The sequence below is a fragment of the Trematomus bernacchii genome, unplaced genomic scaffold (genome assembly GCF_902827165.1).
Source record: "Trematomus bernacchii unplaced genomic scaffold, fTreBer1.1, whole genome shotgun sequence".
Classification (NCBI taxonomy): domain Eukaryota; kingdom Metazoa; phylum Chordata; class Actinopteri; order Perciformes; family Nototheniidae; genus Trematomus; species Trematomus bernacchii.
In genome coordinates this window covers 2,177,983-2,238,930 of record NW_022988098.1, presented here as the reverse complement: position 1 = coordinate 2,238,930, position 60,948 = coordinate 2,177,983, and the positions used below count along the sequence as shown (strand labels likewise).

Here is a 60,948-nt window from a genome sequence, read left to right as displayed (position 1 = left end):
GCGATGATAACAAGCAGCCACATCATATTGTCATTATGGTTGTTTAATATGGTGATAAACTCATAAGTGTATTCATGGATGAAATGATGACTCATTACAATGCAGGCTGCATGCACATGTACAACAACAATAAAGATGAAAAGCTGCGAGTAAAACACAAATGAATTCTCTCATGAGCCGTTAATTTGTGAGTAACATTGTGCTAACAGTCTCGGCTGTTGTGATTATGGTTGACTACTTTGTATAAATCAAAGTGAGGGGCAAATAGAAAATGTATTTTTATCATGTGGTGTAGTCGATCTTAAAGGTCCTATGACATGGCCATTTCTACTGATCATAATGAGGTCTACTAGAATAGATTTACATTGTTCAATGTTCCAAACTCACATTGGTTTCTCATACAGCATCTCTGTATAGTATGTGTATTCACTCTCTGTCCTAAACGGCTTGTTGGAGCTCCTGACCCCCCCTCCCTATGAGCCCACTGTGCTCTGATTGGTCAGCTCGCCCACTCTGTTCTGATGAGTCCACCACCGTTACAGCGGAACATCAGTGATTATGTGTTACAATGGCGTTAGCAACCAGGAAATGACACCAGTAATGACAAACAGATGAGAATGCTGCATGGGGTCTGGGTGCCGTGTTGGCGGGACGTTGCGGGGCTTGCTACTCCGCCCTTTGAGGATCAAGGAGCGGACAGTGTGAGCTGGGTTACTGGTGTCGTTTCCTGGTTGCTGCGTGGGGTCTGCGAGACAGCGAGACACAGCAGAACTCAGCCTGAGCACACACACACACACTCACAGCCAGGCTGTTCGCCACACAGTTCGCCACACACTCACAGCCTGAGAAAAGATAAGGCTGAGTGAGTGTTTCTCCGCAATCCCAACTCGTCTATTACCAACGTTCAGGGAGCTCTATGCAAGTCAACGGGACTCCCTGATAGTTGAAAATCGACGCTAAAGGTCCCCCCACTGCGTTTGATAGTGACGCCAAGGGATCCTGGTGTGTGAGGAGCTCCACGGATTGGTCCATTTGGTCGTAGTTACGTCACTTAGACCAGGAAGAAAAAAATGGAAAAATAAAAATCTCCAACGAGGCGTTCTGGGGCAGCATAGACAGGTATTTTCTGTGTTAGAGTTTTACTCGCTACAGGGTGTACTTTGAGGGTTTGTGACTTTGCAGACTGTTTACATGCATAAAAAGCTACATAACACACAAGGGGACGGGTAATAACCGGAAAAGCATGACATGGGCCCTTTAAATATAATTACGAATGCATATAAAAATTAGTTATTGTTTAAGTGGATGGACATCTAAATCTCAGTGATGTAGAGAACTATCATTGCAAGGCTTAAACACATTTTAATACATATTGTCATACATACAGAGGAGCCTGATTTCCTTTAGGTGTCAATCTTACAATGTCAATCTCACAGGCAATTTACCTCTGAGCTGCCAGGTGCAATGTTGTTATTAAATGAGTGGGGATCCATACAGTCTATGGTGGGGATACGATTTCAAGATACTTTATCTCCTATAAATGCTTGAAATATAAAAAATGTAAGTCCACTGGTATAGAAGAGATAGGCTGTAGGTTTCTGATGGTATCTGTCCTATCACTGGTTCAGAGCCCCGAGCTTTCAGCCTCTCTCCTCAGTCATGTTCTGAGTGTAGAGGAAGGATATACCCCACTTCCTAACGCTCCACCCTGCCCGTGCTCTGCAGAGGAAAGAGGAGAACATAAAATGCAGGGCTGAGGAAATCCCTGGGGGTTAAACCTTATGGTGGGAACAGCATGGGCAGCGTCTCTATCATAAATCATGGCTGTTTATTTGGTAACTTGTCATGTCTTATGGTGATAGTTCTTCAAGTGGGGTGGTGTGAGTTACATATCCATGGTCATAGTCATTGTCTTACCTACAGTAGAGGACAGTCGGCATGACCCCCAAACAGACAGGAGTACTGGCACTGAAATAGTGTACTGCTGTGGATAGAGGCAGCGGCAATATATATTGAAAGATCTATATCAGTTTAAGTCAATGCTTTATGTCTAATATTTTCTTTGTGTTACTCTGCTGTTAGACAGTTGCTGTCAGACTCTCTAAAGCTCTCTTCAATGTTTTGAACATAATACAAACATTTTACACTCGGGATGCTGGTCAAGATAGTGGTAGACAAGCAACTCTCATGATCTGCAAGGTCATGTACATTTTTACATGACCTTGTCTGAAGACTTTAAAGAAAGCATAGATAACAGCTTCAGTTCCTCGTCGAAAAATAGACTGTATAGCTGTCTCCTTCCAAGGTCAAGCAGTGAAAATATTCTAAATATAGAGTACTTCTTGAACTGATATTGATTTATTTCGGTGGCCTTTTAAAAAAAAAACGTGTTATGCTGTTGTTACCGTCAACTGCGACACATTGCTTTGCCTCCATGACGGTTTTGTCTGTTTCTCCAAACCTTTGAAAACTCACAATCCTTTTGAACTGAGTTTAAATAATTGGCTTGGTCGATTTACTTGATTTGATTAAGATCGAGCAAAACTGCCTCAAACTAAAATAAAAAGACATTTCTGAAGCAACGTTTTTTTATGACAATGAGTAATGAGTCATTGCCCTACTTTGTCACACCAAAATTAGATGGATCAATGTGAGGTTTGAAGTTTTGATGGAAAAGGAAAATCACATTCCCATCGCCTCAGACTCTGTCAGAGCAAGAGTGAAAAATTGACCCTCGGGTTATTGTCGCTCTTAGTTTTGCCTCGAGTGGCGCTTGGGCTGACCATCGGGGTATTCACCCTGACAAAGTGCTACTGACTAATGGCGCGTTTCCACTACACGGCCTCGCACGGCCTCGCTTGGTATGGCTAGGCCTCGTTAGGACTGGCTCACTTTATGGCGCATTTCCATTACAGTTTAGGAACTGGGGTAGTATCTATAGTAACGCAGTGTAGGCGGAGCCGTGACGTCATCTTCAATGAGAACCCCAGAAAAACAACACAGCCGTTAGCTGTTAGCACTCAGAGCTCACAGCTCCTCATATCTGTTCAGAAACTAGACAAAAGTTAAACAAGTACAAACCACAGACTGCCTGTGTCATGGTGAATACAGTCGCTGCTTTATTTATGTCTGTATAGGCCGTTGTTGTGAGTGTGGACGGTCGGAGCATATACTGCGTTAGCTTAGCCAATCTCCATTTAGACAACACACATTTTAAAAGGTTTTTCGCCTGCCGTCTGTCTGCAGACTTGTCAAAGCATTAATTCATGGTTTTTACTAACCGGTATCAGTATGTTGTTCCTTCGGCATCATTTTGAAACGTGTATTACAATTAAATCACGGTCAAATATGTCCATCTTGTTGTAGTTGTAGCCCCCTTGCCAGCGATGCTCTCTCTAGTTTAGCATACTCAGCCCGACTCAGCCTCGTTGTCTCTGGCCCTAGACCCACGATTTTATGAGGCCAGAAAAACTGTGAATTAGGACCCGCCGGCCGGTACTAGGCCAAGTGGAAACGCAACCAAAGACGGGCCGCTGACGTCACAGCCCTCTTAAACCGTGCTCCGCGCTGTAGTGGAAACGCGCCATAATGTAGCCTACTTCTGTATTGTATTTCCGATGTGCACACTGCTTTAGGTAACCATGGATAAAACACACCACACATTTTAGAGAAAGGCAGCTTTCTTTTTGATATATTGTCTCTGTCAGGTTGGACATCCTTCTTGATGAAAAATCTGAGCCTTTAAGTATCTGTTGTTTGCCACTTAATCCCTAGGTGTGTTTCTCTCCTGTGAGGAAATTCTTGGGTGACTGCTGACAGACTGGATGTTGTCTTTACACCACACAATGTCCCTTTTTAGCAAGGAAGGGACAATAGTGATGGAGGAACAGTAGGAATGGCAGAGCAGGAAGCATGCTGAGGAGGACAGGAAATAGGAAGCGAAAGCCGGAATAAACGCTGTTGAAATAGCCGAAGGGAAATTTCCGTTCCACTGTCTTATGATTCTCCTGCAAGTAATTCCTCTGCTGTCCTTAAAAGACACAGAGAGCGAGCCTCTCCCAAAGATGAAAGATCTGATAAGAGAAATGTGTCATGGTTGATATTAACACTACGCTGATACAATCACTACAAGGGGAGACATGGGTTTGTGCAAATGTTTGTCTTGTGAGGATGAGCACTATGTAAAGAAGTCTGAGCGCTAAAAACACATCAGTAGGCTACTATCATCTCTCCACTTTATGAGACTATACCGACAATCTGGATCTGGATCATTTTGTAATGAAATTTAACAGAATAAATTAGGGTCAGAGGATGAAATGACTGTCCCTTGTAGCTGGTGCTAGCGAGTTAGCTTACGTAGCTTAGCACAAAGACTGGAAACCAGGAATAAGCTAACCTGACTCTGTCTAAAGGTACAAATATCTGCCAACCACAAACTAAAGAGATATTGAATCTTGTTTGACAGAGATTCCCAATGCTCCCAGTATTTGTGCAAGAAAGGCTATACCGACTGGCTGTAGCTTCATATTTCCGGTAGACATTAGAGAATAAACCTTTTCAAATGACTTCTAGCAAGAAAGCAAATAAGCACAATTCCAAAAATGCAACACAATTACCTTAATTTTGACAAAGATGGTGGAAATTAAACCAGACCACCAGCTTTTGCTCAAGGATTGAACAATTCAAGGATAATTTCTTGTTATCCTGCAACAAAGGGCTGCACAACAGAAATGCAGTACTAGCTTAGACGATTATGCTACACACAAAGGTCTATGGCATAATTTGAATTTGCAAAGTTGACCTACAGTAAGATGAGAGGATGTGACTGGGTATTGCTTTTTTTCTTACACTTTTTCCCCTGCATGCATCCATGTCTATCTTTCTGTCTCACCGCAGAAACTGAGGTATTTCCTTTCATGCTTTTTCCACAGTTTCCCACAATCCTGTCAAAATGTAGCTAAAAATATAAATGTTTTACTGATACTTGTCCAAAGTACAAAAGTACCAGATATCCAACCCAGTCTCACGGCATTTCGTGTTATTAGTCACGAAATTAATTTAATCTATTGATTCGTGTTCACCAACACGATTTTCACCTTTTTTTCGTGTCACACAGAACGATTTTAAATGCAATGTATTTCTATTGGTAGTATGTTTCGTGCCTGCAACACGTCTTTTTGTCCGGTCGGGTCTTGGAAGACCAGAAGCTGTGTGGTTCATAAAAACATGTTCTTACTCAATATCTTACCCTAAGCCTAACCCTATCCCTTTTATTTTAAATTGTATAATGTCTGAGTTTTTTTGCCGTCAGTGAGGAAAAGAAATGGGGCTCAGAGCCTCAGAATACTGAAATCTGTATTTTTTTAAATGTCTTTTTCCTTCTAATTTGTTATTATTTACATTGCTTTTAAAATCGTTCTGTGTGACACGAAAAAAATGGCGAAATCGTGTTGGTGAACACGAATCAATAGATTAATTTCGTGACTATAACACGAAATGCCGTGAGACTGTGTTGCAATATCAGGACTTGACATACACCAGTCAGTACAAATGTTGTGTGCATTTTTCATTCTCATTGTCTTTAGGCACAAGTGTATGTGTATAACTGTAGGTTAGGGTCAGATTTCACCTTCAGTGCAGTAGCTGCATTTAATACACTGTTTACACTTACATCATCATAATTCTTAGCTTGAAAGTCATCACGTTATCAACACTTTTCTATTCAAATCTTCAACTTTTCCTTAGAAACAATTTGTGCAGCAAGGTCATGGCGAGTCCTCCGCCCCTGCCGGCAGGAAGTGCCGAGCACAAATCGTCTGTGTGGCTCAGCCCATCAAAAAACAGGAAGAACAAAGTGCAAACCAGCAATGATGCCACACCCCTCGCGCTAGGAAGATGGATTTTGTTGTTGAACACCTTGGTGACGTTGCAACAACCCAAAGGGTGCAGCCTCTTCACTTTTTGGGCATGTTATGATGGTGACACTGGCAGTGGAACCTAAAGGGTTAGTCATAGTTGCAGCCATACACGATTAAAACAAATAATGTGTATGCATTGCAAAGATGAAAACAAACAGTATCAGTGGTTGTTTTTGTCTTAAAATGGCCTCTTGTTCAGTAGAAGTTTGGAGACCAATGGTTTTCAACCATGACACACTGCATGGTTGCATTTTCAAAATGAAAATACAATCTATTCATCGAGCTTCTTTGCATATTAAAGTGATTACATCCCATGCAATTTCAGTTTAAGGTAAACACATCCATCACATATCATATATTTTAATAAATACCTTACGTGCAACTCCTTTCTTATTTTAATACAAAATCGAGAGCTGAGAGGTGTCTGTTTTTTCTTCCTGGGAATCTATTCAGACACACTTGGGAAGCATTTATATGCACACAAGATAACAGATAACACACAAGTGCATGCACACACGAAGTGGGATCATATAGCAAGACAACACTGTTTTGTGGAGTGTATATATGAAGTCTAATTGCGTTGTGAGCAGTGGCGATAAATCACTGGAGTCTTAATCAAAGCACTACAACAGAGAGAGTCATCAATCACTTACTCCAGCACAACAGAACATTGGCCTGTAGCGTCTCCTTGTCTTCTGGCTGGCAGCCCTGCTCTGGGCCTAACGTGGGACACATCGCTGTGACACATTATCATTAGCACAATCAACACCACTTTGGACGTCCTGACAGAAAGCCATCAAATGGAAAATGGATGTGGAGATATATGGTGCCATAAAGCTGACAAAACGGGATTCCCATGTCGATGCATGCAAAGGTTTTCTGAAAAACTGGAGAGTGAGACGAGGAAAACATCATCTGAGGTTCTTCTTCCTAGCAAGGTGTCACAAGACTGATGGCCTGCTGCGATTGAGCATTTCAAGTAATGGTGTAATTTACCTCTGGACTCTTCAATCTCTGCACGCTGACTGTAGTTGGCTGTGATGGATGGCAGAGAGCCGGGTCACCTCAAAGACGCCGTGTTGACATTCAGAGTGTCCCTGCTTAAGGTGAGGGAATGACAGATGGCATTTCAATTGAAATCTATAAAAATGTGTCACCACGGGAAGATGTTTTGACTTTTGGTCCCCTGTTGCTCGACTTTAAATCCAGTCTGCATTCAATGACACATGGTGCTTTAAAGATTGTCAAAATAGGGCTGGAGGCAAAAGCAATAAAGGAAGCAACCTGAAGATCTGGCCACAATCATGCCTACTAGAGTGCCCATGGGCAATACTCCCACTGCAACAGTCCTAGTTTATAACATAAACGTTTCTTGCGGGCTTCCATCTTTTTAATGGGGGGGTGAGATTTCATCACTTTTCCCTTCTGTCTAACATGAGAGCATAGCTGAGGTTAAATGAAAGAGGACAAGACAGACAGAACAAATAGAAAGAGAGAGAGAGGAGGGCTGAGATGGCAGCCAGTCAGCTATGAAGGGCATGGCCACAGCAGTTATTTTTAGTTATCAGTTTTCGGAGGCTGTCATTCGGAACATCTCATTAAAAATCAGGAAAAAAAGGCGATGCTCTATCAAACCATTCAAATATTCAAAACTCTGAGAAATAAAAAAACTCCATGTCCTGCTGTGTATGCTCTCTACACAGTATATCTCTATGCACCAGGCTATCACTGCATACCATAATACAGTCTATGGTGCATACATTAGGCACATCTTTGGTGACCTCTGCAAAAGGTATTCACTACATTCACTATAATAGAGCAGTTGCAGGCAGATGGATTAATTGTGCCTACAGGCACGTCTTTTAAAATGCAAAGAAGCCCATCCAAGGTTTATTAATCATTCTTCAATTAGAGATTAAGCACTTAGATTTATTAGCGCAATGTGGACACAGTGAGATGCCCTCACTAGTAAAGTCGTTAAACTGAATAACAGACCTCAATTTCATGTCTTATTTATGCTAAGTGCTTTGCGCCGCAATTCACAATGAAAGCATCTCAAAGCAATACATCTATGACAGTACATTTTTATTCTTTTTAAACAGTTTCTATGTTCAGATATGTGTTTCAAGTCCATGGCGTAATTATTACAAAAGAAGAAGTGCTGTAAAAAACAGTGAAGGATCTATTCATTAGTTATACTTCGCATCCAGGAAATGAGTTAGTTAATAAAACAGGTTTGTTTAATTCAAATTAGCCATTTCTCTCCCCCTGTCCCTCCTTGGCTGTTAGCTGGTTTTATAGATAATTGCTGAAAGTTATAGGGCTGAACTGAACCTTACAGAGCAGAGCAATTATCAAGTAATTACTAGTCAAGTCAATTATTTAACTGGCTTTGCCATATTTAAACCCACCGCACCCATAAACTACATTGCTACAAACTCCTCTTGTATGAAAAAGTTCCAAAATGTGGACATCTGTGCTTAATACAGTCTGTAACAATTCACATTTCTGACAGATATTACGTTTTCTATCAGATACAGTACAGTAGGTGTGCACTGATGTAATGCACACAAAATGAAGGGTAAATGCTGCCACCTGTTGGATCTGTGCTGTGTGTGCAGATTTTATAGTTGACAATGCTGCCTTCAAAACTATCGGGAAAATGAAACTAAACTATTTCAAAGCTATCTTATATGCACCTTTATCGTATTTGAGGCCTGGCTGCACGACATAATAACTATGGTGGTCTCAAATGAAAACAACCGCTAAATCTTAATTTGTCTTTGTGAACCTTTTATCATTTTTACCAAGGAAATATGGGTTTACTACGACTTAATTCGGCCCTTGAAGGCATTCAAATAGACAAACATGGCGGACACAGATGAGCCGTAAGTAGCTGCCGAAGAAACGAGCAAGAAACAGTCATTAACTGCCCGAAAGATGCTTTCAAATCTCATTAACCTACGAAAGCACAGCATGAATGAACCTTCTTTTATTCTCTCTTTTTAGGGAGAAGAAAAGAAGCAGAGTAGTGGAGCTGACTGAGAAGTTAGTGATGAAATGGTAGAAGGTTTGAGGTTACCAGACAGGAGGAAGGTTAACATTAGCCGAAGAAGCTAATCTCATCGTGGTTGTAAACAGAATATGCTGACTCTAAATTAGGGAAAACATTACTGATTGGTTGTTTGTGATTAGCTAACACGTCTATACAGTAAAGTTAATGATGGTATATTGCACCTCTATGCAAAGTAAGAGGTGTTTACTGTACCTTCTCACTGTTGACATGCTAGCTATTCACCTAGCCTAGCTGCCTAGCAATAGAGTGAGACAAGGGAGAGAAACGCCCACATGTCAGTAATACTCAGTTTTTCTAGGACATATATTCATGGTTTGGTTAAAAAACAAACAATACACATGTGAGAGCAGACACAGACGTATGGAAAACACCAAAACATTAGCCATTGCTAATATAGCACTCAATATATAGTCTATTGAATGTCTGCAGTTATTGCATGGTCTGCTGTGAACGGTACATAGCACCTTTACTATGTGAAATTCAGTCACAACAATTTAGTAATTGGTTGATTTCTTGTTGTCGCATGAGCATGAAATCATTTATTGGGATAAATAAAGTGTCTATCTATCCATCTATCCATCTATCTATCCATCTATCCATCTATCCATCTATCCATCTATCCATCTATCCATCTATCCATCTATCCATCTATCCATCTATCCATCTATCTCAGTAGACTTATCATTCAAAGTTTAGTATGTCATCTATCATTAAATACTGCTGAAGATGCATCCTAAATGTGCATATTGTTTCTACAGGATGGTGGTGGATGGAGGCAGCGGACGCTCCTGTGAGTGGGAAGGGCGGTGGAACCACGTCAAAAAGTTTCTGGAAAGATCCGGGCCCTTCACACATCCTGACTTTGAACCCAGCACAGAGGTAAGAGTTACATGCAAGTTTTGTTGTATTTGATCTGTGCTATCAAGCATTGCTCTAATCTATAATTTATTTATCGCCTCTCGCAACAGTCAATGCAGTTTTTGTTAGAAACATGCAAAATCCTGGTCATTGGTGCAGGTGGACTGGGATGTGAGCTGCTGAAAGATCTGGTATGATCACCTTTTTATATTTACTTTTTTTAAGAAGGTCTAATTTGTACTTTAATGAATGACTAACACTTTGTTCTTTGTTATTACTCATGTTATGGCTCAGGCTTTATCCGGATTTCGCAACATTCATGTTGTCGACATGGACACCATTGATGTGTCCAACTTGAATCGACAGTTCCTCTTCAGGTCAGTTACGTAAAACAAATCTATGTAAACTTCGAACCCGTTTTTTTTTTATGTTATCTGTGAAGCAATCAGATATGTTATTTTAACGTGTGTGCGTTGTGTTGTGTTGACCAGGCCAAAAGATATAGGTCGGCCCAAGGCGGACGTTGCAGCTGATTTCATCAACAGCCGCATACCTGGATGCTGTGTAGTCCCGTATCCTTTTAATTTAACTATTGCAAAATGTAAGATGCTTGATATTAATGCAATTGTTTAAAAACCCAAATCACAATCCATGTGGTCAAATTTGTGGAAAATGGTGCGTGCAGCTCATCCCCATGTCGGAAAACTCAATTTAAGAATGTAGAATAGAAACATCCTTGTTCAGGGTTCCTCCGGTCATTCAAAACCTGGAAAAGTCATGGAAATTCAAAATGCTAATTCCAGGCCCTGGAAAAGTTATGGAAAACAATATTTTTCCCAAAGTTTTGGAAAAGTCATGGAAATGTAACTAAAGTTGCATCAAATATAATTTATTTTTTATCTAATCGCCGAAATAGTAATACTATAATGATAATACATGCTGTATCGTATAGTAATGAAACGTAAAATGGCATTTAACTGTCGAGGTATTTTGCTGGTGAGAGATTTTAGTTGCTTTAGCCTGTAGAAGCTAGTAAGCCTATTTGATTTGTTTTAGATAGGCACGACATGTTTCATATGCAGACCTTATTTTCCTGTTCCATGTTAAAATAAACAATTTTCAGTGGTACGCTGAGAAAGAGTACATTTTTTGGTCATGGAAAATTAGGTAAAGGTCATGGAGAAGTCATTGAAAATCATTGGTGAAAAAGTGTATGAACCATTGTTACATCGGGAAATGAATGTCCAAACATGGATTCTCCTTAATGCTTGTGCAGACATTTTAAGAAAATCCAAGACTTAGATGAAACCTTCTACAGACGTAAGTATCTATAGACTATTCAGACCCAACTTTCCTAATGTCTGGGTGGAAGGGGTGTAACAATTTAGGCAGTTTATTATTTTGTTTGATGTAGGGCTCACCGCGTCAAACTCACATTCACTTTCTGCTAAAAACAAACCACCAATAACCAAGGGAAACACATTAAAGACATTTCAGCTGTTTACAAGATTAGCAACTTACTTGTTTTTCTGAACTTCCCCTCAGTACGTCTCACATAGTCACTGATAAGATTTAAATGACACTGTGTTATATTTTTCTATCGCTATAGTGCATACAATGCTTTAAGTTTGTGCATCCTGACATTTTGTCAATATCAGATATGTGTTCAAATGTATTTATTCATATTCCTGTTATCATCTAGAATTCCATATAATTGTCTGTGGCCTGGACTCTATACTTGCCAGGAGGTGGATGAATGGTATGCTGGTGAGTTCTCCCTCTTCACTGCAATCTTTGTCACAGTCCTTTTTATTCTCTACTCTTATCTTCAATGCTTACATTTACAATTGTAAAGATGTACAATGTTCTGAAATAAATCTCTCCGTGTCTCTTTCTGCAGCTGTCTTTGCTGGCGTATGATGATGGCGTCTTAGACCCAAGCTCCATCATTCCTCTCATTGATGGTGGGACTGAAGGCTTTAAAGGAAACGCCAGAGTCATTCTCCCGGGCATGACCGCCTGCATCGACTGTACCCTTGAACTTTACCCTCCTCAGGTGAGGTAGCATTTAAAAAAACAACCACGACTTAGTCTTACAGAAGCAGTTCATCTCCAGTTTGTTGCTAAAATTGACTTGTCTTTGTAGATCAACTTCCCCATGTGCACAATCGCCTCCATGCCTCGTTTGCCAGAACATTGTGTTGAGTATGTCCGCATGCTGCAGTGGCCCAAAGAGACACCCTTTGGAGGTAAGAATCACACCACAGTTGTTAATTCTGTTGAATTCTGTTTTTAATTTGAACAACGATCATTAAGTAGCCCCATGACCTTTACAAACAAGGTTAACTTAAGTTCTTCTTTATATGTGTGTGTGGATTAGATGGTGTGGTCCTGGATGGGGATGACCCAGAGCACATCCAGTGGGTGTACCAGAGATCCCTGGAGAGGGCAGCAGAGTTCAAAATCACAGGAGTCACATACAGACTAACACAGGGTAAGCACTCAGGGCTCCTCTGTCTGTCACCACCAGAACATGTTGCTTTGTCTTGCAGCTGGGAGACAAAGTACCAAAGTAAATATAATATAACACAGCTAAATTATTTTGGGAGTTTGATACATTAGTTTGTGTCTGTAAAACACCATTTCCTCTCTTTTAAAGACAAGACAATACATTGCATGTTTTATTTTTTGCAGTAAGTACAACATATTTTCAATGTCCTTATTAAATGTTGCAGGTGTTGTGAAGAGGATAATTCCAGCTGTAGCGTCTACAAATGCTGTCATAGCTGGTAAGTAGCAAGACATAATAAAAGTGAAGGCATGTCAGTAGAGAGCTGTTAGGAAAGTAAGCCCTGTCATATAAAAGATTAATTATTTTCAAACTGTACTGAATAAACTGTGTACCCGGACATAACTGTTTTATTTCCCTGACTTGTTTTTACCAGCTGCTTGCGCAACTGAGGTTTTCAAATTAGCAACAAGGTGAGTTTGCAGGTTCTGCTTGCACACACATGCACACAGTAAAGATCTGTACAAACAACCCACGACTTTTCCTCATGATATTATATTTTGCGTCTGCAGTGCCTATATACCTCTCAATAACTACATGGTCTTCAATGATGTTGACGGACTATACACCTACACTTTTGAAGCAGAACGAAAGGTTTGTCCTTGAATTTCACCTGCCAGCTCAAGTTTGCTACAATTATAAAGTCTCCTCTTTTTGTAACACACACGTTTATGTTCTTCTTCTGATTCAGGAAAACTGTTCAGCCTGCAGCCAAGTACCTCTGGACTTGCACTTTTCTCCAACTTCAAAACTCCAGGAGTTGTTGGACTTCCTGACTGAAAGTGCCTCCCTGTAAGTGAAGTTGCCTTATTGTGTTTTATTACTGCCCTGTACCATCCTAAATTAAGTTCTGCTTATGGTTATTTTTGCTTATTGTGTCATTCGACATTGTCTTTAACAACAATATATGTATTTCAGACAAATGAAATCCCCTGCTATAACCGCAACAGTGGAAGGAAAGAACAAAACATTATATTTACAGGTAATTAACCTTTTTACACTGTTTTGTGTTTGCAGTGTATTTGAGTCTTAGGCATCCTGGCTCAATTAGGTATTTATGCAAATGTTGGTTTAACCCTAATTTGTATTTTGTTTTACAGTCTGTCGCTTCAATCGAACAGAGGACGCGGCCAAATCTATCCAAAACCCTCAAGGGTGAGATGTTTTGTTTACTGAATATGTTTCCTAGGAATGGCTATGCCCACACTCTGAATAAGGGAAACTGAGACTGTGAATATGTTGACTCAATGCTTATATGAACATGTTTTTTTCAGATCTGGGGCTGAGTGACGGACAGGAGCTGGCAGTAGCTGATGTCACCACACCTCAGACCATGTTGTTCAGACTAAGCTTTACCTCATAGGATGAATTCAAGCACTTCCACAGCCAGTTGATGTCATTCTGGTTTCTTGGTCAACTGTGACTTGATGCAGAATATTTAAAAACGGCCTAAAAACTAGAACAGTTTACCGTGTAATCGTTCACGTTGTAAATGAGTTTAGCTAATTTCATTGTTTTAATGTACTTATTGACTTTATGTCTTGCACTGTAAAGCCAAAATCATACTTCATACCTTGTCATCTTTTGGTGATACATTGTCTGCAGACGTTGGGGATTTCTGCATTCATGTGCTATCTGCACTACAAACATGCAAACAAAGAGACAAGAATAAGTCACTTTGGCAAATATGAATCTGTACATGTTCTGGTTTCTAATATTTTGAATATTTATTTATTCCAAAACAGTTTTTTTTGTAGCAGTACCCACTGAAGTGGTAATCATCAGATACAGATAAGGATGTGTGAACTGGAATAAAAATCTGTTTCTTACAACGTTTCTGTTTCTTTATCTTCTTTATGAGAAGAATTTACTTAGCAAGTTTAGTGTGTGATTTCTAGGCCTTACTAGACATGTGTTTCCATGTGTCAATATGGACTGATCATTTGTTTTTAAGCTTAAACATCCTAAATAGTCAAAACTATATATCAAACAAGTATTGAACTAATAAAATCTATGTATTTCTAAGTACTATAAGGGGAAGGTTAAATATATGAAATAGTTAAACATTCATAGTTCAGAATATACTCTGTCTTTCCCCCCGAATATCACCGAGTGCAAGAAATGAACACTGACAACAAGTGACCTTCATGGAAGTATAAAGAGGTGACCTTAAGACAAAACTGAAATTATATGGGCACATCACAGGCATTATTCCACTTCAAATGTCCTCTGGCTATCAGCTTTATCAGCAAATTTCACATCAGAATCAGAATTCCTTTGTTAGTCCCTCAGCAGGGAAATGCACAGTGTTACAGCCAAAGTGTCATAGCAGGTACAAAAGACAGACCATAAAAGAGTAAGCTAACATGTTAAATACAGAGAAAAAGCACACATTAGTAATACAAGTGAACCTATTCAAGTTTTGAGATATTACACAAATGATGTTATTACACCTAAAAATGAATATGATAATTACACAGAAGAGAGGCCAAAAAAGAGTATATATTGCACATTGCAGGTTTATTGCACACGATTTCAACTATATTGTTTATTATTTAAATGACTTAAATTCAGTCCTGGCAGATTCTAACCATTGGCGAGACATCTGTTTTTCTGTTTGCATGTTATTATTATATTACATCCTTTGCTTCTTCCGCTCTGCAGAGTAGACTAGTCAGACCATGACGTCACGCTGCTACGTGGAAAGGAAGTGGCGAGCATGCTAATGCTAATGTGGCTACAAGTCGAGAGCGACCAAAACAAACGATGACGGCGGAGCAAAGGAGCCGAAAACAGCTTGGATTAGAAATGGAACTGCGTTTGCTTTGATCGTGGTGGTAGAGTTTAGGCAGGGTATTAGAGGTACCTGTATGTCTACTTTAGAAATCATGCGATTATGAATGCCAGCTGACGAGTTTGCGAGCTGTAACTGTATCTGGGATTGATATTTTCTCTGTACACAAACGCTATGCTTTGGCTAACTAGCTAAGTGGTAGCTAGATGTCAACAAAGCTTATCCCGGAAGAACACAATTTGACATAGCGAAATAGTGTTAGCGAAATAGTGTTTTCACTAGGTTGTCGTTGATTTCGAGAAATGCAGTGATAGTTAAAGGGACTGTGGTTTATGTGCTAACGCCAATCCCCCTTTAAGATCCGTGTTACAGTTCCTGGAGTTACTGATAGCTAGCTAGCCTAACAGTCAAAATGAGTTGGTTCAACTCCTCTCTGTCCAGCTTCGCTAAACAAGCTTTAACAACAGCTCAGAAGTCAATCGACCGAGTTCTGGACATCAAAGAGGAGGACCAGTGGGGTGACACAGTTGTCATGCCCTATGATGGTGAGTAGTGTAACATGGGGAGGTAAAAGCTAATGTTGTCACATGCACATTTGGAATTTCTGAAAGAAAAGCTAATTTTTATACAAAGCTACCTCTTGTGATATCTGCACAGCTTTCCACTTTTTCACAACAAAACTGCACCTATATTATTTTATTATTCTGAGTATTTTTGACATTACACTTAAACTGTACATAGTTGTTGGTATATCTATTATCTATACATATTATTGTTAATATTTCTCTATATGTTATTGTTATAATCGTCATTTTCTTTTCAATGTATGTTCTTTAAATGTGTTTACGTATGCACCATATAGACCAAGGCAAATTCCTCGCATGTGTAAACCAACCTGACAATAAACCTGTTTCTGATTCTGATTCTAAAACTGGTACAACTTCATTTCCGACAGATTTAACAATACCTGGAAAGCTGTCACTGAGTGGAGGATGGGGAATGACGCCGTGGGAGGCGCCCCCTGAAGAGAGGACCATCACTCCTCCTCCTTCCTCTGAGGCCATCACCACTCCTGTCACCCGCACAGTTGTGGATGAATCGGAAAACTTTTTCACTACCTTTTTGCCACCCGGAGACGTCCAAGGCGTCACCATCTCCCAGGTAGTGTCCGTACCACCTACTAAGTCGCAAAGGCGGCCTCAGGAGAAGGAAAAGAAAAGCAGGGAGGCTGTCGCACATGAAGAAGAACATTCTGCACTTGCGGACGAGACCCTGGAGTATCAGACGGATGATGAAGGCCAGATAGTTGATCTGGATTCCTCAGCAGAATCACCTTATTTAGACACTATCCTCCTGCAGCCAGTTTCTCCTGCTCCTTCTCCCAGCGATCTTCCTGACAGCGAAATGAGCGATGTACAAACAGATATCGGCTCTACAGTTTCTGTAGACTCCACACCAGAGCAGTCACAGCCTCCATCAGATCTCCAGGTGGAGCAGGATACCACAGATTCCTGTGAACCTGCTGCTGTCACTTCTGAACTTAAGAGCTCTACTCCCCCTGATCCTTCGCCCTCTCCGCCCTCTAAGGAAGTACTCATAGAGAATAAAGACTCAAAGGTGGAGGACCGTCAAAGTGATACCCCCTCTCCTCCGGTCAGCGCTTTCTCCTCAGGAACCTCCACCACCAGTGACATTGAAGTGCTTGACCACGAGTCAGTGTTGAGTGAGAGCTCAGCCAGCTCCAGACAAGAAACAGGGGAGGGCAAGGCCGACCTTCACCTGATGCAGGACTCCTTTCAGCTTCTCACGGCCTCCACCTGTGGAGATTTCCCCCATCTGGAGGACTACTCCAAACTCACAGAGAGCTGCGGCTCCTCCTCGGACGCATTCGAGCGCATAGATTCATTCAGCGTTCAGTCGCTGGACAGCCGGAGTGTCAGCGAGGTTAACTCGGACGATGATATCCCCGGCAGTCGGACGCTAGCGTCTGTCACCACGGGCTCTCCTCCTTTGACAGTGTCATCAGCTGTGTGTCAGAAGCAGGAAGATGGAGAGGAGGAGAATTTAGGACAGGAGGAAAGGGAGGAGGATGAGGATGAGGATGAGGAGGAGGAGGAAGAGGAAGAGGGCTATACAGACACAATGAGGGAGCAGTCGCTGGATGAGATGGAGGAGAGTGGCCGGAGTGCGACGCCTGTTAATAGTGATCAGCCTGAAGAGTTGATGGAGCAGGAGCAGGACTCTGAGACGAATGTCACTCTGTCTGATCCCGCCTCCAACGCTGACGAACAGATCGCTCCACCAATCACTGCAGAGATGAAAAGTGTCTCCCCAGTTCAGATTTTGGAGCTTCAAAAGGTAGCAGTTATTAAATATTGTATGTATATATGTTACAAAGTCCATATAGCTGAGTTTATTGTTCAACTTGCTAGTCATAGATTAGTTGCGTATATGGTACATTATTATTAAACTACTCTGAAAGTCATGTGTAAAGTATAAATGTAAGTTTATCCTTTCAAAAAAGGAATTTAAAGGAATACTTCACTTACAAAATGACCATTTGTTACTCAATGAATAGACCTATATTATCTTGAAGTCTTGCAGAAATGTTGTTTTTCTCATAGCTTCCATGGTGACCGAACAATTCAAATAGTTCAATAATGTCCTCCATAGTCCTAGGGAGTAGTATGGCCAAGTTTAACAACAGCAAAACTATATTAAAACATCTGCTCACCAACTATCAAACAACTCTTCCAGTATATCCAGGTCTCATTGATCCAGTTGCATAATCACTACTTCCCAAACACATGCATTTTGGCTTAAACCTTGCTACTTAAAACACTTAATTATAAACAGGCTGATGCTTTCATCTTCAACAATTCAAGTTAACACCGGGTGAGTTGTTGATATTCAAATGTTTATTTTATGGGTGAAGTCTTCCTTTAAACCAACTCAGTTCTTTGGATAGACTTCCAAAGAATGCAACATAGAAGCACATACTTGAAGGTCATGTCACATTTCCATATCATCTTTTTAACTCGTCCCATTGTGTGTTATCTACAGCAAGACTTTGTGTTTCTCCTGTCTAATAGCTTTCACTTCAATTTTGCCATGTTGTTTAAAACTTTAAGTGTTTTTTAAAATACCTGCCAATATCCTTTCAGAAATGTTCTATGGTCAAATATAAGTTCTCCCAGAACTATCTGTTATACTAATTTAAGAAGGTAACCTTAAAACTCTTACAGAGCTCTACCACACTAGTTTTATAATGAGTAAGTTGTATTTTAACAGGATTGTCTGTGCGAATGTATTTGTAAAGACAAAATGTTGTGGACATGTTGTAGGTGATTGATGATCTGTCAGGCCGCCTGGAGAAGAGAGAGTCTCAGCTTCTGGTTGTCAGCAAAGACAAGGCCACGCTGGAGGAGCAGTGTGACAACCTCAAAGAGTGAGTGTATGGCACACACACCTGCTGCACAATGGCACTGTAAATGATCTCCATAAGGAAGCTATTTTTACCAAAGGGTAAATGTTCCGGCTCATGTGTGTGTACAATCGTTTCGTGATGTTTTCAATTGGCAACATGATTGTTAAATGCTGTAACTACTTGTGCAGAGTTTTAAAAGCTGTCTTGGCTTAAGGCTGTATGGATTTTGACACTAAGCTATCTTCAACTAATGAGTGTGTTCATCCTGCAGTGAAGTGATAAGCCTGAAGGAGGATAGCTCCACGGTTCAGTCCCTGAAGGATGAGTTCACTCAGCGCATAGCAGACACAGAGAGGAAGGCTCAGCTGGCCTGCAAGGAGAGAGACATAGCCAAGAAGGTACATCACATCCGAGTCATCTGAGGCTCTACACCACACAAATAAGGCTACAATTTGTACAACTAACAAATCTTTATCTTCTTTGTGTTCATTTTTCTATGCTACAGGAAATAAAGGGCTTGCGAGACGAGCTTTCTACAAGACTTCACTCCAGCGACACACTGGAGATCATCAGAGAGAGGGAAGATCAGATCAGAGGCCTGCTGGAAGAAGGTCACTTTTTATTTATGAAGCTATAATTGTTCTCCTTCACAAGCCCACACAATTAAACCTATACAGTCAAGGCCCTTTTAACATATAGCCAGTTGTATAATTGGTACCAAAGCTGCTTTAACTTGATTTACCTAAAGAGAAGTTACCCAAGTTTCACAAAAGGCCATTGAGTAAAGAGTCGGCATGATGCTGGGTTGTGGCCTATAAATATAAGACTGGTCATTTACCACCAGGATACACATGTGAAAAGATAAGCTGTCCCTCAATAACTGGAGAGCAAACATCTGTCAGTTATCTAATAACAGTGTAAAGATTTGCAAGCTAGATATCCCTCATCATCTTGTAAAAAAAGTTTTAAGACGGCGTCAATACCAAAGAAACGTGTCTGTCATTTTTGACTATTGTAATAAATAGAGAAGTCTAAGCATCGTCGTTTTAAAGTTAAAGCAAATCATTTATCAGTGTTTCCCACAGAATTTGATTCTCCCCCCCCACCCGGCAAAAAAAGGCAAAGGCCCCTTAACCTATTCGGGTGGCCCACGCATCCCCCCCCCCCTCAAATACGAAAATACATGCGAGTTCATGGCTACTGTAGACAACGTTCTTGTTGCTCTGTGTTGCGTTGTTAAAGAGTGAAACACACCGGAGTTGAGGATCTGTGGGGTTTATTCTCCCAAGAATATAATTTACAATTTAGGCATTTAGCAGACGCCTTATTCCAAAGCGACTTACAATGACCAATTACAGGGACATTCTCCCTGGAGTAACTGAGGGCTAAGTGCCTTACTCAAGGGCACACTAGTAGTGGTGTTCCAGGCGGGATTTGAACTCGCAACCTTCCGATCATCAGCCCACCTCACTATCCATTAGACCACCAAAATAAAAATATAAAAAATGAGATCCATTTGTGGCGGATGATATTTAATTGTGGCGGCCCGCCACAAATAAATCAATGTATGGGAAATACTGTTTATCATGGAAGAAGTGATGCATACATCAATCTTGAGGACGAGAGTTAGGGAGGGGAGAAAAAAAGCTGGTCAATGTATATCTTGTTACATAGTGGGTATCGTTACGACATCTGTGTTCACCTAAGTTGGCTGAGCAGGAGTTTATTTCTTTCTCTTTTTAGGTGAGAAGTTGTCCAAGCAGCAGCTGCAGCACAGCAACATTATCAAGAAGCTGCGTGTGAAAGAGAAGGAGAGCGACACAAGGATCACAAAGCAACAGAAGAAAATCAGGGAGCAGGAGGAGGAGCTCAGGCAACTGCAGCAGGTACGATTTTAGTGCATTCAAAAAAATGGGAATCCAAAAATGAAAATGACTTGGTTGTTAAATGCCTGCTTTTCGAGGCTGGCAATATGGGCGATCTTAGCAATTGGCTTCTGTGTCATGTAGATGTGAAAGGTGGTCTTAGAGGTTACATTTCAAGTTGCTGGAGGTTGTTATCTCTAGCACATTTAGGCTAACTCCAGCTAACTTACATTCGATTGCTCCATTAAGCAGCAGGTGGGTGCTCAAGAATCTAAAACCTGTTCTTCGGGCTGTCTAAATTCATCCTGCTAGTTTTCTCAAGGATGGGCATAGCAGGTTGTAGTGCCGGTTTTAACATGGGGATAGATGCAGTGAGCTCATAATGGTTGACATGTATGTATTGCATAAGGCTTGAGTAAGAGGTGTGTCTAAAAAAACAACCTAGAACCTCATTAGGATCTCCTAGTGCTGTAGTTCTTTACATGTGACTCCTTTTTCCCTTTTATTTTCAGTAAAGCTAATTCAAATGTTTTATATGTGTGCGTTATTGGTTTACCACTATTCATTACTGTTATCTTTAAATAAACATGACATGATAGTGGGTCCTCAGCTACTTTTCATGATCATACAGTGCTAGTTATGATAAACTTAAACAATTTTGAAGTCATGGCTGTGATTTTCTCCATGTTTTATGCATTAAGGTTCTAGATGGGAAGGAGGAGGTGGAGAAACAGCACAGGGAGAACATCAAGAAGCTGAACGCGGTGGTGGAGCGGCAGGAGAAGGATGTGAGCCGGCTGCAGACGGACTCTGAGGAGCTGCAGGAGAACAACCGCAGCCTGCAGGCAGCGCTGGACAACTCCTACAAGTAAACACTGACACGCCCTGATATTGATACCCAATAGTAACAACAAGGACTCTGACTGTAAATCTAACCTCACAAGCCAGACAATGTATTGTACTGCACTCTAAATATCATTATATTATTTCATGGTTGACAGAATATACAGCGCCGACTAAGTATTTGGGAATTGAAGCACATTTCAATATGAGGTCATTCAAAGTGCTTGACAAAAAATAAATAAAAGCATTAAGATATAGTGCACAGAAATGCATTACAATTATGTTTAAACACTTTTAAAAACAGTCATTTTAAGAGCCAAGAGAGTAAAAATAAAACACGTTAAAATAGAATAAGACGGGTATACCCCATCGTCATTGTTTCAAATCCAGGGGGCTGAAGTACGAAATGAGAGTTCTTTTTTTATAAATAGGGACGGCACTGTAGTGAGGTCATGAAGCTGATGGTCTACTTGTACATCTCTGTTGTCAGGGAGCTGGCAGAGCTTCACAAGGCGGGGGTCAGCAGAGCCAGTGAGGCTCAGGAAGCGGCTCTCAGCAGAGAAACACAGGCCAAGGATCTGCTGAGCCTGGCCCTGGAGAAGAACCAGGAGGAGGGCAGGATGCAACAGGAGGCTCTGGCCAATCAGGTAACACGGGCTTGGGATGTACATTTGTCTGCTATGCATATAGAGGATCATTAGAATTAATTTAAAGTAAACATTAGACTAGGCTTTTGTGCAGCCTCAATAAACCTCTTGTGAGTAAGTGAGTGGTGCAGCTATTATAACATACACTGCCTTGCCAAAGTATTCACACCCCTTCAGGGACGCGGGAAGTCAGTCAGAGTTGGGGGTGCGGGTGCGGTGGGGGGGTGCTAGTGGAGCCTCGCTGCGGCGAAACTGGCGCGCTACACTGTAGGTGCGCCGCGTTTGCGCTTCAGAGGAGGCTCTCTCCGCAAAATGAGGCCCCATCTGCGAGGGGTCTGCGTGATCTGCGTGTAGGGAGGGGCGGCCCTGTATAATAACATCATATTAAATGCAGTCATTTGGTCTTTAGCTACAACTTGTGAGAGCAGTGCATTCATCGGTGTTCGTCTTAATGCTGCCAGTTTGTTGACGGCCTGTGTGTTGATGGGACTTCTCATGCTCCCTAAATGTTTTCGCCAGTTGTTAAACCCTGCTTTCACAAAACTCCCATCCCTGATCTTGTCTGCACTGACGAGCTTCTTTTCTATAGCAGAGCAACAGAAGAAGCACACCGCATTATCACTTTCTCTTATATAGTGAAGCTTTTTATAGACTGCTTACACTAAAATGCTAACTCAAAAATAGTAACTCAAAATAAAACTTTTGGATTGATTTGTTTAGTGAACTTTTTGGCGTTGCAGTTACAACTCTCCGCCAACAGATGGGGGTGCTGCAGCCCCCTCAGCACCCCCTGCACCCCTTGATGTTTTTTTATTTGATTGCATTAAAACCTGCAGTTGATTTTTATTTGGATTTTATGTAATGGTCCAACACAAAATAGTCCAAATTAGTTAATTTAGTAAAGCTTGTTTTAAAAAGCCCTTTCACCCTCCTATCCAATAAAGCCCAATAACAATGACATATAACTAGGTAAATAAAGTCCACCTGTGTGCACATGATCTCGTATATTAGGTACAATATATCTTTATGTACACCTTGAAACACCCCAGCAAGAAGAATTTAAAAATAAATAAATAATGAAGTTACAATTACAGTTACAACATGAAAGTATAAAAACATTGCGCGTTTTAACATGACATCCTTTATTAATCTGACTCTGTGTACAGGTGGCGGACCTGAGGATGGCTCTGCAGAGGGCTGAGCAACAGCAAGGAAGGAAGGAAGACTATCTGAGGGAGGAGATCAGTGAGCTGCAGCAGGTAACATAACATGCTCATATAATAAGCACGAGCATAATAATAAGCTGTCCAAAATAGATGTATTTATTGAATGCCATTTTCTTTATCTTCCACAGAGGCTTCAGGAGGCAGAGACCAGGAACCAGGAGCTCAGCCAGAGTGTTACCTCGGCAACGCGGCCCCTTCTGCGACAGATTGAGAACTTGCAGGCCTCCTTAGGCGGACAGACGGCATCCTGGGAGAAACTGGAGAAGAGCATCTCTGATAGGCTAGGTAAGAGGAAGGACATATTAACTGTCTGTGTGAAACAAACAATAAGTGTGAGTGATTCAACGCCTTTTCTTCGCCACAGCGGATGCCCAGACGCAGCTGGCCGTTGCGGTGGAGAGGGAGCGGTCGGCGATTGAAGAGCTCCTGTCCATCAGGTCCCAGCAGGCCTCTCTGGAGTCACAGATCTCCCTGTTCCGCCAGGAGAAGGCCCGGCTCCTCGCACAGCTGGAGGCTGAGAAGAACAAGAGAGAGAAACTGGAGGATGAGAGCACTAGGTAACAAATGACAACTTAAACTGGAGTTTACAGGGTTCAATGACAAGGTACATCCAGTCAATAGCCGCGTTCACACCGGAGTACTTTTCACCGTACTTTTCGCGTTTAGTTCCGTTAGTACCCCTTATGTCGCGTTCACACCAAAAAGAGCACTTAATCTCGGGAACTTTTACCCCCATTTTTAGTGCCTGCTGAGAGATGGTACTTTCCTGGGGGAAAAAAGTGGCCCAGTTCTGAATGGCTGGGCGAATTGCAAACCACGCCCCGTACAACTCCGCCATTTTATTATCCTCGCATTAGCATTATTAGCATTAGCATTCGCCCAGCGCACAAACGCAGAGAGACTAACTTATGGCAACACAAAATAAAACATGGGAGCGGTGGAGATGAGGAGGTGTCGGCGTTCTGGTGATTTACTCAGAAGGCTTCAGTAGAAGCTGCTGGGAGTCCCAGCAGCTTCTACTGAAGCCAGTCCCCAACTCCATGGACTTCCGGCCGGGGACTCCGGGTGGCAGTATACGCCGTGAAGTGGTTTGCGGCCTGCCAGTAAACCCAAAGCAGAAGAAGACGAAGTGACGTCAGCAGCTCATTTGCATAATCTTCCCTCAGGGAATTTATTCCGGTGTGAACGCGATCTGTACTAAGTGCCCTGGGGTAATTAGTGCCGGGGCACTGAGTGCCGGCACTAAGTACGGCAAAGTACTTGGTGTGAACGCGCCTATTGTCACCTAGTATTGTTCTCTTATTTCACTGGTCTATTCTCAACGCATTTCTTTATAGTTTGATTTCTTTATGGTTGAGTTCATCGACTTAATTTGAAGAGGCCTTTTTAAGATATTTGAGGGTTTTCCCTTCCTGTAGTAGAATTATATAGGTTTTTGTGCATGTCAATGGTCTGCTATAATAGCGCCCCTTTAAACAATGATCTGGCTTTCAAATGGTTAAGGAGGTTTTACTGAATGATACCCCGGTGCTCTAGGACTTACCTTTGAAAAACAAGGAGAAACAATAGAACAGCAACGTTTCATTTAATAAAGTAGAAAGTAAATGGCAGATAAATCTATAATGCAAATAGCAGCCCCCGAGCTAACTGTCAGTAGATGCTGGCAGTGTTTTATCGTGTCTGCAGTTAGTTTTATTTTGGTCATTGTTCTTCTTAAACCTTATTTCAAAACATGAGTAGCCCCAGCAGGGTCATGCTAGAATGTCTTTCACAGTAAATATCTCACTTCTGCTGGATGTCTCACATGTATGCGTGAAACTCACTTGCATAGTTTTTATTTTAAGGATACAACTTCTAGTCACCACGTCTCCCCTTTTAATGCTAATGCTTCCGAGAGAGTTTTTGTTTCGCCACAAATTGCTTTATGAGTCAGTGAAGCAGGGGCCGGGGGGGGGTTACCCTTTGACACGAGCAGTCATGCGTGTCGAGGCCTTTGAGGCACGGGGTTATCTTTTGTGAGATGTCAGGCAGCTGCAACTGGGCCAGTGGCGCAACGGATAACGCGTCTGACTACGGATCAGAAGATTCTAGGTTCAAATCCTGGCTGGCTCGGATTCATTTTGGTTTTGTTGCAGAAAGGTTTCAATTATTCAGTGCAGTGCATTATGACTCATAGGAAGACAATATTTCTTAATGGTCCAAAAGAATGCCCCTGAGGCCCCTCACCGACACAGGGCTTTGAGAAAGTTTGAAAATATGACTACGAAACACAGTTGAACCCTGCAGCTCCTTCTTCAGTGGGAAAGCTCATAGATAATTGTCATTCGATTTCACACCATTATGCTGATTTTATTCAGTTATAAGAATAAGTATTTTACACATTTTGAATTCCTGATACTGTTGACTGATTAAAGGTGGGGTAGGTAATTCACTTCAAAAACACTTTTTGTTATATTCCATGGAATGCTCTTAACATCCCGATAGCAATGAATATATTAAATGCTTTGACAATAAATACATTAAAAATGTCATCTGTGGAAGCCGTGGCGCTATAAAAAGCACGACCAATCATCTGAGCCGGCCCGGCTAAAATAACTGGATGGCCTACCTGCCTGTCAGCCTTCCATCTGTGCACAAACTTATCTCGTGCCCTCATTGGTCATGTGCGCATTCGTGTGTTGGAGGAGGGGCTCTGTAAGGAAGTCTGAAGGAAGGAGCAGATTTTCTTCGGCTGCGTACTTTCAAATTCTAGCGCACTCGAGCTGGTTTCTCCATTCTTACCTACCCTACCTTTAACATACTTTTTTTTCTTGTTTTCTTTCTTAATATAGGGAGCATGTTGATTTAGAAAATCTGCGAGGAGAGCACAACCGCATGCTAGAAGAAACCAAGAAAGAAAAGGTACCATTATTGTCCTCACTAACTCTTGTTCTTCTCTTCTGTAAAAAAACAACTTCCTCATGTGCATCTTTTTGCTTCTTCCACCAGCTGCTGCTGACCAATCAGTTAGAGATGGAGAGGATGAAGGTGGAGCAAGAGAAGAAGAAATGCTACTTGGCTAATGAAGCTCTCAGGGAAAAGGTGGAGGAGCTTTTCGAGATTATAAATCTGGGTTATCTCATCAGAATTTAATCAGATGTTTTTATTTTCTAATATTTGTGACTGATATCCCAATCAGGAGCGGAAGGCCATGACTCACTCTGTAGGAGAGCCCCCGGCGTCCTCCACACCCTCCCTGTCCCGCTCCAGCTCCATCAGTGTGCCGGACAACTCTGCTCTACACTCCTCTATTCTTTCCCAGGTACACACTGAGACATTCAAATGTAGAAATTAAGTAAAGTTTGCACAAGCTTGGATTTAGGTTCAAGTTCAAGGCTTTTATTGTCATATGTACATAGTGTAGTTATGACAATGAAATGCTTAGGTCACATGCTCCTCCAACAGTGCAACACAATAAAACAGATAATAGTGCAAGTAATTAAAATAAAATTGAATATAATAGAAATAGTGCAGAGTTGTCTGTATACAAGTAATTGGAATATTGATATATATAAGTTGCAAACATGAATGTTATGGATGTTTTTCCAAAAGTTCAGGTGTTTAACAGTCTTATGGCCTGTGGGATGAAACTGGGATTTATGAAGTTTAACCGACGCTGTCTCTTTCTTCCTCAGGAGGACCTTTTAGACCACTCTCTTGGTAACATGACCATGTCCATGTCGATGAGCGGGACCAACCTGTACGAGGCCGCCCGGCTGTCGGGGGGCTCCAGCATCATGGAGAACCTGCAGTCTCAGCTCAAACTCAGAGAAGGAGAGATCGCTCAACTGCAGGTAGTGTTTTTTAACTGAGCTAAATACATATGTAAAGTATTTTTAGTGTTAGTTTGATTGTACTGCTTAACGTCAGCACAAGCTTTCTGCGGACAGAAGGCTGGCCAAAATATACAATGTTTCCTTAAAATTAAATAATGATACATCTGGAAAACAATGAGTATCAACACCAAAATTAGTAGTAATTATTTTGCTAGAGATTTAGGAACAAAAACAGTAACCAAACGTAAAACATACCTCCAAAAGAAGGAACAAATAATTAACAAAGACAGGATTATCTGTGAATACAAATGTAAATACTGTGTCTTTGTCTCATTTGTTTATGGTGGGTTTACAGATATGGCAATCTACATTAGATACAGCCAAGGGTTTATAGACAGGTTTGCAAAATAAGAAACATTTTTACATTTTATTAGGCTGACACTTTGATCCAAAATAACATACACTTCAATACCGTAGTCATGCCTACAGGAGCGACCTTCTCTCTGTCCTCTTGCTGTTTCAGATTGAGATCTCCAGTCTAGAGAGGAGTCGTTCTGTGATGGCAGAAGAGCTGGTCCGACTGACCAATCAGACCGATGAGATGGATGAGATGGTGAAGGAGATTCCCACGTTGAAAGTTCATCTCAAGGTAAGTGCTATAAAAGCAAACCCAGGATTCTTGAATGCTGTATTTGCAGAGTGTGTTTATAATGTGTGTGTGTGTGTGTGTGTGGCTGTGCATTGCAGGATCTGCAGCAGAGGCACAACACCATCCTGCAGATGTACGGAGAAAAAGCCGAAGAGGCAGAGGAGCTGAGACTGGACCTGATAGACGTGAAGAACATGTACAAATGCCAGATAGACGAACTTCTGAAGAACCAGAAATAAACTTTTACCGTACTTGTGTCGATTCTGGGACACTATCAACAAACCAATCAACCAACATAGCCACACATGCAGTCCCAAAGACAGATAATTTAAGTTTAATCACTGTGTCAAAGGAAAGTTCTTTTATCTTTATCTCTTATTTTATTTTAAAGGAACATATTTAAGCGGGGGTGTTGGGATTTTGCATTACATACAATATATTATTACAGAACCAGTATGAAGGATACCATTTAAAGTCTTTGGGATCTTTAGAAATCATTTCTCATCATTAAACCTGTTACATAGTAGCTTATAGACAGTTTCCTACAGACTGTAGGAGATGGTTTAAGTTTTTTGCACTATAGAAATTCATCCTTCTTTATTTCTTGATGCAAAATAGTTGAAGAAATATATACAAATATTGTACAGAGACCTTTATGTATTGTTCTTGACTCCTTGCAAATCACAAAATGTGGTGTAGTCCATGATTTTAAAATCCTGCAAATTGGGTTCTACAGCTTATATATATGTAAATGAATAAACATTTATCTGAGTGGTGAACAATACTTTCACTCTTAATTTGAATTGTTTGGATTCACACATTAAAAGTTAGCATTTTCATTGCATCCATACAGAACACTACATCACCCTCGATGCTGCACAAAAGTCTTCAAATAAATATCATTTGAACAATGTCATACAGTTGTCCCAACATTGTTTAATGTACTAAACATGCAGATTCAATTTGATTAAGATTGACGTTTTTTATATGAATCATACGATGTTTGTTTTTGTTGCATTTTCTGAGCCCTTCATAATATCACATAAAATAATAATAATAAACACAAATCTTGATCTTGCTTTTGATGTGACCATTTACAGTAAAAGATCATTAGAAGATTTCATGTAATCTACATATAATCTGTGTGTAGTCCATTTTTCACTCACCTTTTACCCCAAAAAAACTATTGTAAAAACTATAATAAACAATAAAAGGAACAGCAGAAATATTACATTAAAAGAAATGTACCTTTATATAACATTATCAAATATATCTTGATTTGGATATGATCATTTACAGTAAAAAAAGTCTATAAGAAAGGATTAAGTGTTATTCCACAGACAGTGCGGTAGACAGCGCCCCCCTGTGGCCGTCACTGCGCACTACAGACCGGCATGAGGTTTCCGGTGTTATGGCGACCACCGGCAACATCTTCGCTTCTGTTTCGAAAACAGCCGGCTTTGCTTTCAGGTAAACCCCTTCTCACTCAAACTCAACCAAACATTATTTGAAAGACCGTTGTTATGCACATTTGTGTCCGTCTCAAGTGTTTTGCACCGTGGAAAGGCTGTATATGTTCCTTCTCTGTTGTTTTACTGTTACTGTTACAGCTTGAGTTAACGTGAAGGGGTCTTTGTGAACGCTACATGTTAGCCGCCACATGTACATTTCAGACATTAGCCTCAAATTAAGTATTTTCACATTCAACCACATGAAAGGGTAAAAAGTGCGTTATTATCTCCTTATTATCCTACTTCATGCATGCCTATCAAGTCACTGAGCGTGTCTTGGCGGGTTGCAAATCTTAACGCTATCTTTACGCTTGGTTAACTAATTGACTAAAAGCCAAGAGTTTTGGAGTTATGTTGTTTGTGATGAGCTGTCCAAAATGAAGTGTGCTTCTTCTCTGTGAACCTACGTGCGACAAAAACAAACAACCCTAGGGATGAAGTTGACTAGGGCTTGTAAAAAAAGAAAGAAAGAAAGACCTGCTTTGTATCACCGTGTTTTAACCATATACAGTCTATGGTTTTAACATGTAGCTTGCTGTTGACATGTCTCATAGATATAACTGTTGTTTTAATGCAGCACAGGAGTTTTAATCATCCCGTTACATCACGTCACGCCCATAGCAAAGAGTGTTTACTGTTATTTTGACCAAGTAACTCCTTGAAAAGTAACATCAGAGGTGGAAGAAGTACTCAGAAGTAGAAGTACCAGAGTATATAAATACTCTGTTATAAGTAAAAGTCCTGCATTCAAAATGTTACTTAAGTACAAGTACACAACCAATAGCATATATTTTTTAATGTTACTCCAGTTGTAACTAAAGTCTTATTTAATCATAATCTGCAAAGTAACTAAAGAGTAAAAGTACACTATTTACCTCTGACTTGTAGTGTAGTAGAAGTACAAAGTAGCAAACATTTGAAATACTCAGGTCCCTCAAATGTGTACTTAAGTAAAATGTACTTAGTTACTTTACAGTACACCACTGCTAATAGACAGAACTGTTGTTTTTTAATGCAGCACAGGAGTTTCAATAATCTCATTACATCCTGTTACGCCCATGGCAAAGAGTTTACTTTAACCAAGTAGCTCCACCTAATAAATGACTGGTGATAACTCTTAACAACTTATTGGTGCCAAACCCATTATAATTGTGTTACAAGCAACATAAGTCCTTCCCAGGTCATTAAGTTGTGGAAAGAGAGCCATTGTTATACAGCACTTGTGGTATCTGCAATAACAGCAGCCACATAATATTACTTTTATTTTGTGTAAAGAATGTCTGTGGCTTTGGGCTGTGGTAGCACATGCATACTGGAGACATGAAAAATGTATCATGTAAATATGACTGTCTGTTACAGTACTTCATAGGTGAGATTGTAACCAGCCAGCAGTTTTTAGTCACCCCTCCATCTCCGTTATGATCGCTCAGACAACAGTAGGAAACAGGTCAGTAATACTTCCTGCAACAGGACCTTTCCTTATGAGGCGCTCAGACCCGCCTGAGGCTGCGCTCCCACACACTTTGCTTCTTGTGCCCACATGCTTGTAAACTGTGGTGTTAGGCTTTCCACCACGATTACAGAGTCTGAGTCTGCGTCTCCTCTTCTTTTTTCTTCCTTTCTCAGAGTGCTGTGAAGAGAAAGACGGCTGTCTCACATGTCTGTGTATTTCTGACTATGCTCCTCTTGGTAGCGCTGGGCATAGTTTTTCCGTTCGCTGTGGTCACCACTGAGAGAGCTGAGAGCATCAACGACAATCCACTATCACCGCTGCTTAACTACAGCAGCATCTCCCTGCCGCCAGAGCACCTACCCTACTACTTCTACAACAACAAGAGGGACGCCAAGCAATGCCGCCTGGACCCTCTCTGCCCTTTTAAAGTAAGATATGCACTCTGTCAACTCTTTACTGTTCAAATATGTCCTATGCGTAGGGAGGTAGCATGTTAGGTAGGTTCGTTGTGAGGAAGAGCTCTCGCAAAGCTCTTGACTAATGACATGAAACGTGTTTGTAATTGTATTTCTGTTAGTGTTGTGTGTTATTTAGTTGCAGCACATTGTGTAATGGACTTCACTCAGTTGCATTTTTTAATCATGCTATCTCAGTACAATGCAATGTGGCTAAATGTCGATGTGACACTGATGCTCCACACAGAGCGATTTAGAAAGGTTAAGAAACATGGCTGTGGCATTTACCACAAAGATACATATTTTTTTCAAACATCAGCAATATTTTTAATCGATAACTCTTAGTTCTCATGTTACTTAAAAAAAAAAAAAAAAGCATTTTCTCCTACCCCGACTAGAGCAATGCATAAAGGCTGAACTTGTTCTCACTTGTTTTTACAACAGGATGCACTGCAGGATCTGTCTGCCTGTTGGGGATACGAGAAGAATTGTGATCCAGGGAAGCGCTTCAGCTATCCAGTCTGTACCAAAGCAGACTCTGCATGGTATTGTTCCTCACATTATATAGTAAAACGCTTTATGTTATCAGAAGTATTATGTAGTTTACATCATTTACTTTCCACATGTTTTAATCAGCTGTCTATGATGTGTCCGATGCTCAGTATCTTAAGTATATATATTTATTGAATTAACTGTCCCAACATGTTTTTTCCAAAGTAGAAGTGTATCATTCAGAGCATGCATATTTGAACCACTGTGCTTGTTTTGTCAGGGCCCGTTCACTGGAGGCCGCCCAGGAGCTTTTCTGGAAGCAGGCAGATTTTGGCTACGTCAAGGAGCGCCTCTCTGAGCTCAAAACACTCTGCAAGGCCACCAAGCCAGTAAGTACGTTCATTTCCTTAGTTCCCACGGGCCTGCTGAGTCCACAGGAAGAAACAACAGGTAGAAATACACAGAGTGTTGAACAAAAGGGTCCACAGACAATAGACCTGAACATAAGTTCAAAGGCTTTAGTGTAGAGAGAGCATAGAATAGAGACTCACAATCTAAGCGATAATAGCACTAAGTATTACATATTTCTACTCTTATTATTTTCACAGGGGGACTCCTCTTTAAGATGTAGTAGCCACATTCGCTTCTGTAAGGCAACAAACCTTTATCTGGACTTGCGTGAGCCGCGCAGAGGTCATGAGAGGTCAGTATTGCTAAAATGTAACCAAAAATGAACACTGACAGATTATGGCTTTCTAAAAACTATGTTTATGTTGCAGATACAAGGAGGACTTCATCCAGCAAGGAGAGATTGGTGGTCGATGCAGACTCAACAAGCCTGCACTCGCTGCAGAGGGAGAGCACAAGAGCCCCTTGCAATCGTGGTGAGTCAGGACACACACTCAATGTTTGGAAAAAAACATTTATTATTTAAGTTTGACCATGAGGCTAAAAAGACTTTCCCTAACCGGGACTCGAAGCTAGGAAGCGGTGATGAGAGCACTGAATCCTAACCACTAGTCCAGGGGTAGCACTAGTCCACCAGGCACCTGTGGTGGAACAGTTTCAGGAAAGACTTGCATCAATAGACTATTTAAAGCTCCCATGTCATGCTTTTCCGGTTATTACCCGTCCCCTTGTGTGTTATGAAGGTTTTTATGCATGTAAACGGTGTGCAGAGTCAAAACCCTCAAAGTACACCCTGTAGCGAGTAAAACTCTAACACAGAAAATACCTCCCCAAAACGCCTCGTTGGAGATACGTCACTGCCCATTTGAGTCTTCCATTTAGTTCCGGGTACCGCCTGATGTCATGCGGTACCCGGAACGAAATGGACCAATCCCGAAGAGCTATGGCCACACCAGCAGCGGCGTGTTCCTCCTCCAGAGGTTCGAAGAACCAGCATTTCACAGACGAAAGCTTCCAAAACATTGCCCAGTTTGAGGCCGGATATGCACAGCTTGTTTGGACCGTTTGGAGCAGGGGAAGATCTGGGTATACAACCTGTAAGTTTGCATTGTTATTTGTGTATTTATCAAACAAGACTGTTTAAATGTGTAAACTGTGTTGGACTGCTAAGCCATTGACACAGTGCTAACTGTGCTAACTAAGTTGCTAGAGTTTCCATATATCAACTCTAATATCAGCAGATGGCCTTGCATACATGTATCTCATAGCAGGAGAATGTCTGCATTCACACACAAAATACCTATTGACAGTATACTGCGGGTGATTTGCCGGTCAGTCGCGAAACGTAATTACATTATAGCTGGCGTAGCGATCTAACACACGGAGCTTGAGCTAGTTTTGGTCAGAAAAACATTTTTGTGATGCTACGTTGCTAGCGTTTAAATATATCAACTACAATGTCAGCAGATGGCCTTACATGTTTGTCATGGCAGGAGAATGTCTGCAGTCACACACACGGAATACTCATACAGTATACTCCGGTTTACCGTACATTGTGACCGTACATATACTGCATGTAGCTAACGAGGCTAGCTGTATGCTAGCGCAAAACAATGTATTCATGCAAGTTACATTGTATGGTAGCAGAATACCCGTATACGATTGCAATTATAAACACGTTATTGCTAGCCTAATATGAACCACTAGCTTTTGTTCATAGTAGTTTTATTACACTGCATTATAGTTGCCTTTCCTCCAAGCTAACGTTCATATCGTGTTAGCTACCAAGGTAAACAAAGCTAGGTTAGCATATTAGCAGGCAAGCTGTTCATTACACAACTACTACTAACGAATCTAAAACAACTAAGTTTCTCTAATATTTTGTGATTTGCATTTGATTTCGTCCAGCCAGATCCTGGCGGACAATCCATGACGGGGAAGGGATTCTACTACTACTGAGGCGTCGTGCTAAAAGGCACCGCACCGCACCGGCTGTGCGCAGGCAAGAGGAGGAGGAATGGATGATATACCGTGTATATATGTATATTTATGTTCATTTTGTACATTTCTAAAAATAAAGTTTAATGGAAATACTTAGTAGGCCTATCCTTTCTTCCCTGAATTCATATATAGCAAACCATGATTTGATTTCTCATCAAACAGTAGTAGTTTATAACGGGTAAAAATAACTTACTCTTTGTTATGAGCGGCTCGTAGGCCACAAAGACAAGGAGACATACACGAGTTTACAAAACCACGGCACATTTATTGTGGTAAATGCAAAGATAGGTGGTTGAGAGGATCGCAGAGTTAGTCTTCCTGCAGCCGCTTTGGAGAGAGACTGGGGCCGTAGTGTCCGGAGGTGTCCGTGATCGCGCTGATTACCCTCTTCAGCTCCACCCCATCGTAAGACAAAGGCCCTGGGGCCGTCACACTCTTCTATAACAACAGTTAAAAATATATATGTATATAAAATATACCGCTGTACCGACGCCATGATAAGACTGATGTTACGCTGAGAGCAGCCGGGAAAAGCACTGACATGGGCGCAGCCTCTCTGGTGGTTGACTAATCAGAACGAGTGGCCGAGCTGACCAATCGGAGCACACTAGGCTCACAGGGAGGGGGGGGGGCAAGAGCTCCAACGAGTCGTTTAGTGGAGAAAGTGAATACTGCTGAATACACAAGCTTGACAGAGATGCTGTATGCGAAACCAATGTGAGTTTGGAAAATTGCACAGTATAAATCTATTTTAGTATACCTCAACAATGTAATTATGATCAGTGGAAATGGCCATGACATGGGCCCTTTAAGTGTTTCTGTATTCTAGTGAGTATGATTTGGTAATTGCTAAGGATGATTATTAACTGAGTCTTTTGGTTGGTCCATTGAAACAACTCTTTTAATCTGCAATTGAATGTTCACTTATCTCTGACGGTGAGAGTCCCAAATCCTCTTCATCTTTCTACTGATTTATGACTGTTAGTTAGTGGCCAGGCTAAAACTGTGTTCCCTGACCGGGAATCGAACCCGGGCCGCGGCGGTGAGAGCGCCGAATCCTAACCACTAGACCACCAGGGACCTGATGAAGCTGTTTGGAACTCGTGATTTCCAATGTATTACATGCATTGAGACGTTGTTGGTTAGACATTTGTTCATTTAAAGTAGCATGCCTCTGATTGGCAGATTGAAACAAGTTATGTGATATGTGATTTGCCAATTAAAACAAGTCATTTGATTGGTCCGATAAAACAAGAAATTTGATGGCTAATTTAATGTTCTCTTCTTTCTAATGGTGGGAGCGACAAATCCTATTTCTTTTTTTTGATACTTGATTGCTTTTTTTTTTACATCATGACAATGAGTTTATCACCTTTTTGCTGTTGACTTTTAGTTGACGGCCTAAATGTCGTTCCCTGACCGGGAATCGAACCCGGGCCGCGGCGGTGAGAGCGCCGAATCCTAACCACTAGACCACCAGGGACCTGGTTCAACACTTTTGAACTCAGGTTATCTGGAACTGTAAAGCATGTACTCAGTAAGCTAACTTCACTCAATTTGAAGGGCCTTTTGTCAGCAAGATCATTTATTATATACTTAAACTATTATCCGTCAACATAAGGCCTAACAAACTAGCCCTCTCTCGCTGATGACCAGGAAAAGCCAGTCTGTTGAGGGTGGGCCAGCTCGATGGATAACTCGTCTGACTACAGATCAGAAGATTCTAGGTTGCTCTTCTGTCTCACTTGTGTCACTTTTTCCTCCCACTGCAAAGAACATTGGGTGATCTCTGAGTGAGCAGAGAGCTTTTGCTCATATTGTGCACCTAAAATAGCAGTACAGAACATCATATTCTAATCATCAAACAAGTTCTATGTTAGCATTGATTATTCAATGTCAGTTTGAATATGTTGAGAATGTTCTTTCCGTGGCATTTGTTGAAATGTTATCTTTCACAGGCACTTACAGAGAAACTGTTTTAAGCAAATGTCAATGGGATGTTGCGCTAAAGACATGGGCATACCATTGAAACAGGGTCATACGTATAACAACGTCTCAAAGAAGGCACATTCCTGTTTTTTGGTTGCAAATATTTCTTTCTTGCTGTTTTAGGTATGCTGAGCTGCAGACATACACAGAGCTGGACTTTGATCCCATAGAGGATGGACACTGTGACACCATCATTGAGAAGCCCACTGTTTTCATGAAACTAGATGCTGGTAGGTAATCAATTTAAAGTTCTGCAACCTAAACAAGTAGGTCAAACCTTTAGTTATAATGCAACTTAAAGAAAAACAATACTTTTGCTCTTACACCCAATAAATAATAAAAAAACTTTCTCAAAACCTTGTTGCAGAAATGAAATGAATCCTGAGTGTTATTGTTTGAGTCAAACAGAGTTATCACAAGAATAATGTGTGTGTGTTTTCCTAACAGGGGTGAACATGTACCATCACTTCTGTGACTTTGTCAACCTCTACATCTCCCAGCACATCAACAACTCCTTCAGCTCCGATATCAACATCGTCATGTGGGACACGGTGGGTACCTGCTGTCTCCCACTACCGTTTGTAACAAGGGATGTTGTCATCTAGATATTTCTCTAGTTAGTTGTTTCTGTTTAAGGTGAACCAGCACAGACTGCTCATTCATGTGAACATGCCTGTTATCACCATTGAAAAGGACAAAAAATAACTTTAATTTGGAAATAAACAACAACTTGTGATTCTATGGACTGATATTGCAATTGCGATATCATTCTAAATATGACAGGAAACATCACATTCTATAAAAAAATATATATTTGAATGATCAAGTGCCAAGAAAGGACTCTTGAATGAAGTCTGTAGAAAACAGTGTGTTGGGCAGGCATCTCCACAATACTTAACTCAGAATAGTATTTTTTCACATATTTCCGCTTTATGAGATATTGCCCTAACTATGATTTGGATATTGCACTAAATTGCAATATCAACGACATTATTAAGATTAATTGTGCAGCCATACTTTGTGTTACCTAAACAGACAGAGTGGGTCTCAAAGATACAACACAAGATTGCATAATGGAAATGCAGACGGTTATTTTGATTATCTAGTCACATGCAGTGGCATAGTTTAGTTTTTACCCGTTCCAGAAATGAAAAAAACAGACATACAATCATTTTAAGTAAGTGTCTGAAAATTAAGATTGGAATCGAGAACTACAACCCAGCCAGAAAGCCAAACATGAATTTCTATTGAAGTCACAGTTTTTGTTTAACAAGTCAGTGGCATATGTGCCAATGAAGACATCAAGGGGAAACAGGAGTTGAAAAACAGACAACCTTATCCGGCCCATTGTTCCCCCGACTGCACAGAGGGAGAGAGGAAAAGGGAACGAGAGAAACCTGCCGGGGAGGAGGAAAGCAGTGACCTTTCATACAAACTGCACACTGCGTTCCAAACAGTGGCAGGCTGTCAGACAACAGATTTGATATAAAACCACAGATTCAGAAAAACTACAACCAGCTGAGTTTGTAAACAGATGACTGAGTCTGGCACTGCTAACGGCGTTCATGGATTTTATTGTTGTGTTTTTGATTTCAGATCTGTTCTGTTCTTTTACGTCTTTTTTCACAGAGCGTTTATGGTTATGGAGATCTGTTCGCTGCAACATGGAGGGCTTTCTCAGAGAACGACATCATCCACCTGAAGACCTATGACTCGAAAAGAGTAAGTGTGATGTCACCTCTGTGATCATTGTGCGCTCCTTCTCTCTTAAGGTCTTAGCCTGTGGTCCACATATTTTTTTGTGCTTAAAGGGGACCTATCATGCAAAATTCACTTTTGTACGTCTTTTATACATGAATATGTGTCCCCGGTGTTCCAGGGAACTCACCAAGTGTCAGAAAACACAACCCTCTCTATTTTCCTCCATACCCAAATCTCTAAAAAAGGGGCTGCAACGGATCTGATAAAAACTGATCCAGATTTGAACACTGTCCTGACGTCAGGACGGTGGCGCTACGGCTATTGGGCCAACTCCACCAATCAGGACGAGACAGCCACGGCCATTGCCGTTCGAAAGCGCTGGAGACGCTGTAGTACATATGCCAGGCCTGTAGATGGTGCTGTTCTCACTGAATCTGCCCTTGCAAAAACAGAGCTAAAAAATGTCAAATTGAGCAAAATGAGGCATGGCTAAAATGCATGATCTGTTTGGTATTTTGAAAAAGAAAAAGGATAAATATGCCTTATATAGGTATGGTCCTACACTATATTATTCAAATATAGCATGATAGGTCCACTTTAAAGGTTCATAACTGGGTTCAATGACCCATAAGACTCTCATTGGCCGCCATGTTAAAAGCTGATCAGATCCTCTTAATGCTAAGGAAAGGTGCCTCAATGTCTCCTTTCTTATCTGCTTAAGCATAGGGAATGCTGGACAATCCTTTACATAAAAGAAAGGAGATAATGCCTTCCAACAAATTCTAAGGGCAGCAACATTTAAACATTTACAGCGACACTTCAGACCCTTTTTAGAGCCTTTTCACTGCCAGTAGCTTAGTGTGAGTGCATCTTAGCACTGTCCTTTAGTACTTCTCCTGCTCCTCTATCCTTGAACTGGTGACATTTTCCATCAAGGAAAAGTGGTGAGGAAAAATACTTTACAAACGTGTTTTTTTGTCCACAGCCTTGAAAACGTGTACGAAATTGTGAAACTATAACCTACCATGGTTGAACGGATTTGTACCTCCCATGGACACTAAAATATCCTTTATATAAAATCCAATGAACGAATCACAGCAATAAGCAGGTTCTATATAATATGTTTCCAAATTGTTTATATACACTCACATCATCATTATAATGTTTTGAAAGTAATTGAAGTATGCATTATGTGCAACACCGTGACATATACACAGAGTGACGTAACTGCCACGCTGTATACTAACTACATTGATCTATTCACACTTGTTCACAGGTGTGCTTCAAAGACGTCGTTTTCTCCCTCCTCCCGAGAATGAGATACGGCCTCTTTTACAACACGCCTCTCGTAAGTTACTCTTTGTGTGTGTGTGTGTGTGTGTGTGTGTGTGTGTGTGTGTGTGTGTGTGTGTGGTGTGTGTGTGTGTGTGTGTGTGTGTGTGTGTGTGTGTGTGTGTGTGTGTGTGTGTGTGTTTGTGTGTGTGTGTGTGTGTGTGTGTGTGTGTGTGTGTGTGTGTGTGTGTGTGTGGTGTGTGTGTGTGTGTGTGTGTGTGTTGTGTGTGTGTGTGTGTGTGTGTGTGTGTGTGTGTGTGTGTGTGTGTGTGTGTGTGTGTGTGTGTGTGTGTGTGTGTGTGTGTGTGTGTGTGAGACCACAAATCAGACATACTTTACATATCTATCTGCCCTAATTTCAGTGGTTCATTTTTTCAATCCTGCTTTTTTTATATATATATTTTTTTCATCTCACACTTGTGATAGACTATTATGATTACTTTTCACCATTTATTGCTCTTTCCTTCCCACATGCACAAAGATATCCGCTTGAGTCATAAACATGCATTTCGGGTCAAATATGTACGTGATGTATTCAAAAGCTCAGCGTGTGCTTATGTTATTTAAATGATAATTCCAAGGAGATTACAATAAAGATGATAGCAGGTAAATATGTGTTGTCCTGTGGTTCCAGCCTTGAGGTGTGGAATATTGATAGGTCAGCCGCACGCTGATGCTTTTGATTGCTCCTGCAGCACATGTCATGTTTATATTCATGTCTTCACATTCACAGCTGCAGCGCTGCAGTGTATGTGTGACAATCTTGGCCTTGAGAAATGCTTCTGCTCATTTGATATTCATCCCAGGGAGATTAGAAATATGTTTGCAATTGTCAGATTCCCAGTGTTACATATCTTTCATCTCAACCCAGTGCAAAGCTGTGGCCGGATTCAATTTGCCTTCAATTCATTTCCAATCAGAGAGTACATTTTCTGAAAGTACAAACATTGCTAATCTTTTTGCACGAGTGTATGCCACCAACATATCCCTAACCCTGATGCACTGAATTGATTTGATCTAAGTTGTAAATTGTGAAATTGACACTCCTGTGGTGTGTTGATGGCAGATCTCCGACTGCTACAGTGAAGGGATGTTTCGGGCGTTCTCCCAGCACGTCCTGCATCGACTGAACATCCCTCAAGCCGGGCCAAAGGTAGGATGAACATCATTTAGGAAAACCAAAGCAACACCTGTTAACTCTATATTCTGATCTACTTCATGTACATAGGAAGGACAGTTTAACCTTTATATCCAGTTAATTCACTAACTAAATATGTTTATGAATCTTACATTTGAGGTTTCCTGCAGCTATTGACTGATCTTTAGGCTGTTGAGTCTCTCAGTCGGTCTTGGTGAAACCATTTCCTCTTTTGTAAAGCAGTTTTTCTGTTATTCCTGTGTTTATTCATGATTTTTTCTTAGTAATCCAAGTTATGGTCGACAGACAGTTACTGAAACAAGCCAGAAACTATTATTAGTACAGTCAAACAGCTTTTACATAAAGTCAGTGTTCCCTGACCGGGAATCGAACCCGGGCCGCGGCGGTGAGAGCGCCGAATCCTAACCACTAGACCACCAGGGAGCTTGCAGCACCTCAGGGATCTTAAGCACCACACCAACATGTTGAGAAGTTCATTAGTTTAACATGGTTTATTAGCTTATAATCTTTACTATTTTAAGTAACTAAACTGTCAGATAAATGTAGTGGAGTAAGAAATACAATATTGACTTCTAAAATGCAGTGGAATAGAAGTATAAAATAGCATAAAATGAAAATACTCACATCAAGTTCTTCAAAATGCCACTTAAATACAGTAAATGTAGTAAATGTACTTTTTTAAACTCCACCACTGATTGCAACTCGTTAGATGACGGAGTATTTTGTTTGAACTTATATGTTTTAAAAGTTATCCACATAAGCCATGCTTATTTTTCTGTGTTATAAGTGAAATAAAATACACATCAGACAATAAGGTGCTTTCTCTGACACATTGCTAAGAACAGTTCCAGACACTGAGAAAGATAACACAGCATTATTAATGCAAATATACTAAAACGTATTCACTTGATCGACACAGCCTGCTTGTAGAGGAGTTTAGAGGATTTGGTTTCCTTTACGCATGTACCAAAAATAGCCTGAGGGAGAGGAGCAACTGGCAAGGCTGTGAGTTTTGTGCTGTGATGGATAACTTTCCTCAAGTCCCTTTGAAAAGTTAAAATCACTTCTCTGAAAAACATTGTCTGAGCCAACATTATACATTCCCTCTGGATGATTAGCTCAGACCTGAAATATGAAACATATTCACTCTCCTATTGGTTAATTAGAGTTAGCGAGTTACACTTTGGGTGACAAATCACTCCCTGGTGGTCTAGTGGTTAGGATTCGGCGCTCTCACCGCCGCGGCCCGGGTTCGATTCCCGGTCAGGGAACACTTTAGTTACTCACCATTCAGCAAGTAAACAAAATACTTAAAGTGGACCTATCATGCTATATTTGAATAATATAGTGTAGGACCATACCTATATAAGGCATATTTATACTTTTTTTTTTTTTAAATACCAAACCGATCATGCATTTTAGCCATGCTTCATTTCGCTCAATTTGCACTTTTTTTAGCTCTGTTTTTGCAAGGGCTGATTCTGTGAGAACAGCACCATCTACTGGCCTGGCATATGTACTACAGCGTCTCCAGTGCTTTCGAACGGCAATGGCCGTGGCTGTCTCCTCCTGATTGGTGGAGTTGGCCCAATAGCCGTAGCGCCACCGTCCTGACGTCAGGACAGTGTTCAAATCTGGATCAGTTTTGATCAGATCCGTTGCAGCCCCTTTTTTAGAGATTTGGGTATGGAGGAAAATAGAGAGGGTTGTGTTTTCTGACACTTGGTGAGTTCCCTGGAACACCGGGGACACATATTCATGTATAAAAGACGTACAAAAGTGCATTTTGCATGATAGGTCCCCTTTAAAGAAGGCATGGCCATGTACAAAACCTAAGACTGCATACAAACAAAAACTTACAATGTTCCATTGGTACTAAGAGTTGAAGGACAAATAAACCTGACATGTATGCCCTACTTCCATGCAGTTTGGAGGATTTTCCATCTTAACAACCTGAAGGTTACATTGTAGTTTCATTATTTTTTCTCAGGTTGAAATATTCACTACACTCAGCGTAGTTGCGGCATAGGCATTTGCCATTAAAAACCACTAGACCACTAGCTTTAACAGACAACACATTATAACATGGTAAGGCTTCAATCTCTGCCATAACTGAGTTTCAGAGTAATTTTTTAAGAAGAAAGTAGAGAACAAGTACTGTATTCTTTAAAGCCTCCATTTGGATGTGTAGTTTTTAGTTTGGAAACGACTTCTTCTACTGATCAGGCTCTCCTTGCTATTCAAACAAAGAACAGGTTGTTGCAGCACATTTGATTTAAGAGCAACCACTTTAACCAGACTTCACTCCAGGTGAATTCCCCACTGTGTCGCCTTCTACTCTCTGAACGAGTACTGTACATGCACACACACTCACCTACAACCCCACCCACCTTCTTACTCATCGCACATTAATATCTCCTCAGCGCTCCTCACAGGTGTTTTACGACCTGGCAGGACTTGACTGTATCTTTATGAGCAGCAAGGCCCCATAACTTCCTCCTTCCTGAGGAGCGGCTCATCGGGTATTCATGGCAATCACTGGAAATATGCTAAGAGGCCTTTTCAGCCAGACATGGGGCTGCTGCCGATAGCGGGCCCGCGCCTGAATGAGAGGTCTCCTCGGCCCTGACCCTCTCCTCAGCTACTCCTTTCATCCCTAGATTAATGGCAGCACCAAGGACTCACACTGCTGCTCCCCTCCATTGTGTGCTATTCATCCGCCTCCACCGCCCATCTCTTCCCATATCCACCTCGTCATTATTTGCTCTGGCCTTGCTCAGAGTGTCATCTTTTTTAGTATTTCTGAAAATATGTTTTAAGTAGAAAAGAGGAAACAGGGTTTGTTTTTATTGCATACACAGTATATCTACTGTTTAAAGCAAAGTGCTGTACTTTGGTTTGTTGTGTACAACAGCTTGAACATGTTGTGTGTGGCTATTTGTCATTTATATAAGGATAATGAAGTTATGATTTGTTTATTCAAATAAAAAAACGTGTTCTCTAAATTCTCCACCAGGTGGCAGTAGAAGCATTTAGAAAACTGACATACTGTAAAAACAAGAAAGATCTCGCACAAAAAAACGAATTAATTCTCCTTAAAACAAATCATGTGTTTTTGTGTGTCCCATCTTCTGAGCCGTATGAAAGTGAGATTCTACGTAAAGGCTTTCTTACTTATTCTGAATGGGCCTCATGTTTTCCCAGCCGCCTATCTTTTCTGTCCTTGGCTGATTGATTATTGGGTGCATTGCTGTTTTCAGGAGGGGCGTGTTCGTGTCACCCTGCTGGCACGCAGCACAGAATACAGAAGGATATTAAACCAAGTGGAGGTGAGTGCCCCCCCCCCCTTCCCTTTTCCTGCCTCTTAACTTTTCTCACACTTTTCCCCCCCGTCGTATTCTGCCACGTCTTCTTTATTCTCCCCTTCCCCTGTCTTTCACTCCCTCTGTGTGTCTCATTCTATTTCTCCACTCTGTACATCTCTCTCCCGCCCACAGCCCCTCCTCTCAGCCATTGATTTACTGCCCACATCTGTTAAGTGCCTATTTAAAATCTTATTTGCTATAAATAGTACAAGTAAAAAAGGCTTGTGATTTATACCCTTGCTGCCCGTGTTTGTTTGCGCTTTCATTGATCAGAAACACACGTCGCTCTGTTGTCGTTACAGCTGGTAAACGCCCTCAAGACTGTGCCTTTACTGGAGGTCAACGTGGTGGACTACAAATTCAAGTGAGTTATAGAGTGCTGGCCACATTACCACAGGAGCTACTCAGTGCTGGTCAGGGATGTGAAAGGGCTGTAGAAGAATACACAAAGTGTTTTAAACGGTGTAATAGTGATGATTGACGTGTGATTCCCTGTCTGTCTCTCAGGGATGTTCCCTTTCTGGTGCAGCTGAGGATCACACACAACTCTGACATCTTTATAGGGATGCACGGGGCGGGTCTCACACACCTCCTCTTCCTCCCTGACTGGGCTGTCATCTTTGAGCTGTGAGTGACAGGTGTTGTCTGCCAATGTGTGTGCGTGTGTATATGTGTGAAAGACTGAGAGGGGAGAGAGAGATGGAAGTGTGAGGCACCCAAAATACCCCTCAGACACTTGTGTGCACTTGTGTGAACAACTGAGAAATACTGTGTAATTAACCAGGCATTCATCACACCAGCTACCTTGGGTAAATGTGTGTGTGTGTGTGTGTGTGTGTGTGTTGAGTGACACAGTGATAGAACATCACTGTGCATATGGCGCGAGAGAGAGAGAGAAAGAGTGAGGCAGGCCGAGGAGAGCGAGAGATAAAGTGTGTGCATCTGTCCCTCCCAGATATAATTGTCAGGATGAGAGCTGCTATCGAGATTTGGCTCGGCTGCGGGGCATTCGATACGTGACTTGGCAGAAAATGGACAAAGTGCTCCCCCAGGACAAGGTAGGGGAAACTCCCGCACCAGCCGCTATCTCCCCGGCTCACCTGTTCACACATTCATCTCACCTTTTTCACTTATAGACACACACTTACACTCTCTACACACATCTAATGTTGTACTATTATAAGCACAGCAGGGCAGACCTCATTTCTCATTCATGTCGTACAATTGTCTAAATGCAAGGACACCATGACAATAAAAACATGTGTCAATGGGGGTGTGAATCTTTCTGTACGTCACGATTCAATTTCAAATCCGTCCACGGTTCAGTGACGAGGGGAGCTCATTTCCGGATCTACTTCAGCCTACACTAATTATGGCATATAAGCAGAGTCAATTTAGATTTTGAAGATGTTTGAGTTTTTTACATTTGAAAAAGTAATTTAAACAGAAAGTGAAACATTTTCTCAGAACTTGCACAGAAAAAACACTTTTTACAAGAAAAGTGTTTAGTGTTTTTCAATTCTCAGTGGTAAAAATGCTGCTGGTTATGAAATCAAATGAGTTTACTTACTACTTCAGCTCGACATAACAGTGACATTGCTGTGGGATTACTGCTCATCCGTAGCAATATATCTAGGTTCTTTTGTAAAATTATAATTGTTTGATTTCTACATATCAATGTTTTTATTTTGCTTTCATATTGTCTATCTAATGCTTAAACGTCTCTCTTTCACTTCCCTCAGGGTCACCATCCGACCATCGGGGACCACCCAAAGTTCACCAACTACTCCTTCGACGTGGGGGAGTTCATGCGCCTCGTGCTGGAAGCTGCTGATTACGTCTCTCACCATCCCAAATGGAGGCGTCGCTCCCTTCACGATGAACTCTAGAGTCTCTGTGAGTTTGGGACACAGGCGAAGAACCTTTAACATGAAGCTGCCAACTCTTTTTATTGAAGTTATTTTGAAACTGATCCATCAGCGGTGAGTATTTGTCACCTCCTCTCCGCAGCTTTGACAGGTCTGGATGAGTGAAAGCAATATGGCGGACAAGTCCGAGTTGAATCGCCTCCACCAGCTCTATTAGTGTCAAATCAGTTCAAGGATGAGGTGTGTGCAGTCCAGGCATCTGGAGAGCGATAAGAAGCGTCCTATGTTTCTTCATTACCTCCGGTGCGTGTACTTCATTCAGCAGCGACAAAGTTAGCTAATGAGCAGCTGTTACGGCGTCCCTTTACTTGCGACATCTTGTCACATTTGATCAGTGTCACCTTGATGCGAGCCGTTGACAATCGCACCAGCGTTTCTGAACACAGCCAGCTTACATCAGTCTAATATGATGCATGCACTCTTGCAGTTAGTTTGTCATGTGAATTTCAGTTATCTTAAACGATAATAACTCTAAAACTAATTGACAGAAAGTAAGTGAGACACTCCAAGATGGATCTTCTTTTATATCAGTATTAGCATTTGTACAGCACTACTTTCAAAGACATTCAAAGTGAGTGTTCTGAAACATACATTCAAGTATTAGTCATTAAACTTAAAACACTACATTGTTTTATGCAACATGATGAAACTTATGTTGCTTTTAACAAAAATATTTGTCTGACTTAAAATGAGTCTTCAATTTTGCGTCGTTATTTTGCAATTTACTTTGTTTTCTTTTACACTTGTCACTTTTATAATTTAAACGTATGTCTACAGACACCAATATCTATTCTTATTGTTAGTTCCTTTGCATTTGATCAAAGGGAATGTCTTACCAGTATGATCAAACAATGAGGGTGCTGCTCCTGTTCCGTTACCTTACCTAAAGTATTTTGAATGCTGTCAGTTTTATATTTTACAGTCAATTCTACTCAAATAAAATAAGCACAATTTGCTCTGATGCAATGCACAACAGTATTTTGAGCGATTTCATTGGCCTCTGCTGACTCTTGATGTTTTATTTATCAATGAAAACCCAGTTGAACTCAGTCGGACCTTTTCGGCAGGGTTTCGCTTGCCTTGTAGGCGATTTCATATTCAGAAGCTGTGTAATATTTTCAAATAAATAATTCTTTAAAAATGCTGAAGTATGTCTTCCTGTCTGTGCTGGCCATACTAGGCATCAGAGATTTAATCCATCTTAATTTAATCCATCATCTTTTGAAGTCTGACCTTGGAGTGGGAAAAGTGAGTCCTCTGTGTTGGCGGTTCTTGCTGACACCAGACAGCTCTGTGCTGCTGTGGCTTTCATTATTTTAGTAAGTCTAGGTCTGAGGAGCGAAAGGGCTCTTCGTAAAAAGGGCATTAGTTCAGTTTTTACTGTCACTGTAATAAATCTGGATGACCTCAAAACTACCAAGTTAACAGTTGCACGCATTAACCACATGGGGGCAGTGTTACACCACAGATGAAGCCAATCCCCTGCGCTGTGTGATCGCCCCTGACAGACCTCTCTCTCAAACCGTGTGGAGAGTGAGAACAAAGCAATCACAAATATATCCAACGGGTTCATCAGGAGACCCTGTTTGTTTAAGTGTGTTTGCTCCGATACCTCAAGTGTGATGTCAGCAGTCGTTCACTGCGGATGTTGTGTCTGAACTTTTGGAGTATTGACAGACACCGGGCCTGTCTGGCATGGACACTATTTATGGCTCTGCTTGGGTTACTGCCGGTGACCTCGTAAAGAAATGAAGAATCTCTATGCAGAGGGGGATCAAAAGAAGAGGAACCAAGATGCCTGTTCTCATTAACCTTCATGGCAGTTCCAAATCAATGACCGAGGACTCTCTTTTTTTTTTTTTGCGCAAAGCCTGCCTGATGGATGTATCCAAAATGAAGCAATTGAGTGGAAAAGAAAGCAGGAGAAATACACCAATCACACACCACACCTTTGACATAAAGAGTATAAAGCATGATTAAAACACTGTGCACACGTTCTTACGCACAACACCTCTGTGTGTGGTCGATGTGTGCACAGCATAACTTTACATTTGCTTCATTGGCTGCCAGTCAATTAGTACTTTCTCCTACCTATCATCATTTAACTGGTTACATGTTTGCTGCAACTGGAGGTTTATCACCCAGCCCTCATGTTTGGGGTGTCCTTTCTTAGTGATGCCGTGACTAATCGTATAGGGAATGTTGAATGATATTTCTGTCACCCTTAACGCACACCTTGTGCAGTGAAAACCCTCAAGGACATGAAAGCTGATTGCAAGCAAAGGCTGAGGTTGAAGCAGTGAGTAAAGTCATTATCGTCTGAGCCGTGATTCACACTTCAGAATTAGTAGTTTGGCTTCAAAGTGTGAGATATTCCACAAGATGCTTTTTCTGACTGTTGGTGCCCTATTTTAGTTCGCTGACATTTCCACTGGAACAACAGTATCCACACTGTTATTCTGAACTTTCAGCTCCATTATTAAACAACTGCATGTCCCATTATTATTCAATTATTGCCAAAAGATGATCTCACAATCCTTCATCTTTCTGTTTTACAACGGGATCATTAGCCGAATCTGATTGATCTCAGAAGACAAACATTTCTCACTACCGGACTCAGACAAATCAATCCCAATCCGCTCATTTTACCTTGGCCAATTTTGCAGGCGTCCCTTTGACTCCCCGCCACAACAGGAAAACAGTGTCTCTCAGAGGTATTAATGCAGGAATATTGATTTAGTGGGAAGAAATATGCCCTAAGTTATGAGCAGATATGTCCTTAATGTTTTTCTTCCCTCCCCTGGGCGATGATTATTGGGGGAATAATCCCAGAGGAGATCCTATAACCCAGCTCCTGTGATACACGACACGCCATGCAGGGGCACTTCAGCATACACTTTGCCACAATATATAAGGATGAATCTGCTACCTTCAACCTGCCATTCCTTATACAGTCAGCAAAACATGTTAAGAAAACAGATGGCCCTGTAATGGGATGTATAAGAGAAGTAAATTAGATTTCACACCGTTTAACCTCACACTTTCAAGTCTGCGTTTACGTCACATGATGTGGTTTCCTCTGATACTATCTGTACACTCTGAGGATGGTGAGATGTGATAAGTGCTGTTGCATCCATTAGCTGACTCACTTTAACATAAAAGGCCTCCAAACCCCATCACAGGTTCAGACACTTGTCCAGACAGGATATATTGTTTTTATCAGCTTTCTGTTGTTATATTTTTAATGTACATTCTACACACTTTTGCTTATTTTGTTTGCAAACTGGAAACTTGACAGCAAAGTAAGCACAAAGAAAAGCATATCAGTGACAGGACAGTCTGGAGCTGTCCGTGGTGCTGAACGTAGGATCTTCACTTCAGTTGAATGTGTACTACAGTGCTGGTTCTCAGTTCAAAGTCAGATACATGAATATGTAATAGATGTAAGACTATGAATGCATCAGTTTAAAATAACACTTTCTTACTCATGCACAGTTAGCAACATGGCCTTAAGGGGAGGACAGTTCCAGACAAGATTACTGACTTGTTGTCGACCTGCAATTCTTTGAAAGGCTTTCTTTTTTGTCTTGGAAACTTAAAAATCTTTAAACTTTTACCAACAAAATGTGCATTCGCTGACACAATATGGCTCACAGTATGGAGCTAACCCGGCTGGCAACAAGAAAACAAGAAAGACATCTGAATGTATCAGATACTCCTCACCTTGGGTCGTTAGCAGACATCGACCTCCTCTAGGTCTTAACGACTGCAAATACAGCGCAAAGCAATCAATCGCCATCAACACACTAGAATATTCTAGGGATGGAATAATTGATAGGCTGTCTCCTGGTGCGTAACGGAGAGGCGGCGGTGATTAAATTCTGTTTAACATCGTGGTGGGGGGGTTAGATTTACACCATCCGCGCGTATTAGCCGAGCACAGAACCAAGTATTGATATCCAGACAGCATCTGTAACCTGATCGAAGTGAAGAGGTGGGGTTGGCTATTATGTGATGAGGAGAGGGTCATTGACTTGATCACCTGTCAGTCACTGGACCCCCTCCTCAACACTCGAGGTATACACAAGTAATGGAGAGGTGAACAGTGAAGTGTAAGATATGACCTCCTGCCTGTGATCGCTATTAGGCAAACTCATACACATTCGGACACAATAAATAACCTTGGGATGCTGCTAACTTGTTAAAACGGCCATTTACTGGGACTCAGTCCTTGCTACGGGTGGCCCAAGTTTGGGTTCAGCCTGCGGTCCATTTACGCATGCAATTTCCACCTTCAAATCTATCTCTCCAAAAGAGACTAAACTCGCCCAAGAAATCTTTAAAAAAAAGTAAATAACCTTCAGAGACCTTGTATATCTTACTCTTAAGGATATATCCCATTTAGAATGTATGACAAGTTCATGCACCATTAAAAGTTGTCCATGAACTAACAAACACAACTTGATAAGCTGAACTCTTTGCAGTGTACGAATGATCTCTCCTTTGACATACAGACACATAACACCCATTCTCTCTCATTCTTCCCATCCACCCCAACAGTCCAGCTACTTGTAAACTACATGACATCAGTGAAGAAGAGAGGGGGTGTACTTGGGCGCTGGTGAACTGGGCGGGCGCTGTTGCACGTGTTCTGAATGGGGAAGACGGGCTCGCATCGCATTTCTCATGTCCAATCGATCCCTGCTCGGGAGGAGCGACGGGAGCGCAACTATCACTCCTGCATCACTACACCATCACTCTCATCAGCATCTCTCCGGCGACTTTAACGCCTCTGTGTGACAGTGGCGCGCAGCCAGGAGGATAAACTTGTATGGAGTGTCTGCAAAAAAAAAAAAACCAAGCCCGGTGTCTCTTTTGGGGGGAATTAACGCACTTTTGCTGACTTTCTCCTCAGTGTGCTTTTGAGATGGCACGCGGCAAGATCATGGCACATTGGAGCACATCGCTATTGCGCGAGCTCTGTTTTCTCACCCGGCTCGGGACGGCTGGTACTCTGGCGTGGCAGTAGCCCTACCTCACCCCTGCCTTGACTGTTCACGAGCTCCGGGAACTGGCTCTAAAGGATTGTTTATTGGAAGAATCAGTGTGGAGTTGAAGCAGAAAGTGGGAAAGCGCTCTACTGTCACCTGGATCCTTTACAATTCCACATGATCAAGCCATCGAGTTTATAGATCTGGGTAAGATGGTGTTTTTTTTACTACATTCATTGATTCATATTGTAATTCCTTGTGTCTTTTCATTGTGAACGGTCAATAGGCTAATGAAACAAGGATGGGGTCAGAGGGGGACTTTGGCTTTAGAGATGTGAGGGAGAGAAAGGGTGGTGACTGACTGAAAGCAACTTTGATACTCCTGGCTCTCAGTACAGCGAAAACATAAATTATTACAGAGGTGCTATTTGTTAAAAAAAAAACAGCAGGATTTCCAAAGAAAAACCTGATCTCCAAGGGACTATATCCTCTCTGCGCGTGATTGCCATGCGTAAAAATGGCACACACGATGAGCCGATTCCAGCGGCCAGTCAATTCCGCTGACCGTGTGTGTGGAAGATTGAGGTGAGATTGATGCAGTGTTTCACCGCTGTGAGGTTAAATAAGCGATCGGTCGAAGCTTCGCGCTGCTTAGTAGCTATTGAGTGATCCGCGAGGCTGATCCGCTGACCGGGCTCTTTTCACGCGCCTTCTCTAATCGCTTTGCATGGATCGTGATCGGCTCGGAATAGAGAGGACAGCGCACGAGCTCAGACATATGTGAGAGAGATGAGGTGCCGGCGGGCTCTCCGGGCAGATTGCGCACGGGGGCTGGGAGGTGTGTTGCAGAATGGGCACTCTCTCTCTCTCTCTCTCTCTCTCTCTCTCTCTCTCTCTCTCTCTCTCTCTCTCTCTCTCTCTCTCTCTCTCTCTCTCCCCCCACCTCTCTCTCAAACTAAGAGGGGAAAATTACTTGGTGCATGTTAATGGTTGCAGTAATGAGACCCAACCCCTATCGTGTTGTAATTGTTAGTCATCCTTGTCTCAACCCCTCCCTCTGACACCCCCACCATCCCTCCTTCTCCCCTTTTTCCTGATATCTCTCGCTGCTGTCCCGTTGCTCATCTCTGCAATTTGTACTGTATTGAAACAGTGTAATTATTTCCCCATTGTTTTAAGCGCACCCACACTGGCACTCCACAGAAAGTGTTGTCATTAGTGTGACAGGGAGGACAGGAGGAGAGGGGGGAGAGGGGGAGAGAGAGGAGAGGAGAGGAGAGGAGAGGAGAGGAGAGCAGGGTGGAGAGGATCGGTCCGGGGGACTTAATTCTCATTGACAGTCACATTAACACAGGAGCAGCACTCTTAATCCTGAGGAGATTACTCTCTCCAACCTGACCCCCTGTCACCAAGCAACACACACACACACACACACACACACACACACACACACACACACACACACACACACACACACACACACACACACACACACACACACACACACACACACACACACACACACACACACACACACACACACACACACACCTGTATGAGGGTGGCACTCTGACATCTGCTGCTTTCCCTGTCCGCAGAGGATGACTTCTCCTCTGTCTTTGTCACCCTTTTTCCATCTCCTCACACCCACCCACCCTTCTACTGCACTTTTCACACACACACACGCACACACACACACACACACACACACACACACACACACACACACACACACACACTCACACTCACACTCACACTCACACTCACACTCACACTCACACTCACACTCACCCTCACACTCACACACATACACACACACTCACACTCACACGCACACGCACACACATGCAGAACACACACACACAAACTCACAGGCTTGGCAATTACTCTTCTATCCAGGCTCACTCTCATCTGAACCCTTCCTCCTGTAGTCGCTCCCAGCGGTGGGACAGCCGTGATCCTCAGAGGGCCGGCACTACATGTCTCAACAGCCTCCTATCTACTTACCCCACAGAGGGATGTTCAGGATGACTGACTGGGAACGATGGGGGGTCTGGGGGGGTGGTGTGGTGTATTGTGTGCATTTGTGATTGTGCATGAGGACACACAGCTAAGCAGGGAAGCGACGGACGGCTGCGAGGAGAAGGGAGAGCAATGGAGGCGAGAGAAATGAGCTGGAGAGACAGAAAAAAAAAATGTGTGAGGTATGAGGCGGAGGGACGGAGATTGTGTGTGTGTGTGTGTGTGTGTGTGTGTGTGTGTGTGTGTGTGTGTGTGTGTGTGTGTGTGTGTGTGTGTGTGTGTGTGTGTGTGTGTGTGTGTGTGTGTGTGTGTGGTGTGTGTGTGTGTTGTGTGTGTGTGTGTGTGTGTGTGTGTGTGTGTGTGTGTGTGTGTGTGTGTGTGTGTGTGTGTGTGTGTGTGTGAGAGAGGGGGAAATAAGCATGAAATGACCTATGTGTGTGGGTGTCCGTGTGTAAGTAATAGAAGCAACTCTGCACAATGGGATCTGGTAAATCTGTGTGTGCTTCTTCATGTGTGAGGGAGAAAAACAATGAGATGATGATGATCGGTGTGTGTGCGTGTGTGTGTTTGTGTGTAAAAAGCATTCTGGATGAATACATCTGGATCAGGCATGTAGGAATTGTGAGGTGACAACATCGCGACAGACACCTCCACACACACACACACTGACAATTAACAGATTGACTGTGATGAATGGATGCTTCCCAACTGAGAGGAGGTGAAAAGAGAGGAGAGCAGAGACCTTCTTTCATGTCATGAGCAGAAAGATGGAGAAAGGCCTCTAATTTGTAAATGACAGGGTCCTGGACAGCTTGTCATCTCGAGCAGCATCTGGGTGTATCGAGTCAGAGAGCACGAATAGGCGTCATGTGGAAGCAGTGGACAATAAAGTCTTCACTCATCCTCATGAAATCAGGGTTCAGAGTAAATTCACCCAGGGACTGATGTCTCTTCTCAAACTGGAGATCCATGACTCTAATGGAGGAAAGAGGAATATTAGATCCATGAGCGCGAGCGTAGAGTGTTTCTTGTTTCAACCGCAAACCCCAGATGGACAGAGGTCATGACCCATAGTTAAAAAAGTTCAGATGTTGCTGACAGGCCTTACTGACAAAACTGGACCGTTGACTTTAATTAAATGTATTATGTCTACACATTTCATATAACTGTATTAGGTTAGTTGAAAGCAATACTATTAAATTGAACCCAATATTGTAATTTAAATGTAATATTATTGCTTTTTACTAACCTGATACATCTATGTGAAATCGGTTGACATACCACGTTTGATTAAAGTCAACGTTTTTCAATGCTGATCGGTAACATATGACATCTAATGTATAGCCTCTAGTGATACACTAAGTTATATAGGCCTCCATGAATAAAGGGAATTACTGTCCACCTGTTTCTATAGCTAACAGACTCATATCCTCTCCTCTGTTGCAGTGTTTTGAGTGCGTTTTCTTAATCAGTACGGGGTAATTATATATCTATAATGTAATCCACATGCAATGCTAAATGTTTGAATAGTGATTGATGACCTAATCTGTCGAATCTAAAACTGGTTTCAACTTTGGCGTAGTCCGCCTCAAGCTATTTATTTAGTCAATGTATTCCATTTTGATCTTAATTAGAATGATTTTCTTAGCGTTTACAGCCCTAATTGAATTACCCAACCACTAATGTAAGAAAATTAGAGGCAATATATTGGCCACTATAGGATCATTTCAGCTATATTGCCAATAATTACCAACCTGCAGTTCAGAAATGCCAAGCTAGGTGTGAGGTAATTATAAAACATGGACACCATTAAATCCTTTTTTTCTACCAGAGAACACACGTAGACTTTTAGAATGTTAAATGTCCCGCTTAATATGTATGTTGTGAAATAAAGTGTGAAAAAAGCCAATCTAAGGCATCCATATTAAGACTGTTAACCTGTTAATGTAGAAATTATCCTATTTGCGATTATTCTTAACACATTTCTTAATCTCGTTATTGGCCTCAATAATCCAATAACAGATTCAACCGGAGTTAAAATCCCATTGTAATGCTTATGTGGTCTTTTTGTAGTTTGTAGTCTTAATCTTCTTTTTGTGAAACATAAAGATTGTTTTTTTTATAATTTCTGATACATCTATGCATGTAGCTTACTTAAATTATGTTGATCTACCAGTAGTATCTATCTGAAGACATTAACCAGTGTCTTTCATTCATTTTTCTTCAACATCACCACTAACACAGCACACACAAGCTCAAAAACTATGAGTACAGTGGAGTAACAAAGCATACGGTCATAGTTTACCCACACTAAGCTACAACACATCAATACAAAAGCTCTAAAACACAGTTGAACCAATCCATTAAGCTTTCTAAAGTGTCCTGTAATCATTTTATTAGAGCAGATACCAACTGGTCCAAACAGTGGAGGTCTCATGTTGGACTCCACAGCTGTGTGTGTGTTCCTTGTCTTCCATTCTCCGCTCTGTCAGTCAACCAGTGACAGCGAGGCCTCGGTCATCTGTTCGCCGCTATCACACCATCCAGCCTCGCTCTAATTGCATCTAACAGTTCCTGCTTTGACTGACAGCCCACCCGGCCACATGGCCTCCCCCTGTCCATCCCGGGGAAGACGGTGAAAGGCACAGCAGACACATCCAAATGTTCTCCTTTCATGCCTTGTAAGAAGTTGACAGATTAAGTGGATTACTTTTCTTAAAGTGCCAAGTGCTTTTAAAGAGTCAGTCATGTAACGTTGAGAGATTATTTTTAAGCATCTGTTTGTAATTTGGGGCGTAATTAATTTATGTTTTAATTTGTGTCATTTTCGGTAGGGAGAGTGTTTTCAAGACGTCGTAGCTCTTTTAATGAACATGTGAAAATAACACCACTTCACAGGCCCTCAAGGTGGTTTCTCCACAGCTCCGACTCACTTTGACCATGACACATCTCCCAAAGTGATAGTAATGATTGTAATTGAACAGGCACAGTTCCTTCCCACAGTGCTCTATCTATCACCTTGGATGCAATCTGCTGCTTCTGCTCGTGTGTGTGTGCTTGTGTGCGTCCGTCTGTGTGCGGCGTCTCTCTTCGCTCCCCCTCTGGCAGCTGGCAGATGTGCTGCTAACCGTGAGCGACAGTGTTAGTGTGTTTGTGGGATTATGAAAAGCTCCCAGCATGCTCTGCAGCGTGGGTCCACTGTGAAGCCGCAGCGAGGAAGTGGTGCGGTGGTGACGGAGCCTGAGGCGGTCATCACAGCAGCCCTCAAACATCACCGCACCTCATGAATGGAAGGGGGGGGGGGGGGGAGAACATTAGGCGAGGAGAGGAAGAGATAGAAAACCAAGCAAAGATGATATAGAGGAAGCCAGGGCCTAATGTGTACGTTAACTGAGAGGAGAGTCGGATGTTTGAGAGAAGGACTTCACCAGAGAGGATATCTGCCAGAGGAGTGAGGGAGTGAGGGAGTGTGTGAGTGTGTGAGTGTGTTTGTCAATGTGTCGGTATACAGTTTATATGTGTGTGTCTGTGTGTGCGCTGGAGGTGATGGCTTTATAATGAAAACAGCAGGCAGCGAGCGGTTCGAAGGTCCCTCTTCGCGGCTGACTGATGTCAGTCACCAGCGGACAATGGCCTCCCTTGGGGATGGCTGCTTGGTTGAGGATGAATCTTTTTTGTGTGTGTGTGTTTTCATGTGTGTGTATATTTAGCAATATATTTCAATTGGATTTGAATTAATCTAATCTAAAGTGAATTACATGCCTACACACACACATGTTCATATAGACGCATTGCAGGGACCCACAAGGAACATTCACACATTTTTGGTAAAGACTTGTTTTTTGAGGGTTAGCAATCTTGTGTTAATGGTTAAGGTAGACTCTATGACTCAGCCTATCATAACAACCTAGTGAGGCTGTCCAATAACATCATCTCTGACCCAAACCATGTTCTGAACAGTGAATATGAACTGCTAACATCTAATCGGAGATACAGGGTCCCACGATTCAATAAAGTCAGACTGAAGCACTCCTTTGTGCATCAGTCAATCCTCTCAGTAAATACAGAGCTGAATCCCAGATCAAATGCACGCTGAAGGCTCTTCGAGCAGCTTTTCTCTCACTGCTTGTGCTGTTATGTTAAATGTTTGTTGTTTGTGTTTCATGTATTTGTGTCTGAATATTTGTCTGTTGACGTTGGACATGGAGCTGCTGTGACGCAAGTCAAATTTCAGACCTGATCTGACAAATAAAGTAATATTGTATCGTATCGTATCGGTAGGTAAATATCCAGATAATTAATTTACGGCCTTTTCAACATATACTTTTGATGCAATTGTTCTGTTCTCACATGGGAGACAACGGTGCACACTTTGACGTTACCCAAACCTCAGTTTTCACTGTCTGCATGTCATCTACATCTCCACACTGGGAGAAAATAAGAAAAAGCTCTGTATTCAGTGCTATTTAGAGGTGTGTACGAAAGGCCAAACGCATACACCCATGAAAGTGTGGACTAAGCATGAGATCTTTTAATGTCCTTGCAAATGCTTAAAAAAAACAAGGTTTTTGTGTGTGGTGAGAATATGCATCTGCAAGCATCAAAACACTTGCAACAAAATGTTTCTGTGTACCCAATTCCTCAAATCCGTGAATGGTCCTTGTATGGGATTGCTTTGCAAGAGTGTTCGAGTATATGCGCCTGCGTGTGTGTGTGTGTGTGTGTGTGTGTTTGTGCATGTGTGTGCGTGTGTGTGTGGAGGGTTAGAGGCCCTGCTTGTCTCAGGGGAGCAGAGTGATATGGTGTCATGCTCCGGAGACCCACAGACAAATTAATTCACTTATTGACACTGCTGACACGTCTCAGTGACTTTGTAAAATGAACAATTGATCAGGCTTCCTCTCTCTCTCCCCGCTCTCCGTCTCTGTCTCTCTCTCGCTCTCTCTACACTATATTTTCCCAGACCTCTCGCTCTCTCCTCTCCTCCCCCCTTCTCTGCCATTTCCCTCTCTGACCACACTCCAACTCCTTCATTTGTTGCTTTTTTCCTTCTCTCTTCCTTTCGCCCCTCTCTTCTCCTTTTTCTACTCTGTATCAAGCGCTCCCTTTCCTTTTGGCTGGCCAATTGACAGGCGTGGCACGCACGGTAATTAATATAATTACGCGCAAGCTGGTCATTAGCAGCAGAGGGGACTGATATAATCAAGATGTCGGTTTGTCTGCGTCTGAGTTTCTGAAAGTGTGTGTGTGTGTGTGTGTGTGAGAGAGGAAGGAAGGTTGTGAAAGCAGGTTCTTTATCTGTGTGTCCATTGATTTTAGGCTGTTTGTATGAAAGGGTCGGTAGACCAGGAGTTGAGCTTCGCGGAGTGTTTGTCCAGCGTTTTTTCTCTTGGCCAGAGGAGTATAGCTACGACTTCAGCGATGCCGGGCCTCATAGAAAATCAAATCAGGCTTCACATCAAGGTTGTTCATTTTCCATTAATCATAATTTAGGCACAAAGCACAATGAACAGCCGCTGCTCTCGGGAGACTCTCTCTCAGGGCCTCGGCCGGCTTTTGTTTGGCTCCCGGCCGCCATTCGATACCTGCAGTCACAGAGGAAGGGCCCAGTCGGGGGTCACTGCCAAACACACACACAGACACTCTTTGTTCTTATCCGTTTCTTATTCTTTGTACAGACAGGAGCATTGACCGGGTGAGGGAAAGCATGTTTTATTACTTGGCTAAGTTGTCCTGTCTCCCCCCCCCCCCCTGCCCTTGCTGTGCCTCAGCACTTCTCTCCTCTATACCTCTGTTTGATCCCTCTATAGGTGAGGAAGCGAAGAAAAAATGTGGTACAGTATAAAAACTGGTAATAAAGAATGAAAGGAGCCCACTGACGGCACACATCATTTTACAATACCAGAACATTTCCCTTCCTGCTACAACATTTGGACAATTGAAATGCTTAATTTGGCCTTATTGTTCTCATAAATAATTACAATCCCCTTCTTAATAAGTACTGCTCCTTTGGTACAAGTAACAAATGGTTCATCCAGAGTGTGAGATTTGTATTTGTGCATGATAATCTGATTAACATGTCGGCTGATATGAGGTCATTGTAGCCGGAAACGCTGCTGCAGACGTCGCTGTTACAATGGCAGCTAAGAGACAGAGAGCTTACCGAGTGAGCGGAACAGTCCATAAAAAGCGCTTCGCTGTTCTAAATCATAGTGTTTACGTGTTTTTTAGCACAGAAGCGAGCTGCAGCCAGCAAGGATAAAAGAGTAGTAACAACAGGAGAAAGACATCAATATTGCATATAGCTAGTTTGTGTGGAAACCTGCCAAAATGTGTGTGGGTGTGTACGGCCATCTAAAAGTGTCTGCTTTACTTTCCACCTTTTCATCCATCTTCCACTGCTGAGGGACACTGACTTTTAATGGCCTTTTATTGCTTTATTAGAGTGGGCCGGATTTACAGCCCGGGCCCTGCCTCTGTCTGTCAGCGACTCGGAGGAGGGTCTCTGATCTATGCCAAAACAGCGCTGGCTGTCTGGCTTTTAAACGACTGACTTGTAAAGAGGAAACCAGGGACTGGGCCGTGGCTGCTGACTTGTTGTGTTAGCAAGCTAATGTTTATTAGCCTGTTAGCGTCTGCTTTTTTTCCACCCCACCATTAAACAACTAACAGCCTTCACCTGCCTCTTCCCCTCCTCCGCCTTAGTGCGAGAGGTTGTTAAAGGACTTTAATTAGACTTCCTCGCAATGTGAGAATGTGTCAAGTAAACACAACTAATGAAACAAATGCTGTTCATACTTTGTACGCTGTGTAAGAGGAGTGCATCGGTGTGTGATTCTGTGTGTGTGTTTGTCTGTTTACAGATTAGCCAGTGTTGACGTATAAGAAATGTTACACTATTGTACCAGAGGCTTAAAATGATGGTATTTCAAACGCAAAATAACCACAAAAAACAAATAGCATTCATTTGTTATTTAACTAAACAAATATTTACCTATCTATTGATCCATCTCTTGTTCAAGTTTACTTAAATAAGCATTGAGCAGTGGGCAAGAGAACGACATCTGTGCCTGCGAGTCAAGTTCATCAATGGCTGAAAAGAGGTCATGTGAGAAGAAATGCGTGAACACAGACCTTCTTTACATATTTGGTTTTCTGTTAAGTAATTTAAATTAGACATGCCATACTCAATCCATCCACTAGCATCACGAAAAGGGCAATTATCGTACATTATTACACTTTTGAAAGTATTGATCGTGCAAATACATTAACTATTGTACATTTAGCAACACTGGTGTAAACTGTATGATAATATGTGTGTGTGTGTGTGTGAAGTATTCTGCTCATGTCATTGTATACCAGCTGGAGAGGTGTGTATTCTCCCTGAGGTGACTGGTTGCCTGCTTTGACAACGGAAACACACTTTGAAACTCAGATCATTTCTGACATTCATCATTGAAACTGGGGGAGGGCAAGTAAGGAGAGAAGAGAAAAACATGAAAGCAAGTTGGAAGAGAAAGAGTAAGAAGGGGGCAAAGACCAACCTTGAACAACACCAGCATTTTGAGCACTTTGACAAACACATATATTTGGTGGTCACCAGTTTCTGATACGATGGCTTGTGCAACACGGTGGAATTTGAACTGAAGTGCAGGCCGATCGTTTCAGGTGTAATGGCACCTTTGTGCCGAGGCCACTCTCTGAACTCTGCAGTCAATACCAGAGTCGGGTAATGGCCCTGAAGTCAGACTTTCACTCACAACTTCTTTCTCCATTATTTCTCCCAACCTGGCAATTTCTCCAAACAGAGGATCCTCCACTTAATTGCTTGTTGGTTTTATTGGAGGAAACTATACAGTGCTGGGAGGTGTGGTGGTACGGGTGGATGGCAGTAAACAGGTGCAGTTATTATGTGTCCTTCAGATGGTTTCTGACCTCTCCCTATATTAAAACCTATAAGAATCATATACACTTATATAAATGCTTTTATGTTGAAGAGTTTCCAAAAAAGACAAAACCCTAATGTTTGGAAAGGCTAGTTTAGAAGGACATATCTATGGCGTGTGTGTCATGCACAGAGCTACCAACATAAAAAAGAAATAGGGGTGTCGTTACATACCAGTATAAACAATATATTATACACAAATGACAATATTGTATTAATTATCCAACATCAGATCTGGTTCAATTACTTTGTCCCTTCATACACTTTTTGAGTATCAATTATTTGCAAAAAGAGAGTCAATTTGAAGTAAACAAATACAAAAATCAACTTGATTGATAGCATTAGTATTATACTACAGTATATATGTAGGTGTATTTTAAAGTTATTTTAGACATCGCAATAAAATTAGGGTCAGGGTTAGGGATGTGTTTTTCAAGTCTGATAACCGTAGAAGCAAACTAACACATGCTAAATATTGTATTGTGTGAAATATTATATTATCTATGATA

General features: G+C 41.8%; 3 protein-coding genes and 5 non-coding genes across 12 annotated transcripts; 5 read left to right on the top strand and 3 right to left on the bottom strand.

Moving 5' to 3' along the window:
• Positions 1 to 8,759: 8,759 nt before the first annotated feature.
• On the top strand, positions 8,760 to 14,253 carry uba3 (ubiquitin-like modifier activating enzyme 3). 4 transcript variants are annotated; one of them, XM_034121971.1, is made up of 18 exons: positions 8,760 to 8,806; positions 8,928 to 8,981; positions 9,753 to 9,873; positions 9,963 to 10,043; positions 10,147 to 10,229; positions 10,344 to 10,424; positions 11,129 to 11,172; positions 11,555 to 11,619; positions 11,753 to 11,908; positions 11,999 to 12,101; positions 12,233 to 12,346; positions 12,588 to 12,641; positions 12,798 to 12,834; positions 12,934 to 13,015; positions 13,113 to 13,213; positions 13,340 to 13,403; positions 13,522 to 13,576; positions 13,696 to 14,253. In XM_034121971.1, the coding sequence occupies exons 1-18, from the start codon at positions 8,787 to 8,789 to the stop codon at positions 13,782 to 13,784; spliced, it is 1,404 nt and encodes a 467-aa protein (XP_033977862.1). In that variant the 5' UTR covers positions 8,760 to 8,786; the 3' UTR covers positions 13,785 to 14,253. The 4 variants fall into 4 exon arrangements, with proteins under 4 accessions (XP_033977862.1, XP_033977866.1, XP_033977864.1 ...); XM_034121973.1 differs by having other exon boundaries at positions 8,787 to 8,806; positions 8,928 to 8,966; XM_034121975.1 differs by lacking the exon at positions 8,928 to 8,981 and having other exon boundaries at positions 8,774 to 8,806.
• Positions 14,254 to 15,144: 891 nt separating this feature from the next.
• Positions 15,145 to 28,754, top strand: tmf1 (TATA element modulatory factor 1). Its single transcript, XM_034121737.1, has 17 exons — positions 15,145 to 15,760; positions 16,171 to 17,573; positions 18,560 to 18,663; positions 18,914 to 19,040; positions 19,148 to 19,253; positions 20,386 to 20,528; positions 21,209 to 21,375; positions 21,841 to 21,997; positions 23,164 to 23,256; positions 23,352 to 23,508; positions 23,588 to 23,780; positions 26,055 to 26,124; positions 26,212 to 26,304; positions 26,402 to 26,524; positions 26,898 to 27,056; positions 27,562 to 27,687; positions 27,786 to 28,754. The coding sequence occupies exons 1-17, from the start codon at positions 15,628 to 15,630 to the stop codon at positions 27,924 to 27,926; spliced, it is 3,495 nt and encodes a 1,164-aa protein (XP_033977628.1). The 5' UTR covers positions 15,145 to 15,627; the 3' UTR covers positions 27,927 to 28,754.
• On the top strand, positions 25,263 to 25,335 carry trnar-acg. The gene has a single exon. It is a non-coding gene; the product is annotated as a tRNA-Arg (tRNA).
• A 322-nt stretch (positions 28,755 to 29,076) lies between the features above and the next one.
• Positions 29,077 to 46,610, top strand: eogt (EGF domain-specific O-linked N-acetylglucosamine (GlcNAc) transferase). 2 transcript variants are annotated; one of them, XM_034121834.1, is made up of 16 exons: positions 29,077 to 29,157; positions 30,825 to 31,079; positions 31,551 to 31,651; positions 31,879 to 31,987; positions 32,207 to 32,301; positions 32,378 to 32,482; positions 36,120 to 36,226; positions 36,444 to 36,547; positions 37,626 to 37,718; positions 38,974 to 39,045; positions 40,096 to 40,182; positions 43,449 to 43,517; positions 43,856 to 43,917; positions 44,061 to 44,180; positions 44,509 to 44,611; positions 45,296 to 46,610. In XM_034121834.1, the coding sequence occupies exons 2-16, from the start codon at positions 30,876 to 30,878 to the stop codon at positions 45,440 to 45,442; spliced, it is 1,578 nt and encodes a 525-aa protein (XP_033977725.1). In that variant the 5' UTR covers positions 29,077 to 29,157; positions 30,825 to 30,875; the 3' UTR covers positions 45,443 to 46,610. The 2 variants fall into 2 exon arrangements, with proteins under 2 accessions (XP_033977725.1, XP_033977726.1); XM_034121835.1 differs by lacking the exon at positions 29,077 to 29,157 and adding an exon at positions 30,571 to 30,645.
• On the bottom strand, positions 35,016 to 35,087 carry trnae-cuc. The gene has a single exon. It is a non-coding gene; the product is annotated as a tRNA-Glu (tRNA).
• trnae-cuc lies at positions 35,419 to 35,490 on the bottom strand. Its single transcript has one exon. It is a non-coding gene; the product is annotated as a tRNA-Glu (tRNA).
• trnae-cuc lies at positions 40,540 to 40,611 on the bottom strand. Its single transcript has one exon. It is a non-coding gene; the product is annotated as a tRNA-Glu (tRNA).
• On the top strand, positions 41,388 to 41,459 carry trnae-cuc. Its single transcript has one exon. It is a non-coding gene; the product is annotated as a tRNA-Glu (tRNA).
• Positions 46,611 to 60,948: the final 14,338 nt, after the last annotated feature.

What these genes read in the sequence shown, in the direction of transcription:
- uba3 (XM_034121971.1), top strand. Translation starts at nt 8,787, where the DNA reads ATGGCGGACACAGATGAGCC. An exon ending in GTGAGCTGCTGAAAGATCTG is followed by an intron (nt 10,044 to 10,146) that starts GTATGATCACCT and finishes GTTATGGCTCAG; the next exon opens with GCTTTATCCGGATTTCGCAA. An exon ending in TACAAATGCTGTCATAGCTG is followed by an intron (nt 12,642 to 12,797) that starts GTAAGTAGCAAG and finishes TGTTTTTACCAG; the next exon opens with CTGCTTGCGCAACTGAGGTT.
- eogt (XM_034121834.1), top strand. Translation starts at nt 30,876, where the DNA reads ATGCTCCTCTTGGTAGCGCTGGGCATAGTTTTTCCGTTCGCTGTGGTC. An exon ending in TCTGCAAGGCCACCAAGCCA is followed by an intron (nt 31,988 to 32,206) that starts GTAAGTACGTTC and finishes TTATTTTCACAG; the next exon opens with GGGGACTCCTCTTTAAGATG. An exon ending in AAGTGCTCCCCCAGGACAAG is followed by an intron (nt 44,612 to 45,295) that starts GTAGGGGAAACT and finishes CACTTCCCTCAG; the next exon opens with GGTCACCATCCGACCATCGG.
- tmf1 (XM_034121737.1), top strand. Translation starts at nt 15,628, where the DNA reads ATGAGTTGGTTCAACTCCTCTCTGTCCAGCTTCGCTAAACAAGCTTTA. An exon ending in AGAGAGACATAGCCAAGAAG is followed by an intron (nt 19,041 to 19,147) that starts GTACATCACATC and finishes TCTATGCTACAG; the next exon opens with GAAATAAAGGGCTTGCGAGA. An exon ending in AGATCAGTGAGCTGCAGCAG is followed by an intron (nt 23,257 to 23,351) that starts GTAACATAACAT and finishes TATCTTCCACAG; the next exon opens with AGGCTTCAGGAGGCAGAGAC.